This window comes from Leucopleurus acutus (genome assembly GCF_964270905.1).
Source record: "Leucopleurus acutus genome assembly, chromosome: X".
NCBI lineage: Eukaryota > Metazoa > Chordata > Mammalia > Artiodactyla > Delphinidae > Leucopleurus > Leucopleurus acutus.
In genome coordinates, this window is record NC_139148.1 from 19,255,386 (window position 1) to 19,319,570 (window position 64,185).

General features: G+C 44.4%; 1 protein-coding gene across 1 annotated transcript; it reads left to right on the forward strand.

Annotated features, from left to right (window-relative positions):
• Nucleotides 1-10,601: 10,601 nt before the first annotated feature.
• Nucleotides 10,602-60,638, forward strand: PTCHD1 (patched domain containing 1; the record flags this gene model as incomplete). Its single annotated transcript, XM_082864660.1, has 3 exons — nt 10,602-10,952; nt 47,106-47,766; nt 58,984-60,638. 3 exons carry the CDS (start codon nt 10,602-10,604, stop codon nt 60,636-60,638), a joined length of 2,667 nt encoding a protein of 888 aa, XP_082720786.1.
• Nucleotides 60,639-64,185: the final 3,547 nt, after the last annotated feature.

Here is a 64,185-nt window from a genome sequence, read left to right on the forward strand (position 1 = left end):
ACTGCCCCTGTCCCCACCACCTCCTCCTCATTTATCTCCTTTTCCTTCTCCCCCCAGTGAAGTTGTCTCATTTAAGCAACTGGCCTTAAGATACAACTCAGCTCCCTAGGGAGCAAGGACATTCATTAATCCACACGAATCACCATATTACAGACTTGACCTAATTGACTTTAGCCTCCACACTGTGGACTCCTCCAGGCTACTGACCTCTCTTGTCCAACTCTCATGTCCAAACCATTACATTCAATCCCCATTTGCTGTAGCTTAGAGCTTAACGCAGTCCATCTTTCCTCTTCCTCACCCTGACAAGAAGCTCTGTTCTCCAGTAGAATTGGTAACAATAAACTAATATCTCTAGGGTTGGATATGGTTTAGCATAGCTCTTTGCAATGAAACTGTGTCTTCAGAAACCATGATGCAGTGCCTTAGCTCCATTCTGCAATCACCTCAGTCCTGTCACTTCTATCCCCCCAAAAAATGTATCAATCCTTCCCTTTCTCTCCATCCCACTGGCCTCCACCTTGCTTCAGGCCCTAATCTCTTCTTGTTCTAATTGTTATCATGACCTCCTAACTGGCTTCTTTGCCTCTAGTCTTGCCCTCTCTTTATCCACCCTCCACACAGCCACTAGAGTAACTTTATAAAACATAAACCTGGCCATAAACTCCCGTTTAAAGCCTTGAAATGGCTCCCTGTCGCCTTCAAAATAAACACCCAGCTCTCTATCTAGGCTTATAAGTCCCTTTTTAACACGGCCCCTGTCTACTTTTCCAAGTTATTGTCTATCCATCTTGAACTGTCTGTAGCTACCAAAACAAGCTAAGCTCTCTATGGCCATCTTTATAATTTCAAACGTTATTCTCTCTGCCTGGAATATTCTTTCCCTCCATGACGGGTTGGCCAACTCCTTTTTTTTTTTTAGACAAATTTACTGAGGTATAATTTATATACCACTAAATTCACTAGGCTTGACTAACTGCTAACCTTTGAGATGCCATTTGGATGTCATCTCCTGTTTTCAGATGGGCTCCCCCAAAGACAGATACTGAAACAAACATGTGGGCACAAACAGTTTATTTGGGAGGGGATTTTCAGAAAGCAGAGTGAGGGAGTGGAGAAGGGAGAGAGAGAAGAGAGAAAAGCCAATAAAAGGTGTGTTCACAAATGGGCAACCGTGGGGTCAGCTCTGCTGTGGTGTCTTTGAGAGCCTGCGTGAAACACCTCTCTGAGTTGTCCTACAGAGAGGCAAAGAAATTTGGGTATTTCTTTCTTTTTCCTATCCCTCACTAACTGAGGGCCACTCCTAAGGTTGTTAGCTCTCTGGCACTTCCAGCCTGCCCCCCGTGGCCAGAGAATATCTCAGACAGCGAGAAGCAGGAAGCCACCAGCATATATAGGAACTACCTCGAGTGAACTTCTAGAGCAGGCCAAGAGGCTAAGGTTGGAGCACCAGACAGCACCTCCACACATACCCTTCACAGCCTTTCCAAACCCTACCTCTGCTTTTCAGATTGGATTAGAGGAACCTTCTCACTGGTCGCATAGCACCAATGTCCTTGCCACACTACACAATTTTGTTGTTTCACTTGGTGGCCCCAGTCCACTGCACTGTGGACACTTCAAAAGCAAGGTCTTCACACGTCTTCATTCTCCACATTTAGCAAGATGCCTCGGATTTATTAAGCCCAATAATGGGTATGGTCATTTCAAAGCACTTTACATTCATTATCATGTTTTATACCTGAAGATCTCCTTACCTGGGAGATAGCATCATCATCTTTATCATTCTGATTTTTATGAAGAGAAATCTGAAATACAGTGATGAGACAGAGCTAGATGGAAGACCATATTTGCTGATGGCTAGGCCAGTAGCCAAACTGCTTCGGTTTTTGCTGCTAGGCGGACCACAGGAGGTAATGGCATTCACCTGAGGCTAAACCTTTCAACTCATGGAAGAAAAGGCTTTTCCACAACTAGAATAATCCCCTTTACAATATTCAGAAGATGCCTGAAGGTGGAAGCAAAGCAGCCCCAGAAATGCCAAGTCTTGTGCTTTTTCTGAAAAAGGATTCTTTGATTTTTTTTTTCTTCTCTCACTTAGACCCTCCTAGGAGCTGCCTCCGATGTAACTTTTCTGAAATTCTAATATTTGTGAACATGTAAATCAGATTTTACTATTAATTAATTCACCAACATAATGCCATTCACTAGAAGGAAGTTATCAGCCATGGGGAACAGAATGCCTTGTAGCTCTGTCATTTTCAAAAGTCAAAGCAAGAAGTACACAGTTCTAATAACAGAAGAGATGAAGCGCTTTGTTCTTAGGTTATGCTCTGGAGTACAATTTTTAAAGGGATTAAATATATAAACATCAAAGAAAGACTGCCCCGAAGCTAAGAATTGTATCAGGAAACTCCCTGCTTTCTTATGTCCCCTATGCTCATACATAAGACAATGGATCTGGTGATTATAATGGTCTCTGTTCACTTTACACAGTAAGTAAAGGAAGAGAATTAAAGAATCTTTCCTTTGCAGTATAATGACTACTGGTGAACCACTAAAAAATGGAAGAATTTCAACAGGCATAAGGTCAGAGTCTATTTGGTTGCTTTTTCTGCTATGTATTTTGGAACCACTTGACAGTTTTCCATTTTAACATTTTGAGGGATTTTTCTTGGTAGAATCCAGACAAGGACTGCAGAAATTTTGCCATCTGCAAAAAGAGTGGGTTGGATTAGATCAACAAACACTTTGGGTTCCATAACAATATTTTTGTTGGTCCACAGAACTCCTCTAAGGAATACCAACATCAGAAATGAACACAAACACTGAAAACCTGATTGACGGATAGGCCATTGATACTGACACTTTACAACACTATTAAATGAATAGTAAATACAGAAACAGCATGAAATTGTTTATACTATTCATAGCACATTATATTAGCTGATTATGATGTTTTTTACACTTCATGATATTCAATCAAGGCATTTTAGAAAAGGAATCAGGTAATTTTCTGCTTAAAAGAATGATTGAACAGGAAAACATGGATTTTGATATCAGATAGGCCTGGATTCTATTTATACTTCCATTACAGTGTAACCCTGAACAAGACAAGTTAATCTCTTTAATCCTCAATTTCCTCTCTTTAAAATGGGTTTGACAATACTTACAGCCCACAGAGTGATTTTGCAAATTACATGGACTAAGATACGGGAAAGTGCCTAAGGCTAAACTTAGCACATAAAGCACAGGAGAATATTCTTTTCCTCATTTTCTATCATTCCTGTGAGTTTTCAGCACAATCACTCCTAAAATTCAAGAGATTGTAGTTTAGAATTTGTTCTAACATTTTCGTTTAAATGTCCCCCCTCAATACAAACACACCACAAATGCATCAAATTATTGGGCACAATTTTAAATATGATCATATTGGATTTAACGGTCTACCAGTTTAAACTTATTTCCATTTTAAATGACCTGGCTTAGAAAAAAATGATCAACTCCCTGATTATATTAGTTTAAAGAAACTCTTTAGCTCTAAAATTTCCCTGAAACCAATTTAGAAGTGATAGAGGCTGGAAAGGGGAGGAGTCACTAGGTTGTAATGGATCTGTCCCTGGTGCTGAAAGTGAATAAAGTACCTAAACTCTCATTTAGATGCAGTGAAAGGAAAGCCAGCTTCACTTAATGAAAAACCTGAGTTGCACTTAGATTTCAAGAAAGTGGCATTACTCAGGAATTCCCAGAATGAGGAGCGGTCATCTTTGACCAAGCTCAAAACTTTAGGACCATCCCAAGGGAAGAGAGAAGGGGGCCTCTATCAGCCCAGCCCAGTGGTCAAAAGCCTATCAAAAACTGATACATAATATTTACATCTCATTAACGTGTAGATATCTATAACATTAGATAACAAAGAAGCTCAGAACAGCAAGATGCTAGCTCAAGGCTAAAGGTATTCTAAGGCTGGAAACCAACCAGATATCATCTATGCCTTTTTTGTTGCCTCTCCTCTAACCCTTAACTCTGGTTCCTATTTTAATTCTCAGTATATTTATCCAACCCTATTAGACTAAAAATTTCTTGAGAGCAGGGAATCCCTCACTCAATTTCTCCCAGTTGTTGACCTCAGTAGAAACTTGTTCACTGAAAGAATTCAAATAAAATTGTTCAATCAAGTTAAATTAATCAATGTTGTTTTGGCAGTCAGAGAAAGCTTATTAGATATATGAGCTAGGATTTTAAGAGAACCTTGAAGGACGGAAGGATTTTGAAAGATGGAGAAAGGGCAAGGCCACGCTTTCTGCTTTTGAGGAGAAAAAAAAGCAAGCAACAATTTGGACCTGGCCGTCTCAACCTACGGGTGGCATGGTGAGCCCAGACACCCAAATAGCGTCTTTCAAAATGTTTCTCCCTGAATCGATGCACGAAATATCCCTCTCTTAGCCCTGGAGTCCTATGTTTGTTCAAGAAAATTATTTTGCATGACTTTTTTCCCTATGTCATGACTGATCATTTTGCTACAAGACTCATGATGATATTGAGAGCCTACTGAGTTGGCAGAATATCCTGAAAGACTCAGATATCCAATCAGCACACTTTTCAGAGGGGATCATCTACACACAGCAGCGTGCCTCTTTATCTTAAGCAACCTATTAGGACTTGCCACACACGTGTCCTCTCTTCAACTGCAAGTTTAAACTATCTTTAGAAGTCTCCCTTTGTGTAAACTTTCTGCGAATACAGTGTTGCTCTGCATAAAACGGTTTTTTGGTCAAAATAGGGCTGAGTCCCAGGAGATATTTTACGGAGGCATCCCCGCAAAAAACACTGATGTTTGCCAGGGGACCCTCCTCACTCTGAAAGGAAAATGCTTGTTACACTTTCTCCTTCCCTGCATCTGTTTCCATTCTCCAAGAAGTCTTACCTAGATGGCATCTTTTAGGATGGCAGAAGCACCCACCACTTAGAAATCTATCAGGCTTATTGAGATCAGGATAGTATAAAGTGACGATAAACACACGATGCTACGTACCACCCTACATTGCAGCCACCCAACTTTCCTATGCATGGTCCTGCTGTACATGAAATCATGTACAATGATTTCATGGTTGACATAGAACAGTTTAGATTTAAGATATATGAATGAAAATAGTTTGTTGTTTCTGAGGCAGAAAATGGTGGTGTGATTATTGAAAGCTAATGTTTGACATACTTGCGAGACCAGAGAATACCCTTGTTTCTAACCTTTTCAGACCAAATAAGCTTTTCCTTTGGGTCCACACTCCTTCCACACCATGATCGATCCCTCTGGCATCTCTGAGCAATACTGAGCCAAGAGACGGACTCCAAATGTAACAGATGATAGAAATCCCCTGCCCTCAAGCAGGAATACTTCATTTATTTGACCAAGAAATGTAATCCCTGTGAAGGAATGCCCTTGTCCCTTCCAACTGAACAATAATCAGAAAGACATTGGTTAGGTAGGAGCTGTCCACTTAAAATGTAGTGATGGTGAGCTGTGACAGGGCGAGAGAGAGTCATGGGCATATACACACTAACAAACGTAGTAAGGTAGATAGCTAGTGGGAAGCAGCCGCATGGCACAGGGATATTGGCTTGGTGCTTTGTGACAGCCTGGAGGGGTGGGACAGGGAGGGTGGGAGGGAGGGAGACGCAACAGGGAAGACATATGGGAACATATGTTTATGTATGACTGATTCACTTTGTTATAAAGCAGAAACTAACACACCATTGTAAAGCAATTATACCCCAATAAAGATGTTAAAAAAAAAATGTAGTGATGGATATTTGACCCTAAGAAAATAGAGATGCAGTCAGACATTTACCTACAGGCTGTTCATCTCACTGCTATTTACAAAAGTAAAAATTTTAAAAACCTAAATGTCCAGCAGTATGGTACAAGTTGAAGTTTCAGCCATATGATAGAATTCTACGCAGCCATTAAAATGTCTTATAGCAATATTAATTGACTATGAGAAAATGCTCATAATCTATTTAACGGGAAAAATGTTTATCAAAGAGAATGTTTATTATAACCCTCTATTTTAGAAGAAGGCAGTGTATAAACATTGTACACGCGCTGCCAAAGCCCTCCAGGAACATGCCAATAATCGAACAAGTTGGCTTTATTTTTCATTGCAGCCAGGGAGAACACGCACCATGGAGAACTGAGGGGCGTCTCAATACGAAAGTGTTAGAGAAGACTTATCATAGGATTTGGGCTCGCGTTAATGATTTGGGGTAAGGTTTAAAGCAGTGGGGCTTGCTCTGGTTTGGATGCTCTCGGGAAGCAGGCATAGTTTTACGATTGTGTCTTACTAAATCTTCACCTGGAGGGAGAGAGACTAGAGCAAGGCTAAAGCTGTCATTTGTTTTTCAACACACCACAATAGTCACTCATATTAGCCAGGGGAGGAACATGTTTGGTCATTTTTGTGGTTTGGACAAGGTTCCTGTCTTGTCTGTGTTCAGACATGATTATGGAGTGTTCCTAATTTTGTCTGGATCCATCACAGTTACAGAGTGACCTTATCTGCCATTAGTGTTTCGGGAATGGTTTTTGCTCAACAGGAGAACACCAAAGCTTCGTTGTGAGCAGGTCCTAGCAACCCCAAGTCCCAGCAGATTATACCAGGCCAGCTTCTGCATGGCAGGGACTGGCAGGGACTGACTTTCTTTTTCACACACACACACACACATATTCAGTCAGAGAGAACTAGAAGTGTAACAAATATCATTTACTGTTTGTGATATTCCAGGCACCGTTTTAAGTGCCCTACATTTTTAACCTATTTAACCTTCACGGCAACTCTATGTAGTAAGTACAATCAATATTCCCATTTTCCAGAAGAGAAAAGTATGGCATAAAGAGGTTAAGTTACTTACCCAACAAAAGTAGTAGAGCAGGGATTTAACTTAGTGGCTATAGACCAATAGCCTTAACCTCTACATTATGTTGTCTATGTGTACAATAAATTATTAATAGAGGTTACCTTTGAAAGGTGGTGAAAGTACAGGAATACAGGTGTCTTTCTCTTTCTTTTTCTTGTTCTTATTTTCTAAATTTTCTACAAGTAAGATGTATTAATTTTTAACCAGAAAAAGGAATAATTTACAAATGTACTCATGGAAGCTCTGGACCCAAGCCAAGGTCATCGTCCTAATGCAAACCCAAGTCTTTGGTGGTGGCAATGCTCCCCTGAATGTCTGAATCAAAAGAGAAGACAAATCAAATCGGGAGGAGGCAACGCCCTCCCTGCGCGCGCGCTCTCTTTCTCTTAACTCCAACTCAATTTAGACAATTTCCGTATTAAAAAGTGGCAGGAAGACCCACTCTCAGGCCGGTCCGTGTGTCTGAATTAAAGCCGGTAGGGTATGTTCCCCCCAGTATACCGAAGAACAATTAGGAACCGAGTTGGGAGGACTAGAAGCAAATGCCTCGGTCTCCAAGGTAAGGCCCTTTCCTCGTGGGAGAAAACACCCCCGGAACCGGCCCGGTGAGCACCGCTGCGTTTGTCCCGCTCTAGGACTCAGCCCAGGCACTGAGAGCGGGGATGCCAGCTCTTCAGCCCGCGTGAAGGCTTATAGTAAAAGGCCGAAAATTCTAGGGACGGGAGGGAACCATCTGGAGGGACAAAGACTTCAGAATGCCAAGAGCTTTGCCGAAATGTTAAAGGCTCCCCAGCAGACCTGTCGGCTGGTTTCCCTTCTCTTACTTCTGGCGCTGCGCTGGCACCAGAGCAACAGGCAACATCTTTGTTTGCTCCCCGCGCAGAGACCGACTTTAGGCCTCCTGAGAGGTGCCCACCCACCAGCTGCCGCCGGCTCGGCCGCAGAGAACGGTGCTCGCAGTAATTCCCACTGCCACCGTACCCCCCTCCCTCCGCCGGCCCTTTCCTTCTTTCCGAGTGCCCCGGCCGAGAGCCAGGCGAGGCATCCACCCTGCCATTTAGCACCTCGGCTGCGCAGTGGTGGGTGGTTTCCCAAAGCGTGTGCCCTCGCAGCCGCTCGCGCTCGAGTCGCCGCTAGCAGGGGCACAAGTCAATGAGGCTTTTCCCTCCGCGATCATCGTGAATCAGCAAAGCGCTGCAGAGCAGCGGCGTCTCTGCGAGCAGAAATTAAGATGACGGGGGAAGGGCACAAGTGGAGTGTTGCAGGGGAATTTCGAGCCCCTCCCGGGAACGGCAGTTCTGAGGGGGTGGGGGGGAGCGCTGTCGGCTGGAAGCTGCTGGTGAACCAGAGGGAGCCTTTGGAAACAGAGAGCGGTGTGGGGAACAGCGAGGTGGAGCTGAGAAAGTGGACGAGAGTACGGCTGGGCAGAAGGACCTAGGGAGCGCAGGCAGAGCTGAGCGGGTGCGCCCCCGGGGTGGGCAGCGCAGCAGTTGCAGGTGTTGCTGAGGGAATATAGGACGGAGGGTCTGGTGTGGGGAAAGGGAGAAGAGGAACCAAGAAAGGAGGATTTCCTGGCCCACGACTTCCTGTTTCTGACGTGCAAGTTCCCAAGTTCAGTTTGAGAAGTAGAGGGCCGCTTGGCATTGGGGAATCTGGGCTGGGAACGTTAGGGAAATATCCCCCTTAGTCGCGGTCTCCCATCCATCTCCCTCTCCCTCTCCTCCTCCTCTCTTCCTCTCCCTATCCCGTCTTCCTTCAGCTTTGATTAATATGCATGCCCATGCTCAGTAGTGCGGGCCACACTCCAGGGACCGCGCCTCCAGTCACCGCCGCCTCTCGCTTGACCCTTGGCACTAAAAAGCTAAGCAGGAGCGACCGGAGGCGTGGGATGGGAAGGCCGAGCGCTCAAAGCGCGAAGCCTGGGGACCCCTCTCCGCGCCCCGGTCCCCACCCCCCTGGCCGGACCGAGCGCCCCAGCGGCCCAGACTCCGAGATCCCGCTTCGGTCTGCGTTGCAACGGATGGACCCCGGGGATTGGAGCGCGCAACGAACCGCGCTAAATTGTACCTGTGCGTGGCCGTTCCCGCCGCCGCCGCAGGTCTATCCCGGGCCCGAAGCCGGCGCCCGCCTTCTCGGGGAATTCTCTGGAGGGGGTGTGCGAGGGGAGCCACAGTGGCTGCCTTCTAGCTCACGGCTGGCGCGCACAAGCACACGCCCAACTTTGCCGAGCCGTCGGCGCCCCCCGGGTTCCCCCGCGCCCCCTGCGGCTCGGCACTCTCGGAGACCACATCTCTCCAGGTCTGAGATAAGGTGTCCCCCGCTCCTACACTCGCCCATTTGAGGAGGAGAGGGCGGGGTGGAGGAGAGAAGGAGAGTAACGCTACAGACTCCCTAACCAGCTGTTCACAAACACTCTATGCCCGCAGGGGCGCCCGCTCCAGCCCCGCCGCACCAGGTCCCCCAGACCCGCCAGTGACGACAGAGAGAGGAGGAGGAGGAGGAGGAATACGAGGAGGAGGAGGAGGAGGAGGAGGAGGAGGAGGAGGAGGCGGCGGCGGCGGCAGTGCGGAGAGGCGGGAGTCCGGGAGCAACAGAGCCCTGGCGACCGGCGGCTCCACCGACTGACCATCATTATCAGCACTTTTATTACCGGGGGACGGTGTGGGGAGGTTGAGGGGCGCGCGGCAGAACTGTCCAACCCACTCTGGAGTGCCCCTAATTGAGAGCGAGAAGACTCTCCAGAGGCGCCTTTGGAGTGGACGTGCCCCAGACGCACAACCGGACTCTGTGGTCCCGCGGAAGCTGCAATGTTGGGGATATTTTAAATGGCTCTTACTTGAGAGGAGGCGTGATTTCCACGTTCGAGCGTCTTCGCTCCCCACCCCCTCTCCGCACCAGCCAGTGCGCGCCACCACCTGAGCCTGGCGAGAGAGCCTGGGCGCACGCAGTCTTCAGCCTCTTCCTTTCCGCCTCTGGGGGGATTCGGCTCTGAGCGGGTCCGCCCGACGCCCCCCGGGAAAACTCTTTACTTTTTGTTTGGAAAATCGGGGTCATTTCTTTATTCATCTCTGGGTCTCCCCGGAGGAGGACAGGGGAGGGGAGGGCGTGCGCGGCGGGCCGGGCCGGGGGAGGGGAGTGCGGGGAGGGGAGGGAACTGGGTGTAGCCTGGAATTCTCCGTCCTCGTGCTCCTAGGCTGGCGCGCAGAAGCTCCCCGCGATAGCGCCGCCGCCACTCCCCGCGCCACCCCGTCGTTGGCCTCGGGGGTCGGGTGAGTGGGGTCATGACGCGCCGCGGGGGCTGCCCCGGGCACCTCCGGCGCTGAGCCGGGACGCTGCCCCGCCGCTCCGAGCCCCTCTGGCGGGGAGGCGGCGGGGGGTGGGGAGGGCGCACGGGGTAGGGCGGGGTGGGGGCGGCGGGGAGGCCGCCAAGCTGGGGGGCTCTCAGGGCCGGCGCGGCCGCGGGCAGGAGGGCGTGTCTCCGGCCCGAGGGGACCCTCCCGAAGCGCGGCGCGGGACTCCCCGATGGTGGTGCCGCGGCTCCGGGAGAGCACCGGGTCTCGCCTCCGCCGCCGCCGCCGCCGTCGCCGCCGCCGCGGGCGCCGCCACCGCCGCCGCCGCCGCCGCCGCCGCCCGAGCCCGCGCCGAGCGTGCGCCTCGCCCTCCTCCCGCGCCCGCTCTGCTCTAGGATGCTGCGGCAGGTTCTGCACAGGGGCTTGAGGACGTGTTTCTCCCGGCTCGGCCACTTCATTGCCAGTCACCCTGTCTTCTTCGCCTCGGCGCCGGTGCTCATCTCCATCCTGCTCGGCGCCAGCTTCAGCCGCTACCAGGTCGAGGAGAGCGTGGAGCACCTGCTGGCGCCCCAGCACAGCCTCGCCAAGATCGAGCGCAACCTCGTCAACAGCCTCTTCCCGGTCAACCGCTCCAAGCACCGGCTCTACTCGGACCTGCAGACCCCTGGGCGCTACGGCCGGGTCATCGTCACCTCCTTCCAGAAAGCCAACATGCTGGACCAGCATCACACCGACCTGATCTTAAAGGTGAGAGGGGGGCGGGCACGGGCAGCCTCTGCGGGCGCCGCTGCCGCGGTTGGGCTGGCTGAGCGCGGGGGTCCGGGCTGAGAGCGCCTCCTCTCCCATCCCAGGCGACTGCCGCAGGGGCTCTGCTGCACCGCGCGCCCCTCGAAGGCCGCCCGGAGCCTCCCAGCCTCCCGGGCGGGGAGCGTCCGGGTCCGGGCCCGGCCCTGCCCTGGCCGCCGTCGCCGCCACGCCGGCAGCCGCTGCAACAGTTGGGGCGGCGGCGGCTACGGTGCTGTGGTCGGTGCGCTTGTTTTGGTTGCAGTGGTCTTGGGGGCGGGGAGGCTTTGGGGTAACTGGGCCAGAAGGAACCGAACTAGAGAAGACAGTCTAGAAAGTCCTGCTACTTGAAAACAAAATACCATCTTGGGGGGATTCAGAGACCCCTCTCCCCTGTCCTCATTTCTTCTCCCTTCCTCTGACCCCGGAGTGTTTTGGAAAAGGCTGCTCGGAGGGGCTGTGAGCGGGATGGTAAAGAAAATGCCTCCCATCCACCAGAAAGAAGTGTGGTCCTGGAGAGAGGACAGGGGCTGCCCTGCTGCCCTCTTCCCCGGGCGAGGTAGCCATCTCTGACTTCTAGGGTGAGAGAGAACGTTTGTAATTCGCAGTTGTTTCATCTTTCACAGTAGCTCCTCTCCTTTGAAATGCAAAAAGTTCTTTGGGAAATGAGGGATTCGACTGATGCACTTTCATTTGGGTGTATTTGGGCGTGAGGGTGAGGGGCAGAGCCAGAAGGGTGAGGACAGAAGCCAGGCTGTGTGGCCCTGAGAAGAGCACAGGAAACCGAGCAGGTGGTTACAGGGTGACACTCAAAGAAACAGGGTGTGCTGTCAGCCTGAGGTGGGAATTTGATGTAAAAAGTGAGGTTAATGGTGATAACTTTCAGGAAGTTCCTAAGAAAAGCAGAGGAGTGAGGACTAGAGTTGGAAAAGTGGAGACCTTGGGAGAGAAAAGCAGAAATAGGTGAGAATGTTCCATCCAAGCCCTGGTGGGGATTCTGGGTCTTGTTTACTTAAGGTACTCCTCTGGGGAGGGCAGACAGGAGCCAGTCCCAGCTGGAGCCCTGGGGCGGAGGGATGGAAGGTGCTGGTTTTGTGTGGGTCTCTGGTCCAGATCCGGGATTGGAGCCTGGTTAGATTTCTAGTCTACTTATCCCACCGGGAGTCAGCCAGTGAACCTGGGGGACTCTTTCCTTCTCTTTTACTCTACAGGTAACCCCCTAGAGACAAGCGAATTTTCCCCCCGTATTTGTTGACATGTTATCAATCAGCAATTAGTAATGAGGGGAATCTGACTGGAGACTCAGTGGAATTAGGACCTTCCCACATTGGGTGGCTCGTGGTATTTTTAATGGCACACACATCATCACACATACTCACCACAGAACCTTAGTAACATTAATCCCGAGTTGTTTTCTTTTTTCATGATTATGCTTCCAACATCGAAGTGGGTTTTTATTCCCCCGATACTTTAGTTACCGTATTTTGACACACAGATAAATACTGCTCCAAATGCTTTCCCAAGAAAACATGTAGTAGTTTCATCATAGGCTTAAGGAAACTATAATTTAGCCAGTCCTGACATTTAGAAAGCTGCCCCGTCTTTTGATAGATGATCTACTAAATGATGTTTCTCTTTTTTTGTTTTTTGGTTTTTGAGGTGATGTTTCCACTGGCTGGTTTTTTTGGGGGTTTTTTTCCCCGCTACCCGTCACGCCACTCTGACGGGCAGTCACCAGTTCTGTTCACTCTCAAGGTTAATGAGACATCAACAGGCACATCAGATGTCTTTTCAACTGGACTGTTTCTCTCCTATTTGATTTTGATCTGTTCAGGACAGAAAACCATATTAGAAGAGAAAGTTGGGACTGGAGAGCCAGGGAGGCTGGCTTTGCCTTCATATCTAAAGGGCAACTTTAAAGGACGGCGGTCTTGTGAGTGAATTGTTTTAAGAAATGGGATGTTTTTTCGTGTTCTAGGTTTCTGGGGAAGATCAAAACCAAGTGGCATAGTGGTCAGAACTCACTTCTAGCTGATGGGTCTCTGGTGAAAATGAATTCACAGAGCTTATGAAAACCCAGACTCATGAAACTGAGGGAACTGCCTTCAATTTTATATATCCATCTTTTTCTTCTTATATCCAACGCCTATATTTGGTAGGTATGGAGCTGGGGGACAGAAAAATGGACCCTCGGTAGTCATGGTACTGTAAAGTGTGGGAACAAGCACTTACTTTTTTCCTCTTTTTTTCTATTAGAGACATGAAAGATTTGTCCTTTACACAAGATGTTAGGAGTGAAAGAGTCACTGTTTCTGCCCTTACTGGTGTTATTCTGATACTTTGTTGTTGGCATCAAGGGTAGCAGTGACAGTTAACATTGTACACAACACCAGCCAGCCCCTGCCTGTTTTATAACAGCGCACTGGAAGTAAAGTGGACAAAGCATAACCAGGGTTTGAGGCTTTCTCGTGCCCCACGACAAAAGTGAAGGAAGTTAACTTGCAGGGCTGTGTCACTCACTCCTGGTGCTCTGGGGTTGTACCCACTCAACGAAGGCGACCCTTCTTGCAATATTAGTCCAGCTACTTTCTGATCAAAAATAGACTGGGAAGGGACGATGACAAAAAATGAAAATCCAGGTTGTTTTTTTCAAAAACATAATTGAGAGTATCACAGAAAAAAATAATCCACCCTTGACAGCCCCAGCTGATCTGCTTTGGAGGAGCTGTCTCAAATTCATGCGAGCGGCATGACTGCCATACTCTGACCTCTGCAGCGTTAGAATCTGACCACAAACTATGAGACGGGTGACTCTCCCTAGCAATGGTTTCCTCTGAAGCCTACAGGGCAAAGATGTAATTTTGGGTGAAAGTAGGTGGGGCCTGATGGTACTGGCAAAGGATCAACCATTAATTTCTGAACCCCTTTAAATACATGTTGATCTTCAAAAGTCTTCATTTCACTAGAATATTAAATTTAACTCATTACTATATTTTAACAAAAATCCATGCTGTTCATCTCAGAGCAAATTTCAGAGTAGTGCCTCCCGAGCTTTTATGGATATGTTTCTTCCTGATCACCTAAAGTGAAGTGTAAGCAGGTCTTAGTTGATAACCGATCTGGCTGTGACCAAGTCAATACTTGATTTGTTCCATCCGTGTAAAGAACCAATGTAGCCCATTCCTTATAATAATGATATCACCTTTATAACAGCTTATAAGTTATAAGCATATAGTATGTTTAAATACATCAAACACCTAAGGGTAGGCAGGAGAAATGGTGTGATTCCATTTTACCGATGAGAAAACTGCGCCTTAGAAATTAACTGAATTATCTATGGAAAAAAAGACAAGGACAGAACCAGGACGGTGACCCAGGGTTTTGACTCCCCGCCCAGTGCTCTTTTCACTATCATTTACTGCCTCCCATATGATAAACTACTTGAATGATTTTAAATGTACATTTTTGGTATCAAATGAGGTATATTCAACCAAAGTCTCATCCCCACCGTATACCGTTGTTCTAAGAGTGGCAGTTGGATCATAAGGACATTCTCTCGACCGCTGCTGCCTAATGTCAATGGAAATCCACTTACACAAACTCTACGTGCCCAAAGTAAAGCATAAGATACTTGTAATTAGCAATATACAAAGACAGAAAGATAGACTATTTTACCGGAAAAAAACCTCTGGATGATTGAATGCAGCGATTTCCTGTTTCAGTGCTGTTCACTGGCCAGGTCCAGGTGAATTCAACTCCAATGCCTCACTCACACAGTCCCTGGCACATAGTAGGCCTTCAGTAAATATCTGTCCAAGGGACGTGCCCTAGTTTGCTCAGACATTTACGTGATGGGCAAAGAAAAGTCCACAGAAACTACTCTGAAATGTTATTTTCAAAATGACATTTTTATGTGTACAACTTTATAGGCAGATCCTAAGGCTTCTCTTTATCCAGGATACCGTTCTCCCTTTCTCTTTTTCCAAGATCACCTCTGTAGTCATATCAAAACACTTTTCAGTTTTGCAATTGCATAGGGGCGTCTCCTTTGCATAACGTCCTCTTTTTCGGGGGGACCTCATAGGCTGTTTTATTCCAAACCAAGGGAAGGACACATACTCACTATGCAGACATTCTTCCTTTTACTGGGGAATCTCATTTTGTTCAAATATTCAGTTTCTACTTTATTTAAACTTTTCATGTTTAATTATATGAAGGAGAATTAAGTTGCAAAATGAGATTGATAGAATTTAACTTGGAATTATTTAATTCAAGCTTTCCACGAAGGGCAGCACAACAGCTAGCTCCGGGTCACAAAGACCTGATAGTTGGATCAAGATCCCAATTTTTCCAAATACCGTCTCAGCACTTTCAGTCATTATAGGAATCGCCATTACGTCTTTCTCTACAGTCTAAGGATCAGCAAATTCCAGCCTACTTTTGAGCGTAGGAGTTTTTACATTTTTTAAAGATTGTAACAAAACAAAACAAAAACAAGGAAGAATATGAGACAGAGATGGTCTAAGACTCTCAAAGCCTAAAACATTTACTCTTCGGTCCTTTACATAAAGAAGTTCTTATACTATATTCCAAAACCCCCTTACCGGAGCAATTTCGGGAAGTTAGTGCTGTTAAGTAATCTCTAAGGCGGTGGTTCTCGATCAGGGGCGACTGTGCCCTGCAGGGCACATTCAGCAATGGTTGGAGACATTTTAGCTCATCACAACCAGGGGTGAGTTGCTACTGGCATCTAGTGGGTGGAGGTCATGGATGCTCTTAAACATCCTCTGTGTGCAGGAGAGCCCCATCCAGCAAAGAATTATCTGGGCCCAAATACTGCCTGAAAGGGTTCATGTGTGTATTTCTTTTTGTTCTGCTAGGATTTTTTCATCTGCATTGATTATGTAAAATGAAAAAATGCCAAAGAGAAGTTCACATCCAAAAATCTTATAGAAGTTTGACTGGGGACAAATACTACAACCTGTGAGGAGATGCTCGCTTGGGCAATTGGCCAAAGACCAGATTTTCCAATGTAACCTTCCCCAAGATGCACTTATCTTGCTCTCCTAGAGCTCTGTCCTTTATGGTCTAAATCCCAATGTAGAGGAACCCAGGAAACTGAATACGGTCTAACTGCTTGAATGATAAAGCTGCTGAATTGCTGCTGGCCTTGGGACTTGTCAGAGTGCCCACTGCTGGCAGGCCTGACCCTCAGTCTGTAGCAGCCACCCACCAGGCCGGACTTCTCCTGACAGTATGTAAGACCCCACTGTGAACAGTGACCTGCCGAGGAGACAGGAGGCCGTGCTCTGTTGCCTAGTCCAGCTGCTTTGCCTTTCTGAACATAAAATGACAAACGAAGAGCTTGCATCCAAAGGACAGGGGATCAAAGACCCTTGGGTTTGGAAGGCACCTTAAAGGTCATCTCCGCAGACACTGGAATGTGCTCTTCGCATCTCAGGGTGCTTTGTCTGGTGACAGGTGCTATGATGCCTTGGGCAGTCCTGTCACTTCGATGAGTTATCCAGGTGGCATGTACTCTTAGAAAAGATTGAGGCCAGGCCTGAAAGGGCAGCATTCGTGCATCTGCTGGACCAGCCAGTTGCCTTTTGCACTTTATTTTCACACTAGGAGCAAAGTAAGGAGAGGGTGAGATCTCGTTTCATTCTCCTTGCATTTCATGGGAGGTGCATCCGAATAATCCAAGTTCAGTATCATTCTAGGTTTGCCTGACTTCTAAGCACATGTCATTTGTGTGACTAGTATCCTCCAATGCCCACTCTGTTTGTCTCATTTAGATTTGGGGAGCAATCTTTGACTTGCCCATGTAGATAAGCATTTGAAACAAACTTTGGGTAAACTGCTAATTTAAACTGAAATTTAAATATAAAGCTGTAGTGTGAGAGGAAGCCCACCTTTTTAATGACTCAGAGTATCTTGACAGATGCCGTATTAGAGTTAGAGAAGGATGATTTTTTTTTTTTTTAACGAACACAAAGACTGAACCTCTCAGGATTCACCAGACTTACAAACCTCATCCAACAGCTGAGCATTTAACCGGTGACTTCTTGTGATAACTAAGAGAAGGAGAAGTAAGCTAAAAGAAGTTATCTGTTTCCTACCCGAGAGGTTGCAGCATCCCTTGGCGCAGGAGCTAGGGGATCTGATCGGCTCTGACTTTGTGGTATATGCCATCTGGTACCTGACTTTGGGGCTCAGTATGAGCCCCAAGTGATACCTGAGATAGGCTTGAAGCAGACCTTTGAAGTCACCTGCTTGGTAGCACATCACAGCAAGCAGGCCTGTCTGCCGCACTGCCTGTGCTGCTGCCACATGCCCGGAAGGCCACAGAACTTCCGAGGTATTCTGCCAGACTGATTTAATGACCAGCAGGGGAGGTGAGTAATCTCTAACCTTTAAAAGACAAGAACAAAAAGGAAAATCAACACCAGTTGTTATTTCATGTGGGAAGCTCTGAATAATATGTCGCGCCTTCAACTTCCGAAGTCATATTTTGAACAAAAGAAGGCAGTGGGGGACAGGGAAGTTATATTTATCTTCTAGCTCTCCAGGAAATCCTCCTGAGAATATTGTTTCCGGTGTTTTGAAAGACCCCCTTTGTTAGGTCTTCTACTTTAGGTTTAACTTGTGGGCTTCAAGTCCAGTCGAGATGAGGATTTGAGTGCAGGCAGTTACCTTGGGGCGTGATATCCAAAAACATCGGTAAGGAAGTGAGGACAGGAAATAGGGAGTAGCAGGAAGCCAGCCAAGGCAGTGTTCTCAAGCCAGTGTCCACTGTGGGCACCCAGGGCTCAGTCTCACTCTGGGAAACTCTGGGAGACACTGGATAACCTCCATCCAAGTTATCCCAACTGTGGGTGAAGGACCTGGATAATCTTCTCCCAAGTCTCCAGCCATCATTAGTTGATCCGGCTGCAGCCCGGCACAGTAAATAAATCTCTAGCAATTCCAGATGCTGTATGTGTTCCCATAATCAGAATTGTTTTTGTTGGGTTTTTTGGTTGTTGTTGTTTTCCGGTACGCGGGCCTCTCACTGTTGTGGCCTCTCCCGTTGCGGAGCACAGGCTCCGGACGCGCAGGCTCAGCGGCCATGGCTCACGGGCCCAGCCGCTCCGCAGCATGTGGGATCCTCCCGGACCGGGGCACGAACCCGTGTCCCCTGCATCGGCAGGCGGACTCTCAACCACTGCGCCACCAGGGAAGCCCCAGAATTGTTTTTTGTTGTTGTTTTATAAAAGCCACAGGCAAAGAGCTGCAGGTGCTCACGGTGAGCGGCCTTGACATGTAGAGGTGAGTGTGAGTGCAGAGAATACAGGTGGAACCCTGAGAGCATCTGCACTAAGGGTCTTACACCCATCTAGAGACACACCTCTAGGAGTTTAGGGCCCACATTGCTAAGGGATGTTCATCGCTTCACTCAACAAGATGGCCATGACACAGGCAAGAATGACCCAGCACAGCTGTTCACTTGTTCTTGAATTTGATAAGTAACTGCCATTTTCATTTTGGCCACTGGATGGTGCTAAAGATGGCTCCAAGCTGGACCTGGACGCCACCCGGATTTGTGGTTTTATATCAAGCCCTCACATTTGAGTGGCCTGTGTCCAGCCCCTCTTCCCTTCAGGAATACAAGAGGAGTCTGCAGGCCCCCCTTTCACAGCCCCCATCTTCACACATCTACCTGTGTTGCTCTCCCCCGCTAGAAATGCACTCGCTGCTTACTGTGAGGTCAAACTCATATGTGTCCTACTTTGTGAGGCCTTCCCAAATTCATGGCTCCCTCCCTCCCTTAAATCTATCTGGCTTGCAGTTGTACCCACATTCTTTAATGCTTAACTAGATACTGTTCTATAATTTGCTGTATTGTCATGTGATGCTTTCTCTTAGGATCATAAAGCTCTTCAAGGGCAAGACCAATGTCTTATACTCCCACATCTCTCCCAGAAACTAGTATAATGTGGATTGTACAGCAGGTGCTTAATAAATTGTTGCTGGTTGATGGCTTGTAGGATGGAAAACACGCTCTGCCTTCCCTATTCATTTATTTTGCTTGAATATAATTTTGCCGGGCAGCATGACCATGTGATTTCTTTAGATGTGTCTTCACTTCTCATCCTTGATAAATTTTGGTTTCAAACTTGATGATAAGCAATAAGCATCATTCTGCCTTAGGATCTGTTGGTACTTACTTTATATGGGGAGAGACTCATATAAAGAAAAACCAAAACCAAACGCCTGACCACCTCTTTTGGTTCAAGTAGTTTGGAAAGGTGTAAACTGACCTCAATCTCCAGTGGCCCATTCCCATTTGGGAGGGCAGAGCACTCTGCAGTTCCCAGCAAGTACCGTCAAAGTCAGCTCTCCACTACACGTGTCCTTATGTACATGAAGTAAAGTCTCAAATCATTGGCCTAACCCATACTCAAATGTAAACATGAAACACATTTTTTTTTAATCAAGGAGGAGTGGTTTTCCCAGTTGTAGCATCAGTGTTCAAGAGATCACCATTCTGATGTCATTCAGCTTCGAATTTCTCAAGAGGGAGCCCAGGGTAACAAAGACTTGTTCTAAGAGGCGAACTTAAAAAACGATGCTGGTACAAAATCAGTGTATCTCTGGTGAGTTTAACAGAAACACTAGAACTGTTCATTTCTCAGCATTAAAGGGGAGATTCCTTTGCTCATTCTTCCATGGGCTCCACGAATTTGTCAAATACCATGGCTTTGTCAATTCCTTCCAATTGTCTCAGTAAAAACCATATCTCTGCTATACAACTAGCATAAGTGCTCAAAAAAAAAAATCTTCGTAATACTCAGTACCTTAATTTTTTGAGTTTTGCACTGTTGTCTCGTTTTTATTCTGGGTTTGGTATAGCATGTAGGCAAGTGGTCATACTGAGTAAACTGACTGCTCTTAGACTCTTTATGCCCACATGTCACCTGGGCATCTCGGGAAAATACAGATTCTGATTCAGCCTGGGGTGGGACCTGCAATTCTGAATTACTAACAAGCTCTCAGATGATGGTGATGTTACTGGTCAGTGGAGCACACTTTGAGTAGCAAGGCTCAGAACCTCATCTTCCTGCTTGACAGGGCTTTGCACACAAAGGAAGCATTCACTTCTTGTACAGAAGTATCTCTGGAATGAAAAGCTCTGGGAGTCTGTGGGCTCCAGTTTCAAGGTTCTCTCACAGCCCAGCATGCCAGAAAGGGATTCTCCAGCAATTTAGGTGAGCGAGTTGATAACTCTCCTCTGTCACTTAATTTACATGACTACAGTGTTTCCCTGGGAAATCTTCCCCACAAGCCCTTCAAAGGGAAGAGTGTGTCAGAATTGCCAGAGATCAGGAGAACCAGGCCAAGTGATAGGAAGGCCCCTTGAAACTGTGAAATGTAAAATTTTGCTGACTGGGGGTTTTAGTCATTGAGGTCAGTGCATTTCTTCACCTTCCCTTGTCTAAAATTTCTTTTCATAGGGTTATAAAAGAAACCTACAATTATTTAGGATCGAAGAAAATTTCTCTACCTTCCTGGTTCTCTATGCCTAAACTCTTCAAACAAAACTAACCCCAGTTTAAGTGAAGATTAGCAATTTTTCTCAAATCTGAATATGTTTTGGAATTCCCTGGGAATTTTATTAATGTTCATATTCTGATTCAATAGGTCTGAGACAGCAGGCCTGAGCTTCCGCATTTCTAACAAGCTCCCAGGGCTACTGCTGCTACTGCTGGTCTGAGAACCACACTGACTAGATCAGTGGATTGGTGGACCCGAAGAACCTTTGCATAATATATCCTGACTAATTAATGCCATTTAACTGCCTCCATACTCTAAAGCAGTGGTTCTCCACCTTGAGTAGGTATCCCCTGGAGGGCCTGTCTGAACACAGATTTCAGATCTCACCCCCAGAATTTCCAATTCCGTAGGTCTGGGGTGGGGCCTGAGAATCTGCATTTCAAACAGGTTCCCAAGGTGATGCTGTTCCTGCTGGTCTAGGGACCAAACTTTGAGAACCACTGCTATAAAGCATCCTAGTAATTAGCTGCCAGGACTAATTCTAAAAGTGCAGTTTCTCTCTCTCTGTAGAAACCTGGACAACAGATACAGCAGGGTGAAAAAGTTATTTGTTCAGCCGTTAATTTTGAATGATGCTGTCATTCAAAGGAGACTACATAAGCCTGAACCTTTAAGTTTGCGGTTTAAGGCAAGCATATTGGACAGAGGGCCCTGCCCCTGCTGCCTGTCTCCAGGAGCTGGAGTTTAGGAGAAGGGGGCTGAGTAGAAGAAAGGACGCTCAGAGATGCGGGGGGGAGAGAGATAACCCCCCACTCCACACACATGCAGTGTGGATGTTGTTACTACCATCATTGTGATTACCAAAGCTTCCTTCCTTCCAAAGACTTCCCACACAGGGTCACCTGCCATTTGCCTTTGCAGAAACATCATTTACATCAGACCAGAAGGCACAGCAGGTACAAATAGGAGCGACATGTTGTGTTTCTGAGACAAGGACTCAGCTCTGGTTGCCAGAGGTGAAGTGTCCACGGGGAGGACCCTGGTAGCTAATGTTCAGTTTCAACTACTGACCGATGTCAGTTCTGTTAGAGAGAGGCAAAGTAGAACTGGGGTGAAGTTCAGTAAGTACTGATTTTGGCACAGTGGAATTAGCATTGTTTGAGAGCCCCAAAGTTCTGTGTTTGAGGCTGTGAACCATCAAAGTGTCTGTGATAAAAGTCATTTATCCTCTCTGGGGTCTTCATTTCCTCACCCATAAAATGCGATCAGCAATATCATCATCATGGTGTTGGAAGACAGAAGGAGATATAACGTGTAAACAAACTTTGTAAAGTGCAGCACGCCTAAAGCCACACAAACCTCCCAATATCTGCACTGAACGCACACGTGTTTGTCTGGGGCAAGAGAACAACCTCCTGGGGATTCCCAGGGGAGAAGACTAACCACCTTAGTCACTCAGTTGACACATTCCAAATCACCATCTCCTTTTATAAAAAGTATCTGTACAGTCTGTGACTACCTTTTACTAACCAGAAGCTTTGTTGACATGGCCTCGTGCTCCCAGATGATGTAATATTACATCAGTCTATATTTTTACTTTGAATTACTCAAGGAGAATTTTAAAATAGCATATCTGATCACCCATCGTCTACACTTCTAAAGCCTTAGACCTACACTGTCCAATTCAAAAGCCACTAGCCACATGTGGCTATCTGATTTAAATTTAAATTAATTAAAATAAGAAATTCATTTCCTCACTTGCACTAGCCACTTTTCAGGTGCTCAGTAGCCCACATGTTCCTGTAATGGACAGGACAGATAACATTTTCATCATCAGAAAAGTTCTATCCGACACCACTGCTTTTCACAAAGAAATCACTGATGCATCATACAGCTTAACTAATAAGCAGAGGAATCAAGATGGAAACATACATCTGGCTACTAAAGCATCAGTAAAAAAATTAACTCCACCACACTGCCCCCAAGAAATACAGAAATAGATGAGCAAGGTGTGGCCCCTGGTGCCAGATGGCCTTGAAGTAGTATTTCAATCAGTAACAGAGTAAGGAGGAGCTTTCGGTTTCAGCTTCGACATGTAAAGAGCTTGGAAGTTGTCATCCCCATCCTTACAACAGGAAAAACCTAGACGAACTGAAAATCAATGATTTTTCTCGAGCACATCAGAGAACTGAAGTCACAGGGCAAAGTGCTATCCGCAAATCCATAAAGGCATGGAAACAATCTGCTGACCTGGAGCGCGTGTCTCTGGTAGAAACACTTAAATGGTAATCTTGACGTACTGCTGGCAGGGAGTGGAAGAAATGTAATCCTCCTGAAATTCACCTAGTCTTCTCCATAAGGAAGGGCTACTCTCCAGGGAAAAAGACTTTTGCCAGAGCACAATTCTGAAACTTTATCCTAGGTTCCTCCTTCCCACTGGAGCCCCCTTTAGCTTTTGTCTCAGGTAAGTTGGGGATGCAGAGTCCACAGGTGTCAGGGCTTCAAGGAAACAGATTAGGAGTGCAGCAGCCAGGAAAGGGAGTAGGAGGCAGGGGAAGAAAACTATACCACTGGAGAAATATCTGTGAAGGTCATAGCCCCAAGGCACAGGCCCACTTAAAGACTGAGATTTCTTCAAAAGATTATATACCATTTACCTTCCCATCACCTTACCACCACACCAACAGGGCTCCAATATAATAATAGTGGATTATAGCTGAAGAGCTGTAAGGCACAGACTCTCTCTGAGGAGGAGTACTTAGGAAAGACAAAGTTAAGAGGAGAGACAAAAAGAATGACAATAGAGAAATTTGAAGCTTCTGGTACCTATAGCCACAACAAACATTAAATACATCCAAAGTCCTAGATTAACATAAGTCCTTACTATAAAATTCTATTTACCTCAGTTCCTACTAACTGATACAACATGTCCAGCTTTGGGGAAAAAATTACAAGGCATGCAAAAAAGAAAAAAATATATAGTCTGAAGAGACAAAAGAAGCATGAGAACCATACTCAGATATGACACAGGTGTCAGCATTATCACACAAGAAATCTAAAGTAACTATGATTAATATGTTGTTGACTTTAATGGAAAAAGTAGGCAACATCAAGAACAGATAGATAATGTTAGCAGAGAGATGGAAACTCTCCAGATAAATCAAAAGGAAATGCTAGAAATCAAAACTTGTAGCAGAAATGAAGAATGGTTTTGATGGACCATCATCAGTACACTCAACACAGCCCAGGAAAGAATCAGTGAGCTTAAATACCGGATTAAAGAAACTTCACATGGAAACACAAAGAGACAAAAGAGTGAAAACACCCCAGAACATCCACGAATTGTGGGACAATATCAAAATAACATACACGTAATTAAAATGTCAGAAGGAGAAGAGAGAATGCAACAGAAGAAATGTTTGAAATAATAATGGCCAAGAATTTTCTAAAATTAATGATAGACACCAAACTACAGATCCAGGTATCTCAGAGAACACCAAAGAGGACGAGTACCCATAAAAGCACACTTAGGCATATCATATTCAAACTACAGAAAACCAAAGACAGAGGAAATCTTGAAAGAAGACAGGGGATTGGGGTGGGGGAACACCTTACATATAGAAACAAAGATAAGAACTACATTAGACTTCTTATCAAAAACCACACAAGCAGGAATAGTGGAATGAAATGTTTAATGAGTTGAAAGGAAAAAAACTCAGCAACCTGAAATTCTATAATTCCACAAAATTATGCTTCAAAGTGAAGGAGATACAAAAACTTTCTCAGACCAAAAAAAAAAAAAAACTGACAGAATTCATTGCCTGCAGACCTGTTCTGCAAGAAATTCTCTTCAGCAGAAGGAAAATTACATAGATCAAAAACTCCGATCTATATAAAGAACAGTGTTAGAGAAGGAATAAATGAAGGTAAAGTAAAATCTTTTTAGCTTTCTTATTCTTAATTGATCAAAAGATAACTTTAAAGCAATAATAGTAACAATATATTGATTGACTATAACATATGGATAAGTAGAATGAATGTCAGCCATGTCACTAGGGACAGGAGGGAGGAACTGGAACTACTGTGTTACAACTGTACTACATATGAAGCATTACAGTATTATCTGAAGGTGAACTTAGATTAGGTATTGATATATATTGTAGGTGCTAGGGCAACCACTAAAATTTTTTTAGAAAAAGAACAAATGCAACAAATAGAGACTACTTCCAACTATGGTAGATATTAATCCAACCATATCAATAGTTACTTAAAACATGAATGGTATAATGGTATATTCCAATTAAAAGGCAGTGACTATCAGAGTGGATCGAGAGAAAACAAGACCCAACTCTGTGTTGCCTACAAGGAACCCACTTTAAATATAAAGACTCAGATAGGTTAAAAATGAAGGGATAGAGAAAGATGTACCATGCTAACACTAAGCAAAAGAAAGCTATTATTAATTTAAGATATGGCTGACTTCAGAACAAGCAAAATTATCAGGAATAAAGAGGGACATTACAAAATGATAAAAGGATTATTCTCCAAGAAGACATAACAATCCTAAACATGTATACACCTAACAAACAGAGTATTAAAATACATGAGGCAAGAACTGAAAGGAAAAATAGACAAACCCACTATTATAGCTAGAGACTTCAACATTCCTCTGTTAGTAATTGATAGAGCAAGCAGGCAGAAAATCAGTAAGGATTTGGATGACATGGACAGAAGTAAGGGGCAGGATGTCTAATACTCTGGGGAGAGTCATGACCCAAATTTTATAACGACAGTTCTTATAGAAGTATAGAGGTTAAGTTGGAGAGGCAAGATATTGGAGAAGGGGAGATCCCCTCCTCCACCCAGGAGACTTATTTAAGTTTGTAAGCAAGAGGCTTTGAGAAGAAAAGCTGCAGAAAGAGAAAAGATGGGGGCTAAATGAGACCACTATTTTCCAAAATGTGCTTTAGTAAAAATTTCCTGTGATGCGGCAAAGAAAATTGGCTTCTGTGACCAAATAACTTTGGGAAACGATGCATGTAGTAGCCCCATATTGAATGCACATTAGCATATCAAAGGCTTTTAAAAGCTCCTCTGTAAAGAAATCTATTTAACTCTATCCAGTTCAGCATTTCTGAAATTTATTTGATCATGAATACTTTCTACTTTTTTGATGACCCTTATTAACAACCCAAGGAACTAATGTGCTTCAGAATATAGACTGAAAATACTATCCCCAAAATAGGGAGATGGTATCAATAGGATTTGAGGTTCCCTGGATCTGTGAGTAAGGGAAAAGGGTGAAGTTGGCTTAGAAGTTTCCACCTGGGTAAGCAGAAGGAGGAGAAGGATGTTAACCATAACAGGAAACAGGTGGAAAAACAAATTTGGAAGAAAAGATTCAGCTGTTGGATACATGCCAGTTGAAATATTGCCATAATATGTATTTGCAAATCATCAGGAGGCAGATGGAAATTCAGATATGGAGTTTGGAAGAGAGGTGAGGCATTGATGTGAACTGGGGACTGGTCAGCATGAAAATGGCAAGCCAAACCATGGAGGTGGAACTCACTGCCCAAGAAGAGTTTATGACTGTGACACGATCAGAAGTGCCAGAGATAGAATCTTGAGTAGTATCAAAGTTACAAGGTAGGTAAAGGTAGAGAAGTCGGTTAGATAGACACTGGAAAACCAGGTAGAGAGGCAGGAGGAGAGGAGAAAATTGTGTCATGGAATTCATCATGGGAGAGAGGGAGGGTTTTGGTCAAAGCACACATATTGAGCACCTTTGTTTGCCAGGCACATAATCAAGGATGCAGCAGTCAAGAAACCATGCCCATGCCTTAATGGAACCTATTGGATTCCCACGGAAATCTCAAAAATGCCTAACCATCTTAGATATGTTTAAAGTACTATTTTGACTTAACTGTGTGTATCTGCTGAGAGTTCAAAAAAATGAGGACTGAAAAGTAGTCACTGGATTTACCTGCTTAGAAGTCATTGTGGACTTCTGGTTGAGTGCTGGGATACAGTCCAGAATGGAGTGGTTTGAGAAGTGAGTGGGAGGTGAGGAAATGAAGTTAGCAAGCGTGAATCACTCTTTCAAGTGTAGTTGGAGACAGCATATGTAAAGAGCTTCTTAAAGAAGGGGAGCTATGGCAGAAGTTGGAAGGGAAGCGGGGTCAATGAGGCCTTTTTTAATATGGGAAAGACATAAGCCTATTTCAAAGCTCATGGGAAGGAACTAGTAGAAAAAGTTTGAGGCCGTGGGAGAAGAGGGGATAAACAATACTAGGAAGAAGGAAAGGAAAGCCAGAACCCAATGGAAGCAATTGATCTTAGAGAGAGGAAGGGTCATGGCCTTGATTTTCACAGGAGGGGGAGGATAGAAACGAACGGATGTGGGTATTTTTAGAGATATGGTGGCAGCAAGTTGAGGGTAATTTCCGTCTATGGCTTGGGGTTTTCTCTGCAAGATAGAAAACAAGGTCAGTAGCTGAAAGTCTTGTCAAGTGCTGAAGAAAGTGAGCGTTTGTCATTATAATATCTATGGGCTTGGAGGCTAATTGACAAGGGAATGAGGAGACTAGGTGGTAAACTGGAAACAATCTCTCTGGAGTTTGGGTATGAAAGTGAAGAGACAGTCTCTTCCTCCCTTTTGTCTCAAGATGGGCAAAAGTATAGAGAAGAAATTAAAGTGGAAGTGAGAGGCAAGCTGAGAGAGCTCACACTGGCTACATTTACATTTTAGAAGAATATGGATTACATAGAAGCAAGGATTTCTTAACTCCAAGAGTTGTTTGGCATCTGAATGGCTCATCAGAGGAGACTGAAATGACCTAGAATGGTTCAAAGAGAGGTTGGCATGATGTGATCTCCAAGGGTAACATGGCCTTAGAATTCCATCACGTATCTCGGTGGTCCTCAACCCTGGCTACATGGTAGAATCCCTGGAGGAATTCAAACATACCATGCCTAGGTCTCACACCCATAGAGTCTCATTCCACTGGTCTGACAACGGGGTGGCCCACTCTAAATGTGGTCCTCACACTGGCAGCAGCAGCAACAGCAGCATCCCCTGGGACCTTATTAGGACAGCAGGCTGCACCCAGGCTCCATCCAGACTCCACCCAGACCTACAAGATCTGAATCTGTATTGTTACAAGATCCCCAATTGGTCTGTGTACAAATTAAAGTCAGAAATGCTGGGCTAAAGCATGGCCTAGAGCAGGGCCAGTCATGGGCACTTTTTAAAACTCCCCCAGGAAATTCTAATGTGCAGCCAGACTTGAGAAGCACTGCTACACAGAAAGAGAGATCCTTTTGAAACCGTATTAATTAAGCTCATGTGATAAAATGTCATAGCATTACACACACACAAAGAGTGCGCGTAGAAACCGGTGAATCCAAACAAGGCCTGTAGTTGAGTTAATAGGATTGTACCAAGTCAGTTTCATGCTTTTTATCATGTACTATGGTTATGTATGATATTATCATTAGGGGGAAGGTGAGTGATAAGACACATGGGAACTCTGAACTGTAGGTACTACTTCTTGTGAGTCTTAAATCACTTTAAAAGAAAAAGTTAAAAAGAAAACATTTTAAGCTAAGAGAACGCCTGCCCAGGATAAGGAGCAGCTGTTGTCCATCATCATCTAAGAAATAACCGGGCTCCATCATTCATTCGGAGCGGAGCCATTGGAGGATTTAAAGCAGCGGGATGACAGGTTTGGATTTGTGTTCTAGAAAAATAAATCTGGTGGCAGTTTGGAGGATTGACTAAAAGCAGAAAAGATGAGTTAGGAACCTGTTTCTGTCATCCAGATGGATTATAAGGGCTAGAACCAAATCAGGAGCAATGGAAATGGAGCACGAGAGGATGGATTTGAGAGATTTTGGAGGCAGAATCCACAGGATGTGATGAATGATTCAAGGATTCGTCAACCTTGGCTGTGTGTGTAGGCCCCTGGGAAGCTTTTTCAAATACAGATACCTGGGCCCTTGCCAAGGGATTCTGATTTAAAGGTGTGAGGGGGAGCCCAGGCATCTGAGTTTGTAGAGTTCCACAGGTGGTTCCCATGGGCAGGGTTGAGAGCAGCTGGCTCCGACTGAGGAGGCGGGAAGTGCAGGGGAAACCTCACAGGTTTTCAGTCCAGTCGTGCTGGAACCACAGAGGATGACGAGGAGGCAGCAGAGAGGCAGCCAGGATAAATTAGGGAGGTAGCCCTTCCTCTTCCATTTGTTTTATGTTGAGTAAAACTGTAAGACTCTGAGTTAAAACGTGTAAAGCCATTATCCTTGCAACCTAGCTGTCTTCCCATGGCTTGTCTGAACATATATTTTTTAAATGAAAATAAAACCTTAGTTCGTTTGTGCCATCCAGACATAACTTCAGCTTATTTAAAAACAACGACAGGGACTTCCCTGGTGGCACAGTGGTTGAGGGTCCGCCTGCCAATGCAGGGGACACGGGTTTGAGCCCTGGTCTGGGAAGATCCCACATGCCGCGGAGCAACTAAGCCCGTGCGCCACAACTACTGAGCCTGCGCTCCAGAGCCCGCGCGCCACGGCTACTGAGCCCATGAGCCACAACTACTGAAGCCCACGCACCTGGAGCCCGTGCTCCACAACGAGAAGCCACCCCAATGAGAAGCCCGTGCAATGCAATGAAGAGTAGCCCCGCTCGCCACAACTAGAGAAAGCCCGCGCGCAGCAACAGAGACCCAACGCAGCCACAAATATATAAATAAATAAATGTATTAAAAACTAAAAACGATGACGGCAGAAATTAACACAACATTGTGAATCAACTATACTTCAATTTTAAAAAAACCAACGACAACAGCAACTTTCTGTTAACCCCAAGTTTTGAAGGATTTATACAAACAAGTCTTCAGGAGGCTAGGCTAAATGCTTTGAGAACAAGGTGAAATTTCTTGTTTTTACTGCTGTTGGCCCCTCTGCATATTCTGGAAGGCCCTCCCAACCTTTCTCCCAAATCCACGCAGATGCTGTTCCCGTCTTCCTGTGAACAAGTCTTTCCTTTGGGGTTGCTGAGGCTGCTTTCTGGAATCCATCCAAAAGCTTGCTCCTGCCCGCCCCCTGCCCTCACCGCCACCACCACATCTCCTGGGTCACCAGGCCAGCAGGTGCAACGGAGCCTCCGCAGTCAGTGCTCACTGCTAATAAGCCCCCGGATTCCATAGAAGGGCTTCTGGGGCCGTGCACCATGCCCTCAGAGCTTCAAGTCAGAAGCAGCCAATGGCTAGTGGTTTATCTTTTTCAGGGTGACCCGCCAATGCCACCAGTCTCCAGCTCGTAAAAACAATCTGGGGTTTCCCCACTGAGAGCTGTTTGCTGCCTATTGGGACCTCTCTTCATAAAGCTGTGTGCAAAGCACCATGAAGGTGTTTCCATCTCAAAATGGTCTGTTCTTTAGCATTTCTGTTTTCCCCATTAAAGACATTTTTGACCCTTTTTAACTTAAAAAGAGAAGTTACAAAGCTCACCGATATCCATTATAATAGTGCAGAAGCACCTCATAACATATAATAAGCACATTACAGAGTGTAACAATGATTTAAGTGGCTAATGTGAGACGGAAAACGCTAAGGTGACATTTACAGGGATACTTCTGTGTTTGTGTCTCAGCTTTTACTAGCTATGTTACTTACAAGGTAACAGAGTAATGCCTGGGCTCATCCATTCCTTAAATGAACCCGAACTAACTTTGAGATCTGCAGGCTGGTTTATATTGATTCTGATAAAGCTACTTCAGCATGGAAAAGGGGAGAGGAAATAATAGACTCAGAATTTTAAAATCTCCTTATTCCAAATTCCAATGTCCTATTCTTTCTAGAACTGCCTATATTAATAACTGCCTGTGTATTCCCTTGAGAGCTGGGCTGGAAAAGCATTACAGGGCTGTTTTGTTTTGTGTTTAAATTGTCACAGCATCTTTACTTTTAGACATAAAAGTACATGTACTCATTGTAGCAATCACCATTCCCCACGCGTTCTGGTACCTCTTGCTTGTCTGTTGGCCTTTTTGTTTGTTTTGCTTTTCCCCCCCACCCCACCCCCCCGAGTATTTGAGAACTACCTAGTTCTTTTGCTTGATCACTTCTCAATACTTAACTAGGCTTTAGGCCATGCAAGTGGAAGCTGTTTAAAGCATGCTGGTGATGCCAAGGCGATTTGGGCAAGAGTGTGTTGGCTTGTCCAGAACGTTTCTGCCTTAAGTACTGTGTGCCTGCACTGTGCTGGGAGTGGGGATATAACAAAGAATAAGACTCAGAGAGCTGAAAGAAGATGTCCTTATAATATGGCAGGTGATGAGACAGATGTGTCCACACGCAGGGGACCAGAGAGGACCTTGTCTGCATTTCCAGGGCAGGCTTCCTGGAGGGGGTGATGCCTGAGCTGAGTCCATCGCTCCTCACAAGTCCAAAGTCCCAGAAGGGAGGGCTGGGGACCACAACTAGGCTGCTCACTCGGCAGCCCTTTCCAAAGCAGCCTCACTTTCTTATTAGTCCTGCTCTGCAGCAGCTTCTCCCCCTAAACAGAGAACATGGCTCTAAAAAGTGCCCTGCAGATCCTTCCTGCCTCACATCAAATAAGGCACTGCAAAATATCATGCTTAGGAAACCTTGCCATCGTGCCTCCCACAAAAAGAGAAATGCTACTTCTCACAAAGAATAAAGCCCTCACGTCATGAGACAGGCGGTAGCTTTATGACAAGACACCACTAGACAGCCAGGGAGAATATGGGATTTCTAGGCATTAAAACCATCACGTGCCTCGTGACTAGAAGCTCACAGGTGATTCTGATTGAGATGGGGCGAGGCTCCAACATTTACTAAGAACCTGTGATGTGTTCCTCTGCCAGGCACTCCATCTACATTGTCCCATTCAGAAACCAACAGCACTCTAGATAGTAAGCCCGTTTTGATGATGTGGAAACTGAAGCTCAAGAAGGGCATATGCTCAACGTTACCAGGTAGTCACCAGCTTGGCTGGATGTGATCACGTCTGTGTGGCCCCGATGTCAGGCTCTTTTCAGCATGCCAGGCTGCCTCTGGAGCTCTTCTTTCTGGCTTTCTTTACAAGCCAGCCCCACTTGTCTTGAACGTACATATTCTCTTAAAAATCAATAAAGAAAAGACCCAACAACCCAATAACCAAAGGGACAAACAGCTTGGAGGCACTTTGGAAAAGGGGATAGCCAGATGGCTAACGAGCATATGCAAAGGCGCTAAGCTTCAGGCATCATGGAAGTGCACATTAAACCAAAATGACGTACCAGTACACACCCACCAGAATGGCAAAAAATTTAAAGACTGATAATACCAAGTGTTGTCGAGGATATGGGGCAACTGGAACCCTCATACATCGATGGCGGGAATGTAAAATTGTACAATCACTTTGGAAAACTTAAACCAAATATATGCCTACTCTCTGATTCTGAAATTCCACTCCTGGTCTCTGTACCCAGTGGTATGCTGAGACTGGCTCCCACTGGCTCCTGAAAGCTGATTGGGCACATCTCTTCCTAACCCACATCCCCTCGGTAGCTTGAAATTGGTCATGGTGGCGGTATTTACAAATCGTACAAGTCAGAGCTATTTTTGTTAGAGAACTTACTGTTACACATTTACCAACACACCACTGCATATACCTGAGAGAAATGAGTACAGATGTCCACAAAAGGACTTGTACAAGAATGCCCATCGCGGTTTTATTGATAACAACCCAAAACGTCCACCGATAAGAGAATGAAAAAATACACTGTGGTATGTTCGTGCAATGAAATACTATGCAGCAAGAATTAAAATACAAGCTATAGATAAACACAACTGGGATGAATCTCAGAGGCCATGGGCTGAGTAAAAGAAGGCAGACACAAAAGAGTACAGCTGACCTTTGAACAACATAGGGGTTAGGGATGCCGACCCTCCGCACGATTGAAAATCCATATGTAACTTTACAGTTTGGCCCCCCAGATTCGTGGTTCTACATCCACAGATTCAACCAACCACAGATCATGTAGTACCGTAGAATATACTTACTGAAAAAAACCCGAATGTAAGTGGACCCACACAGTTCCAACCTGTGTTGTTCAAGGGTCAGCTATACATACTGCATGATTCCATTTATTGCAAACTCAAGAATAAGCAAAGCTAATCAATGTTGATAGAAGTCAGAATAACCTTCCCCTGGGGGTTGTAGGGGTATTGACCAGAAAGGACACAAGGGGGCCTTCTGGGTGCAGCAGATGTTCTGTGTCTTGATCCAGGCAATGTTTATATAGGTACGTACATATAAAATGCATTGAGCTGTACACTTAAGATTTGTGCACTTTCCTATATACATGTTATACCTCAATAATGAACACTGTACACACATACACATTCTATTCAGTGACCCTGTTAAAAAGGCGGAAGCGTTAGACCACCATCCCAGCAGAGCATCCAACAGTGGTGAGGACCGACATGAAGAAAAGCAGTCTGAATCTTGGCAGGCAAATCAGCTCAGTTTTACTGACATCTGACACACCACCATCATGGAGACTTTCAACACCTGTACTGGCAGCACATACTCCCTGGGCACATCACTGCCTGGGAAGGAATCCAGTGAACACATCAGCTGTCTCTCCCACACACCTACCACCATAACAGCAGAAATCCAGAAATGTAAAGATAGGGACTCTCATCCAACATGGGTGACATTCCAGCACTTGCTGTCAACAGAGAACACTGAAGCCTGAGACCTTACCTGCTGAGATGTTCCAGAAGCATGCAAAGAGGCTGCTAACTGTGTCTCTGAGTGGTTTTTTTTTTTTCAAATAAAGGAAAGCCAAAGAAATGCCTGCTTCCTTTACCATCAGCAAGAAAGATGAGAGATCATGTCATCTCATAGTTCATTCCTGGCAGGATGTAGGCCTAATCCTTTCTTGAGGGGTTACCGTGCATTCTTGTCACCAATATACCCTGGACCCAACATGCGATTAGCTATAAACCTTAATGAAGAGAATGAACTCTGCCCCAAATGAGGGAGAAGTGCTGTTGGTAGCATCCGGACATTTACATTCATGAACATATCAGAGCCACTTGAGAAATATTTGCTGCATACCTACTGCATGCAAGTTGGCAACATCAAAGAAATGTGTCCACCATCAAAAGACAATATGAAGAGAAGCTCAAAAGATCATAAATTTACTCCCTAAGGGTTGAGTTTTGACATAACCATTACTTGAATACACAAGAAACTGGGGGGTTGGTTTTAGAATGCTTTAGTATTTTGAGGAGACTTGGAAACTCTAATTCCAGAGGCTTTGAGTGTTATTAGACATCTTAGTTTGGGTTTCCCCAGAAGCAGACCTTAAAATAAGAAATCAAGTAAAGGTAGTTTATTTGGGAGTTGAAGGGCAACCAGAAGGGATGCAGGGCAGTGAGACAAAGGGGAAGGAGCCTCAAAGGGTATGTGATCAAGCAGACGAAGGCTGTGGGCAACTAGAGCACAACCCACTGGGGAAGCTCTGGGAACCAGTTTAAAACACACTCACCCATGAGTAATCCCACCCATGGGGAGGGAGCTGGGTATTTCTATGCCAACTCCCATCTGTCATTGCTTGAGGTCTGCTCCCAGGGGACGTTAATTCCCCAGAACTTTTGGCCTGCCAAGCAGATGGCAAAGTGGGCTCTCTGACAAAGAGGGGTGGGTACTGGGATTCAAGGTTAGGTAGGTATGTTCTCAAGAGCTAAGGGCTGGAGGATAAGAACAAGGTGCCAACCACATCTGCTACAGAGGAACTTGAAGCAACTGGCCAAGAACTTCTGCACTTGTATGGTCTATGACTGCACTTTACAATCATACACACAGAAAAGTGAAAGGCCACACATCGGCTAGACCTGCACATCTATAAACATGCAGTTGATAGACGACACATTAAGACCCAAACCTAGGAAATGCAGTTCAAGTGTTTAATCAGTACTGCAGATTTAAAAGTTGTCATCGGCTTCTGCTACCTGACTTACTCCCTGGGCTAAGCTGTCCAAATCTGTAAAAAGGCAGAGACATCAACCTTCTGCCTCCTTCACGCCAGTATGACTACTCACTATGGTTCAGATCTTCATTTCACCAATGAACTAGTTACTGCATTAATATTTTAGTCCAGTTCCCCACCTCCACTCTCCAGTTTTCCCATTCCAGCTACCATGTTGCAGACAGAGTGATCTTCCTAAGACACAGTTCTGATCACCTCATCCTCTGTTTGAAACCCTTCACTGGCTCCCAAGTGCCGACAGGACAAAGCCTGTCTTCCAGGTTCAGCAGACAAGGCTTCGTGTGGTTTGGACCTTTCCTCTCAGTTCCCGGACCAGCCTGAATCACTTCCTTTTCCCCGACATCCGTTTTGTGCCTCGAGATTGCCCATGCTGTAGCCTCCACCTGATATAGTCTCCCCACCAGTTCCAGAACCCATGCCAAGCCTCTGCCTGTGGGTAATTTTTTGTCATTCTTCAAGTGCTAATTCAGAAGTCACTTCCTCAAGAAGAAGACTTCCCTGGTGCCAGCAAGGTTGGTGTAGGTGCCCTTCCCTTAATATCCAGTATTTCTCCCGTCTTAGGGCTCCATGCAGATTTTGTAATTGCCTCTTTGCTTGTCTGTATCTCCCATAGTTTGAATGCTCTGTGAGGGCAGAGCCATACCTATCTTGTTCACATGGCTTGATGTAAGATTTACAAATAGTTACTAATACATATTTGTTGAATGTGAAAATCCTCCCTCATCTGGCCCGTCTCCTCTCCAACTTTGTATTTCATTGTACCCCCCACTGCTACACACACACACACACACACACACACACACACACACACACACACACCCCAACATACTAGACGCCGTGTACTCCCCCTTTACTCCTATTATAGAACTGTAGCACTTTACGTCACTCTATGGTTTGCCTGTGCTAACCAATTCTGACAATCTGCCTAAAGTCCCTCTACAATAAGTTTATTGAGGGTAAAACCATGTCAATATTCTTTATCTCCCCAGGGCTTATATTAATGCCCAGCATAGTGTAGACACCTAGTACATGTTGAGTAGATGGTTCACTGCTTTAACTGGTGATGAAATGCCTAAGACTTTTTCTGTGTGACTTCTAATTCCCAACGAAGCAAAAATGCTCTGGCCTCCCACCTGCCTGCGACCCATCACAGTCTTCACATCTGCGAGCCTTGAAAAATTTCATCAGCCAAGTCTGAGCGCCACTGTCGGCCTTAAAGCAAGATAGAATCACCCAGAGTGACACCTTTGGACGTGGAAAGCAACCTCGGCTCCTGGCTGGACGAAGCCACATGTCAGTAAGACAACCAAGGGGAAGCTATCTGTCAATTCCAGCAAGGCCAGTGTGCTCAGGGCAGGAAGATGGAATGTTCTAAGGGTACTATGGAGATGCACTCCACCTCTGCAGGAGTGAACAGAACTAGGCTATGTGAGAGCTGAATCTTGCAAAACATCAGAGCCGTGACATGGAAAGAAGTTGCAACGGTGGGAAGGTAGGTGTGGTTGGAAGTAGATAGAGACGGAAGGAGTTTCTCCAGATTCCTTGCCTAGAGGCCTGTCTGATGACAGGATAGCATCACCTGCAACAGTCTAGGTTCCATCAGCAGTGATGGGTCTGCAAACCGAAGGACTGCCATCTCATGCCCATTGTGAGGCATAAATGGATGAAATCACATCAGTGCTTACCCCCTCTGAGACCCCCATACATAGGGAGAACATCCTGCTTTGCTTATGATGGTCCCACTCTATGCCTGGTATTCCTGTGAAATTACCAGTGCCCTCTTGCACTCTCAAAAGTGTTCCAGGGCTTTGCTTGTGGCGCAGTGGGTGATAATCTGCCTGCCAATGCAGGGGACACGGGTTCGAGCCCTGGTCTGGGAAGATCCCACATGCTGCGGAGCAACTGGGCCCGTGAGCCACAACAGCTGAGCCTGCGCGTCTGGAGCTTGTGCTCCTCAATGAGAGGCCGCGATAGTGAGAGGCCCACGCACCGCGATGAAGAGTGGCCCCCGCTCGCCGCAACTAGAGAAAGCCCTTGCACAGAAACGAAGACCCAACACAGCCAAAAATAAATTAATTAATTAATTTTTAAAAAACTGAGACATAATTGGCTATAACATTATTTAAAAAAAAAAAGTGTTCCAGTTTGCATGATAAATTATATGGTCACCTACATGGACAGCATTAACACCAGGGCCAGAATCTTCAAACAGACATGACACTGGATATAGGTACATGGGAGTTTTTATGTTAGTCTCTAAACTATTCTGTATTTAAAAAAAAACTTTTCCCCTCCAACAAAAAAAAACACTAGGAAAAATTCAAACTACTCTATAATTAAGCATAACACATAATTATTTTTAACACATAATTACCCAATTATTTTTTAACACATAATTACCCAATCTCCTACCTAAATTGTTTCTCTGCTCTTACATTTTTTACATTGTATTCTAACCATATCCGTCTCTCTAATGAGGTCAGCCATTTGTCTGCAGTGTGTAAGTGACAGGACTAAATTCAATGTCATCTGTTTATTTAAGATGGAAATGATATGCAGGTAGAACAGTAGCCTTTGGGTACAAATGAAGTATCATTCAATGTCACCAGAGAAAATATAAATCAGCAAGAAGGAACAAACACTGAAGGTTCAGTCAGCACGGCTTTGTCGGGCTTCCTCTATGTACCATACAGTATGGAGTGAAACAGAGTCCCTGCCCTCATGGAGCATTTATATTCTAATGTTAAACTGCCTTTGTGGCGGAGTGATAGCCAAATCCTGTACACCCCCAACTTAAATCTCACGTTTTGCAATAAACCCCCAAATTGCCGGCCCTTTTCACAAACATGTTCTATAACGTATTTTTTTCTTTTTCCTTCTGCGTGTGTGTATGGGGGGTGGGGGGAGACTCACATAGAAAACACACAAGATGCAAAGGATGCTATCTGGACCGATGAAAGGCTTGTCCTCATACATCTGTTTTCGGCATCTCCAACTAGTGGCATGTGCTTGTCACTAGTAATGAGACTGTAGCTTCTCTCTGAGGTCTCTATCATAGATAGCTGGCATTTGCTGGGTCTCACTGTTCAGTACAGGTCAGAGTCTTGCTGCTTCCCCTAGGCTGCTTTGTCACGTTTGACCCCTTGATTTTGCTACGTCATCACCACTTTTAATTCATAACTGCCCCTAACCATGTCATTCTGTGGCTTGACCATGCTTAAGCCTAACACCCCAAAACAAGTTTATCAATATCCAAGTGGCCAAAGCACAGAGGTGAAGGGGTAAGGTCTTTACTGTGCCAAAAAAACCCCACTGGGAGACAATCTTATGAGCCCAAGATCTAAATCTGGGCCGATCCACTTACCAAATTTGTGACTGTGGGCAAGTTAAGTTCCTTGAGGCTCAGTTTCCTCACCTGTAAATGCAATGTAACACTGACCTCTCTGAACTGCTGTGAGGACTGAATGAGATGATAGATGCAGCACTCTCTGCACAAAGCCCAACCCTTCATAGGCAGTTAACACCTTTTAGTTTCCTTCTTTCGCCCACACCATAGTCCGCTTCCTAGTCGGATGTGCACGGTAATCTAACTGGGAAGCTAACCTGAAAAAGGTGGAATGGTTTCAGGCTGGGAGCTTATCCTGGAATTAGGGAGTGCAACTTGTAAACACATACAGTCCAGCTCTTCTCTTCAATTATGTGTATTGATGCATGCTATTAACCCCATTTACCCTTTAGTCTCTAGTAAAGATGGGAGCAAAAATCTGTCACCTTTACATTTCATTGAAGATACTTTCAAGAAACACTGAGGAAGTTCTATGGGTAAAACAAAAAAATTAAGGGGGACAAGGCAAAACAGAGGATAGAAAGGGGGTTTTTTGTTTGTTCATTTTGGTTTTTTTGCTAACAAACCTTTACTGGGTAGCACTTGTGTGTCAGAGACTATATCGAGCAGTTTCCATTCAATTTCTCACTTATCCTCCAACAATCCTAAGGAGATAGGTACTATGATTGACCCCATTTTACTGATGAGGAAGCTGAGGCACAGAAAGAGCTATTAAGTAACAGCTTAGTGTTCAGGATCACATATCTACTAAGAGCCACAGCAGGCAACTGAGTCCAGGCAGTCTGTCTTCTCCACGCCACACGAGGCCACCAACATTGGCACCTCCCAGAAAGGTCAAGGCCCTAGCAAGCTGAACCACAGAAACTATCATGGCCTTGACCATTTGCTCTGTAGGACTTCTTTTCAGATCTGGAAAAGGAGGGCAGCAGCTGAGACACTCCTGTGATTTTTAAGGTCAGTAGCTTTGTAAGGCCAGTAGTTTGGGAAACAGAAAAAAAACCATTTCCAGGAAAAACATGCACTATCAGGTAACACACTCTTTTATGAATTAAATCAAGTACTTGCTCTTACAAAGCTCGTGGTCCACCACTCAGGAGTGCCGCCACCATGTCATTAGGCGGAACTTTTTCCTTGCTCCGTGCCCATTACAAACTTAGTGAATCCTTTGAAGGAAAAAAAATTGCCAAAGATCTCGTCTGATGAAGGCACTTGTTCATAATTTTGTAGATTTAATATTGTTATCAATTATTTGCAGTTCCAAATAGTTCAGGGATGTGGGTTACATAGCATTTTTTTCCCTTAAGCTGAAAACTGCTAAAAGTGTGCATTCCAGTTGCACGCAGGGACTCATGGCCACAGCATCTGCAAGTCTCAGTTTTGCTCGTGGAAAAGGGAATGAGTGGATATTCTAGCCCCAAACTGTTGTCTTTTTCCTAAAAGCCTGTCCTGGTACCACCAAACTGGTCCTTGGAAACCAAATAAAATTGTCTGTGACCCCCTCCCCCCAGGAGAGTTCTGGCAGGACTCTTGGAAAGGAGGAGGGGCTAAATGGGGAAAGAACCGACCCTCGCTGAAGGTTAGGTGATCCACATAAAATTGCCAATACTGAACCACTCTTTTACCTATAGAAGTGGAAATTTCATATGGTTTAACCCAATATTAAATGCCAGACCACACACCTTTTTTATGTTATCACACTTGATCTTCATAATGACCCTATGAGGTCAGGTTTATCCCCATTTTACAGATAATGAAACTGAATTAAATGCCTGAAGTAACTGTCTTAGTTTGGTTTCCCGCCAAAGTTGACGCAGAGTCAAGGAACTGATGCAAGTACATGTGGAGGACAAGCCCAGGAAGCACTGATAAGATAATGGCAACAGGAGCCGGGGGAGGGAAGAAGTAAGTTATGGGGACATTGTCAAGCCGGTTACTCTGTGGGCAACTGGAGCCTAATCCCACTGGGCAACTCCAGGAGCCAATGAGGAACACATGTTGCAGAGTCAGCCCACCTTGGGGACAAGGGAGCTGGGCTATTTATACACAAACTGTTTTGAGTCATCGATCCAGGCTGCTTGGGATTGAGATAGTACGTTAATGCTTCATTATTTCCACATCAGGCTGGAAACAGGGCTGGTGTGCACTGAAGTGGTAAGGAGATGGGGCAGCTATCTATGCCCTGAAAGCTAGCACTAAGCAGCAGGATTTGAACTGGTGGCATTCTGACCTCATAGCCCATGTCCCTCCCACTACAGCACAAGATGTTGCCAAATCGTGGGAAAGATCACGGGCTCCAGGAGAATCAGGAATCAATTGTAGGGTTGTGTCTGGACAGCTGGAAGATACTAACCACTCCATGCTTCCCTGCTGAATAAGAACTACATTTGTGTAGCCCTCTAGAGTTTACAATATGCATGCACATCTATCACCTCACTGGCCCTCATCGTGCCCATGAGACAGACTAAAATCCATTCACTCACAAGATTATTATAGTCATGGGTTTACGCCATAACTATTGAGTATATGTTTCAGGAACTAAGTAATGGAGATGTAGAAGTAGACCAAAGAGACAAACACTCCAGCATGGTAAAACATATTCTAGTGGGGACAGCAGAATAAAGAAACTAATACGTATATATTACATATAATGTAATGCCATATCATAGTTGGTGCCATGAAAAACTTAAAACAAGCAAAGATGATGGTGATGACGAGGGATGCTATTTTTTAACTTGGGGGTGGAGTCAGGGAAGATGATTACATCTGAGCAGGGAAGTGAAGGAAGTAATGCTATCTGAAGGGAAGACATTCCAGGCAGACTCATGGCAAAGACAGGCAGTGTGGCTAGGGCACGGTGAGATAGGAATCCGTAGAAAGTGCCAGGGGCAATGGATCATCTTGTTGGCTACAGTCAGGACTTGGGTTTTTGCTCTCAGCACGATGAGGAACGACTGGAGACTTTAGGGCAGGGAAGTGGCATGGTATGTGTTTTCCAAAGTTCATTCTTTATTTATCTCTAACTCATGTGGCCAGCAAGACCCAGAACAAGGACTCAAACTGAAGTCTTCTGACTCCTGATCCAGTGCTTTTCCCACTTAGGTTCACAGTTGTTCTCCAGACCTAGACGTCCTCGGTATCCTTTTTTTAATTTTGTCTGTCCCCTTGCATAGTTATTTGTGGTCTCCTGACCAAATCTTAAAAGGGTTGCTGGCAGTTCCCCAGGCATTCGGCTCCTTGGGACTTCTCTTTGCCTCTTAGCCAGTCAGCTTTAATATTCTTCCATTTCTGAGAGCATCCTGTTCTCTTAGTTACCTAGCAAAACTCATGACCCACAAACTTGCTCAAGCAGAGTTTAAGCTTGACCATGAAAGTCAAGTGAGGACAGCAGGATTCAAAAATAACCACTCTAATCAGAAAGTTTAACTTTACAGATTTCCAGGAGTCTTCATACCAAGGAATTTTTTTTTTTTTTTTTTTTGGTAATCAAGAGCAAGCCAAATTTTCTCCCAGACTACGGGAAAAAAGAGAGTATTGAACCTGTGGTTCATTGCATTCTGTCTCATCCAGACCAACGTGGAATCAGGCAAAAGTTGCAATGAGATATTGCAGTTGCCTTTTCCTTCGTCATTACTATATTTTGTTTGGAAAATCGCAGATTTATTTCCTTCAAATCCAAAGCTGCAGTGTCTTTTCAGTCAAGGCTGCAAAGACAAACAACCTGTTTGGGGAATTACAATGTGGGGCTTTTAGTGTCAGCACCCGCAAAACAGTGTTTACCCCCTGGTAAAGCAAGGAGAGAAACAGAAACATTCCACTCTCCCAGACCTGCACTGGCACTGCAGTACTGACAAAGGTAACCATTTGGGTTTTTTGTCACTGGAGCAGGTCAGCATGACACCAGGCACCTGTGTGTAAAGGAAGCGTGTGGATAGTCACTTGTTTAGCTATATCCACAGCTTAAATTTGGTGTCCTCCGAACACGTTATGTTTCAAAGGCAGAATGATATTTCTGTCCACTTATTAAGGCATGACTAACTTGCTTTTGGCTGCACTACAAATGAATCACAGTAACAATCCTCAACTTGCGACTGATGTTCTGATGTAATACACTTCTATTAAAAGAAGAGGAAAGAGAGTGGGTGAGAGTGAGATCATGCAGAGACAGAACATAAAACCGAGGGAGCTAGCGTAATTGATGAACTGCAGACACCAGATCCATCCACTTCAAGGTGCTTTCTTGTGTCCTGGGTGAGGATACCTTGCCAGTCCGTTCCTACCCACTTACAGTGGCAGCATATAGACCCTGATCAAGGCCTGGAATTTGGAGGGGACTCAGTGAAGAAAACACTTCATTCGGGCATGAAAACCAGATATTCCTTGAAAGCATTTTAAAGCAATTTTGATTTAGCATCACTTTGAAGGTAATATTTGGGGGCAAATGATATAGGTTAGAAAGGCAAACCAATAAGCTCCCCTTTTAAACTGTTCCCATGTGCGCAGCTTATTTGGGAGTGGCAGGAGGGGGCGGGAAGGTGAGATAAGGAAAGGAAGGCAGCTGATAAAGGTAGTGCCATCAGACTGATCCCCCCTGGGGACCCCCCACCTCCTCTGAGCCTCCGGCACAGCTGAGCTTGCTGGGGGACAGCGTGAGGTGTTAATTGCCCTGCCTTAATGGCCTTCCTGCCTTCTCTCTCGCCTTTTTCAACAAGAAACAAATACAAAAAGAGCTGGAAGGTATGGAAAAGCTCTTCTGAACCCACAGGTATTTTTCCTACGTCAATTACCACTCAGGAGCAGACACTTCCTTCCTCCCAGTTCCCTTCTGTACTCTCCTCTACAAGGTGCCCCTGCTGTCTTCTGAGGAAGATCTGAGTGTGCCAAGGAGAGGCAGAGAGGAAATTAGACTCTGGCCTGTCGTGACCAGCAGCCCACACTGGCTTTGTCCCAGGCTCTGGCAGAAGGGGATTATAAGAGCCAGTGCCTCCCCAGCACGGGAAATCACTCAGAGAAGGGAATCTTTTTTTTCCCAGTAAACCTATTTTCCCTATCCTGTGGTTTTCTTTCTGGGTTTCATCTACTATCAGATCTGTCACTGACCTAAAAAGAACTTCAATGTGTTGGAAAAGCATACTTCAAGCAGCTGTAATAAATCTCAAGTTGATATTTATGAAGTTAACTTTCTCTCACTGAGGATCTGGTTGTATACTTTGTGGGTGTCACTCATCTTCGAATCATGTCATGTTAGAACCAAATTGTCCGTGGAGATTAGCTAGACCAACCTCCTTTTTTTACTGAAAAATCTGAGACATGAAGAAGCAGAGTGACATTCCTAGGGTCTCCGACACTCCTACCTAAGCAGCAAAAGCCAGACTTGAAGTTAAAACTTCCTATTACTGGATTCCATTATGCCCCCCGGTCTTTTTTCTTGGTAAGGCGGTTTTAGAAGTTTCATTTGGCAACTAAAGAGGCTGGATGGAGAATAAGAAAATTCAGTAAGTTCAAAACCCATCCCCTTCATTACCTGTTAACATTGCCATGTTCCGTTGCTGCCTAAAGATGAAGTTTGGCTGTTTGGATTATTTCTGGTCTCTCTTAATGGACCCCAGATCCCCAAATGTGGCCATCCCACAGTTCAGTCACATCAAGGCCGGTCATTTGAACCAGGTGGGCTGACAATTCTTCATTCTTCCCCAAAAGTTCTAAAGCTGCCCTGGTCTAGACTCGTTAGGCCTCAACTGCTCCAGCTATAAAACGGGAATCACGATTGAACCATGTCCATAGAGTCTTGTATTGAAGAAATTTTGAAAACTATATAGAGAGTGCTTAGCAGACGAGTTACTATTACTGTCATCATTCTTAGCCTGAAGGGTGATGAGAGAAAAGAATCTAACAATTTAAACAGCATGTTCAGAGCCCCAGAACGAATCTCAATTTAACATTCACTTTGGCCTCTTTGGCGGCAAATACAATAATGATAAACATATTGCGATCAAGACTGACATTGGATTAGGCTTTACTAGAGCGCTCGGCATTGTTAGAAAGTCCCTTTGTTTTGGACATCAGATCTCTTATGTGATTTTCCATGTGTAAGTGTGAGCACCCTAAATTCAGGGAAATTATCCTATTTTGACAACACCGTAGATTTGATGAGTACTTATTCAATGTGTGTTGAGTGAATAATCCAAAATCTGTACATAGTTATAGAAACGTGGATTATATGCTGATTCACATGACAGATTCAGACTATATTAAGGGTCAGGACTATGACTTTATGTCATTTCCCTCTCCTTTTCTTTTCTGAGGGTCTCTAATAATAAGCTTACAGGGATTGAGACTGTCCATTTCATGGACTGAGGTGTCTTGGTCACCATCTCACTATCATGCTATGATGTCTTCCTATCTTTCTTTCCCCCTTCTGCCCCTAAGAGCAAAGATTAAAGACAAAGATGAAGTCACTGTAAACTAATTTGTCATCATTTTCACGTTGCTTTTTCTTTTTCAGTGCAGAAATTTAGAGTGAGTATAAACCAAAAAAACAAAAGCATAGCTTTGATCTCTGGCTTCCATTCTCCCCTGTGAATATAATCTAAGGTCACCTACTAATGCCTCTGCTGTCCTGAGTGGGGCTCCTTTAGGAAAGTAAATCAAGGCATTCTAAAACCCTGTACAGGTAGATGTCCAAGTAGCACGTGTAGTGTGTCTGCCCGTGGCTCTGTGGACAGCCAAGAGTAGAATGTGTGTGTACCTGACGTGTAGGCATAAGAACCAAAGATCAGAACTGAGTAATCCCAAAAGCCCCAGGAGGGAGTCTCCATTCTCCTTTCCCATACCTCTCATTATCCTCTCACCTCATCCCACAGTAGAATCCCAGTAGACTCCCCCTGCCAGGTGGGTGGCCTCAGCCAACGCCCCTTCTCTGGCTGCTTTTTCACCCAGCATCTCCCTGCCACTGAGAAGCAAGAGTGACACATGTTCTACCCACCTTCCCTTCGGAAATTCAAAGCAGGTGAATCTCACAGCAGTTCTGGTACTGAGAATTAAGAAACCTTCCCTCTCAAACTTCAGGAAGGTTCTTATTTTCCAAGCCTCCCTCCTATGAGCTGGTGGTACAGGGGTTAACAGCATGTCTGCTTTCTTTGGTCTGTGGTCCCAGGGGGTCCCAGCAGTAGATCGGCAGAGTTGGCAGATCACTAAATAGTTTACAACTCCCCACCCAGCGTGGCATGGTCGCCTTAGAGAATGGATGGAAAATATCCCCTTGCTATAACTGGGTTCAGCCCTGTGACTTAGCACCATCTTATTTGGCAATCTTTTTCTCTTGACATATTTAGTAATCACTCTAAGGGAGATTTATTAGACTGTTCATGGGAACAAACAATGCACTAAATATTACACATATGCATGCTTTCAATACCACTCCTTTTCTAGCCTATTCTGAAGCTTACCCCCAAAGTCTTTCTTTTAACTCACTCTTGTCTTTAAATTCCTCTTGGTTCTTCTCTCCTCCAAAGTAACTTTTCATATTTTGGAATTTTTTTTGTAGTTAGGAGTTCTTTTAATCAAAATTCACTGGGCCAAGCTTAGAGAAGAATGGATGAAAACACACTCTCAGTGTTTACGGGTTGGGGCCCGTGAGGAGACGTGAGGAAGGAGGACTTTGACAGCTGGTGCCCCTCAGACATTTTCAAAACACATAGTATCCCACTCACCCTGGCACATGCATGCACAGGAAAATGTCTCAGCAAATAATCCAGCTACAGCAGATTTAAGAGCAAATCTATCAGGGTCATGGAGACGCTCAGAAGGTTATGAGCTATAATGGCGCAGCAACAGTACGGCAACTCCGGATACGAGGCTTTTATTCCCTTTAAGTGTGAAATGTTCTTCGTTCATCAGGTATGTAACAACGGCTAGCTCTGCTCTTGGGAGAGCCCTCTCAGTGCCAGGCATGGACCTAGATGTGCTCATTTGTTTAACACTCAGCTACATGTCCACTAATGGCCTCATTTCACAGAGAGAAGGCCTTATTTTCTCACCTTAGACTGTAGATTACACACGCTCCTACATATCTGAACTTGAGCCCTTGTAATTTTTTAGAGGTGGGGCAGTGAAAGCACAAAACCAGGATTTAGTTGCTAGCAAGAACCTTCATCTAGCTCCTGGTATTGCCAACCTAGAGGCATATGGTGAGGGGCTAGGAGCACAGGTTCTGGAACCAGACTGCCTGGTAGAGCCCAGCTCTGTGTGGCCTTGGGCAAGTGACTTGGCTTCTCTGTGTCTCAGCCTCCTCATCTGTAAAATGAGGCTAGTATTTGTACCTACTTTAGAGTTTCTTGTAAGGATTAAATGACTTAATCCATATAAAGGGCCTAGAACTGTGCCTTGCACGTAGTAGGGGCTGTTAAATGAGTGTCTGTATTCCCATGTGCACTTGGATCACAGGCATACAGAACTCGGGCACAGCAAATGTGATTTAGGGCAAGGTGTGCGGAATAAATCCTACTGTGTTCCCTTAGCATGACTGCCATGTATCCCAGCCAAGCTCTGCAGTTACAGCTCCCTTCCCACGGAAGCAGAGAATACAAGGGCCCTCAAGGTGAACCGCTTGTCTTTTATGTCACAGAGTGACTACATTGAATGGGGAAATCATTTAGCTGCCCTAACAAATCGGCAGCAAGGGATGGGCCTACAGGGGGCCTGTGCACTTGGAATTGCACCTTAGTTCACTTTTTACATTTTCAAGGGGAGACCTTATACTGGGGTGGACCAGTATACGATTTTCAGATATTTATAGACCAACTGAATCACACATAAAGAACACACAACATGTACAAATAATGGTGGTGCTCCTCAAACTTTAGCTATATCAGAATCCCCCGAAGGGCTTGTGAAAACCCAGATTCCTAGGCCACACCCCAGAGACTGTGACTTACCAGGTCTGAGAATTTTCATTTCTGACAAGTTCAAATCTGTGTTTTACATCCTTACTACCCACTTCTGATGTAAGGTTATAACATTTAATTTGAACGCTTTAGCTTAGAGATGGCATAAGTGACCCCCCTTTCCCCGCCCCCACAAAAAATAGAGACGTTTGAATCCACAGAGCTAATGTCACTTAGTACTGTCTTATTTTTGGTAATCAACACTGACTCTCATTTTTTCCCCATAGTTGCATGCTGCTGTGACCAGGATCCAGGTTCCAAGGCCTGGATTTAATTACACATTTGCTCACATATGTATCCTGAATAACGATAAGACTTGCATCGTGGACGACATAGTGCATGTCCTGGAGGAGCTAAAGAATGCTCGGGCCACCAACCGGACCAATTTTGCTATCACGTACCCGATCACTCACTTAAAGGACGGGAGGGCAGTTTACAACGGGCACCAGCTTGGAGGCGTCACCGTGCACAGCAAGGACCGAGTGAAATCCGCAGAGGCCGTCCAGCTCACCTACTACCTGCAGTCAATCAACAGTCTCAACGACATGGTGGCAGAGAGGTGGGAGTCCAGCTTCTGCGACACCGTCCGACTGTTCCAGAAATCTAACGGCAAAGTCAAAATGTACCCTTACACGTCCTCCTCACTGAGGGAAGATTTCCAGAAGACCAGCCGCGTATCAGAACGCTACCTGGTCACCAGCTTGATCCTGGTGGCCACCATGGCCATCCTCTGCTGCTCCATGCAGGACTGCGTCCGCAGCAAACCCTGGCTGGGCCTGCTCGGGCTGGTGACCATAAGCCTGGCCACTCTCACTGCGGCCGGGATCATCAATCTTACTGGTGGGAAATACAATTCCACCTTCCTGGGAGTCCCTTTCGTCATGCTAGGTAATTACTACCCTTTGTTTTTCTGTTTCCTCCTTCTGGTGGTGGTGACTGGGTTCCTAAAAGGCAAGGAGAAGCCGTCTAACAAGTTTGTTTCATTTATGGCTTCCTCCTCTTGCCCAGAAGCCCTGGGGCCAGTTCTATAAGGTGGTGTTGGGTCACAAGAGGCAGCCTTATCTGGTAAATGTGCCGGAAGTCCAAAGTCCTGGGTTCCAGGCCTGGTTCTCCATTAAGTAGCTGCATGGTGTTGAGCAGATATTAATCTCTGTGCTCCAGTGCCTTAGGTTGGGCTTCCCCAGAAGCAGACCCTGAGACAAGGATTTAGATACAAGTACTTTGAGACCCCAGCATGGGAGTGAGGACATGAAACAGGGAAGGAAGACGATTCGGGGTATGCTAATCAGCATAAGCTGTGGGCACCCGTGGCTTAGTCCCACCGGGGACCTTTGAGAGACCTCAGAGGTCTCCTTGAGGGGTGAGGAGGCTGAAAGCTGCGCAGTGTACCCAGAAACCCTATGTATGATTCATTGAGGGTTCTCCCCCGAGTCATTAACTCCCCAGCACTTCCCAGGGAAGACCAAGCACATTCCTGCAGCTGGAGAAATCCCTCAGGTTACCAGTATTTGGAGTAAGAAGACTTCCGTGAGCTCAAGAATGGGGAACGGGAGGGCACAGAGGTTGGGCGCGAACAGTGTCCACTGGCCTCGGTTTCCCTACCCGATGGACTGAGTGGATGCGAACATCACACAGAACGATATGGTAAATGTACGAGAACTTTGAAGCCAACAAGTGAGACATAAATAAGAAGGTAACTTTCCTGTCTTTGCTATGAACTCAGGAGAACGTTTTAAAATGATAGTGTGAGAATCCCACTATGTTCTCTCTTGGAGGCTGCAGGAACTTCCTGATAGAGATAATTGTCAGCGTAAAGCCGTAGTGGTCATAACATAATGTCAGTTGCTCTGTCCATCTGATTTTGAAGGTGCCATGCCCAGCAAACCTGATGGCAGAGTTCTTGTGGGCCAAGGATTCAGTTAGCTTCCCCCTCTTCTTTGGCAACTTCTCATCAATCCCTTTAGCAAAATTAAAATGTCATTTGGAATCAGATACTGACATGACAAATGAAGTGGCATTTCTCATTGGCTGACGAAAAACTATGGTGGAGTTTATTAGTATGCCTTGTGTCCTGTTTGGGGGTAGTAGAAAAGAAAGGAATTTACTCGGGAAGTCTCAGCTGCATGATGGTTAAATGATAACCTGCGGGGCTGGCGGAGCCACAGAACTACGTGCGGCCTTCCATGCTCTGCGGCCTGTGCAAATTGAAACCCAGGCAATAAACACATACTAGCAGCCTTGGTGGAAAAGCGGGGCACTGTGCGGAGACCGAGCACGCTGCGCATTTACCAGATCGGTTTACTCATCACTGCCGAACTCAGCACAGGAGAGGCTGCCATACTTCCTCCTGAACTCAGTCTGTTGAGATGGCAGCATCACTTGCCTCTTTAAGATAACCCCAAGACAATGTGGGTCAGCTGTGGAATACAGGGCGGTTCCTTGAGGCGTGAGTAAGGACCGGTTAGGAGGAGCTTCCACGGAGGCCTGAGTCAAGATTTCAATTAAAATGTTCTGCTCATGATTAGTCAGATGCTTGGGGGGTTGTTTTGTTTGTTTGTTTGTTAGCTTTCCACTTTAAAAATAGTGTATTTTTTAATGTGATTGTTTTTGTGGGAGGAAGATAAACGGGGATAAGGGTTTATGGGAAACTGAAGGGAGACAGGTTCTTAAGGGGAAGAAAAAAGGATGTCAGGGATAGAAAAAGGACTATCATTCCTGGTTTTATGACACTCTTAAGTAGTTACCAGTGAGCTCAGAGAATGATACAATATTTAAAACTTCCTGAAAATGAACTGCATTCATAAAACAAAATTTCAATATTTAGAGGTCCTTAAAATTAATTTTTAAGTAAAACTAAACAGTAATATTCAAAACTTCTTCAAATTAATTTCACTATAAGTAAAATGAAATTAAATATTCAAAACTTCTTGAATTTTATTAAGTAAAATAAATTACAATATTTAAAATTCCTTAAAACTGATTTTTGTACTTTTTAAGTTTTAAATATTGTAAGTAGAAGTCAACACAAAAAGGAATACAGCAGGTAGTGCTGGTGTGGGGAGGGATGTAAGAGATGGAAAGATGCTGTTAGCAAGGGAGACCCAGTATCAGTGAACTTCACATGAAGTCAATTCAGAAAAATCTGGCATTTGTCGTGAAAGAGATCAAGCGCCACAGTGCCCCATACACCCTTGCTCGTAATTTGTGAGGAATGTTACATGCATTGATTTGATGGTAGTTTTCCCTGCTGACAGTCAGTAGGCAACCTTTCTGTACATTTTCAGCTCAAAGAGATCTCAAATTACTTAGTCACAACATGAAAGGAAGCTACGCATTTTAGTAGCTAAGGCCCATTTGCAATAAATACTCTGCATCACGTAACGGATGCTTAACATGCTCGTAAAGCCAACAGCGTCCGGATTTAGGATAGTTGCCCTTCCGTATTTCTCAGATAAACTCTTCGTTCTCAGATTTGATTGTAAAATGGAATATAAGCCAGAGCATGCTCATAAATGCTGCTGCATTCAGGACCAATGTTTAATTCTGGTTTTTTGATGACCAGTCCTAAAATGCCAATAAATATTTCAAATGACCAAGAAGAAATGCAGTGCAAAGCATTTTGCACTATGAGTCAATAAACTTGTCCAGTTTCTAAACTAAGCAGATTTAAGCAAAACTTCTTGATTTTCTGTGATACTAATATACGATCAAATAAAACTTTTAAAAATATATGGCCTCCTTTAGAAGAAAAAGTATCTTAGAAAAAGTCTCTTTTTCCTTTCCAGACATTTCCTTGGCCGACAATAGGTCTATAATGTGATAAACAATTATAGGTTTAAAATTCAACAAACTAAACAGTCTCAGTGTGATGCCAGTCACATAAGGCCAGACCCAGCCAAATGCCAAAATGGCAGTAGATTTAGAATGGAAAATTTTAAGACCATGTGTGTCAAGCAGTATTAACCTGACAAAATTCCAGAATAGGAAAGAATTTGGATAAACTCTGAGAGTTCACCATAATGGGATGTGACTGTGTGTTTCTAGCCAAGACGGTACGTGACATCTCTGGCAATAAGAATATATCCTACACAGATGAATCATTTTGGCAATGATGTAAGCATAGATACATCAGGATTTAGAATGTTTTTAATCAGTGTCATGCATATTAGACAACCCCACTTCTGCCAAAACCCCTGTCCATATGAGTCAGATCAGTTTATTTAGAGCTGAAATTCTTAAAGGTCTACAGTATCATAAATGCTCATTGACATTTTTTAGTTGTTATAATTTGGAGAGGAGTTTATTTCATCCATACCCCTTATGCATAACGTAATAGCCTTTCTTTCCAAACTATGTTAACACCAGGTATTGAGGTACCTGAACTGCCATTTGTAAACCTCTCACACTCATCATGTTAATCCGTTATGGAATTTCCTTTAAAGGATGAGGATTTACAACGTTGCCCTGCAGTTGGGTATGATTTAAGAAATTGGCACAGGTTTTGCACATGCAAGCTCTCCTTACAGGCTTAATATTTCCACAGCTTTGCTGATCAGACACAAATCAGGAAAGGAATGGAATGCTGGAGAATATAGAAGGCAACAGAAGGAAGGTTTTCTTCCTTCTTCATCTGGCAGGTTTGGTGCCTCATGTACATTCTGTACAGCTAAAAGGGGAGAAGTGAAGTTGCGGTGAAAGATACTTGGGATATTACTTTCTATGTGGTAATCTAATTTATAAGGGTTGCTTTGCATTTATTAAGATACAAGAGACTCAGAGCCCAGATGAGACGAAAACTTTTCTTCAAGAAAAATATTCTTCAAGCCCTTTCACATGTTTGGGATTTTGAGACAGTCTAATGTCAGATCCAGGGTTCCCTCTTCCTTCTACATTATCCAGCCAGGCCACTCAAATTCAAGGATAGGAAAGGAAGAAAGGATGTGATTAAGTGTTAGGAGGAGGCTAATAGCAAGGATGTTTGGCTTCGTTCAGGTTTCTAAGATTATCTATATTTAGCAGAAACCAGAAGCTCAGGCTCAGTTCTATGAGAATTGGTTCTTATTTGCTGCCACCTAGAATCTGACGCAGTATACGGAGCTCAGGCTTATAAAGAGGTAAAAGTTCCTGTGCAAGAAATTTCGTTCTAATGGAGAAATCGGAACTCTTAATTATCTTGGCTCTAAACTTAAGCAAACCTGCAAAGTTTTGCTTTCCTGATGAGTATTCTGGTATATTTCTAAAGTCATGAGAAATGTGGGAGGGAAAAATCAGCCAGATAATAATAAAATACAAAATTGTCAATATTCAACCATTTTTCACCTACAAAATTGGTACCAATATCTGACCATTTTTGAACGACAAAAGTGGTCATTTCTTATGGCTCAACCTACTACGTTATCGTAGAAGTCCATTATTTGCAACAATAGAACAATCTACATGATGGAGTAGAAGTATGCTAGAATGCTGTGGAAATACTCTGCTTAGATATAAATCACTAAAAGGTTCAGTAGTTTCTAGAAAAATAATTGATTCATAGGGGTTTTTTTGTTCCCACTGTTGTTTACATCTGATTTGAAATAAGAGAGTAATTTTTCAAAGTTTTTTCCTGAATAGCTTTTTTCTAATGACCTGTGCTCATTGTGGGACTAATTTACAAGGCTACTGTGTAATCAAGTTTTGTGGCTAGTTACCGGCTTTTTATTCTTATGCTCCACCACTCCTTACAGTAAGGGGTGGGTGGGGAAAAATAGGTTTGAGGGGATGGATCAAACACGTTTTATTGTTCTATCCTTAACCATAAAGGAAGACAAGAACGGGACTAGGGGCACAGTCCGGGAGGGCAGAGCCCAGTTAGGCAGAGGAATGCAAGGGTGCTTCATCTCTGACCCAGGTCTCTTGGGTATCCTCTGGGTGGTCTAGCCAACTAGTCTAGGGAATAGGAGAGTGGCCAATTCCATGAAGGTCTGGCAGCTGGAAGCAACAGCTGGAAGGACATTGAGCTGGTTAAAAAAAAAAAAAGACCATGAGGAGAGACACCTAGTTTGTTGTTGCATTTGGATTAGCATCTCAGAAAGTCACTGCTGGGGCCCGGCAGTGTTGCCCACATGGGTCTACAGTAGCTCACAACGCAAGCAGATTCATAGTCATTGTCAAGGATACCCTGCATTTCACCTAGGCTACTTCACCAGCCAAGAACCAAAGTGTAGATGGAACCTAAGGGAGGGATTCTAGCCCCTTCTCTGCACTGACTAGTGTAGCAGCACTAACATTTCTCTTCCTCACCAGTAAAATAAATTTCATATCAACTTACTAGTCATCTTGTGTGTGTGTGTATGCATGTGTGTGTGTATGTGGGTACATGTGTGTGTGTCTCTGTGTAATCTGGGTGCATAATACATATTATATATCACATTACCTATATCATATGTAATATGATATATCATGCAGTAAGTTCATGTTTATATACATTTTTATGTGTTTATAACCTTACCTATATTGTTTAAATGTCTGAATAGAAATACTATATATTTCTCTCTATATTACATAGTATATATTCACACATTTTATATGTAAATATATAAAATGTGTTTGAATAAGATATGCCACATATACATATATTTATATATTACATATGTCTTCTATATGAAGAGAGATTACACAATGACCATAGCATATATTATGGGCCACAGTTGTACACACTGATTTTATATAGTGCATGCGCGCGTGTATACACACACACAGAGTATGTAAATACTTTATCTTAAAACAAGGAAGAGCTATTAGCCAATTCATTTCTTGGACTCTTATTTGCACCTCTCGAATGAAGGAAAATCATTTCTCAGATTAAAACCCAATGCTGTGATTAGAATTACCAAAATGTGACAAGCCTCTGGTAGAAAGAGTAAGATGTGTATATTCGCCCTGATGTGAGCATCTGTCTTAACTTAAACAGAGTACACCTTTACTCTCACTCTTAACTGTCAGACAAAACAGGCTGTGATAAACCAAACAGTTCAGCGTAGAAAGTAAATGTTCGTAACAGGCAAAGTGTAAATGCAACCCAATTAATGAACTTCTCCCTTAAAACAGATGTTACTCAGGCCAGACGTATATACACTTTAAATTTCTTCTCAGAAAAACAAAAATCATGAATTTATGTGGATGTCATGGAAGGAAAAGCTTTCTATAAACATGAGCTACTTAGTGAAACTTGTCTAAGAATAAAATATGTTTTAAGCAGATTTTTCTCATGCATTCATTACACTCCATGGATTTTCTAGAAGAATGTAGTGATTTTATTTCCATATATGAAATCTGGCACTGGCCAGGCATGCTATCAACGGCTTCAGTGTCTCCTGATATTAAATGTTTTCCCATTGAAACTGGAAGCCATCTCATTTTACCTCCTCCATCTTCTTAGTTATTCCTTACTTTTAAGAACTCAGGATGAGGAAATCCTGCTAGGATTAAAGGATTAAAATGTGAGGAGCACCCAGAGGCATCAGCCTCTGCGCTGTGGTTCTGTGTGCTGGGGAAGGCAGGAGAATCTGGGCCTGAAGAAACATCTGCCTTACAAAGTCCAAATGTACAAAGTAGATCAATTTGCCTGTGATATTCATTGGCCAAAAAAATAAACAAACAAATCACCCAGACTGCCTCTGATAGCAAAACCATTAAATACGTATAAAATATAAGTGACTTTATGAACAACTTTCCGGAAGTGTATCTACTGGGTAAAGTTAGGTTAACTCTCAACTATTCACTTGTCGATTCCTGCGTCGGTGGGTTGTAAACAATCCCAAAGGCTTTGGTCAGGTCCCAGAAAGGAGTCTGGGTGAGAGTGAGATTTAATCTGTGAGTATTCCTGACACTCACCCCAAGTGACTGGAGGATTTTCCACCATTAGTGTTATTTATCATCTGTGCTGCCTTGTCTCTTCATTGCCTCCAAAGCCTGCAAGTTAACTGCACAGAAAGATAGAAAATTCTTTGGAAAAGAAGAAAAATGATTAGCCTAAATCCTTCGGTATTTGACTTTACTAGATGAAAATCCCAAAGACTACTGCTAATAAAATTTAAATTGCACTCCTGGTATAAACTGTATCTGAACACTGGTGAAGAGCTCTACTGTCCTTATCCCAGGGCCTGGCTAAAAGCCTGCGCTGCCACAGAGCATTCACTCATGAATAATCAGAACTTGGACCTGTGTGTGTGTCTTGACACACTGATAGGCATGTGTTCCTATGCACGTAACTATACAGACATGCGATGAACCAAAACAAACATCTTGAATGTGCTTTTCAAAGACTAAGTGAATACTTTAAAAGCTTCTTTATCTTCAGAATTTGATAGAATCAGTATGTATTGTTTAGCAGTTCCCTCTGGCAATTCATCAGCCTTAACCACTGTGGCTGTAAGAGAGGGAGCGCGCTAGGATGCTGGTCAGTTCCTGGCAGGCTCACTACCACGCAGCAGTCTTTGACTTCCAGGTCTCAGGCTGCCCCAGGTCTTGGACCTGCCCCTTGGATGATGAGCCCAGGCTCCCATTACGTGCAGGGCTTCTGGTCACCAAGGGCTAAATCTATTTGTTGACACTAAAGAAAGGAGGCAGCTGCTGAGAGAGGAAAGTGAAGAGGAACAGAATGTACCAAAATCTTTCTTCCCTGCCTTTCCTTGGTTTTCATTGGCCCAGTTTCTGAAATGGATGTAAAAACAAAGACCTGGGCTGGCTGGAGGAAAAACTGGGAAGGAGTTAGTCTCTGTGAGATCCTCCTTACCTATGATTTCCTCTGCACTCCCTCCCCATCTCCGTTCTCTGTCCCATTCCCCAGACCAAAGGGAAGCTGCTTCAGTAGACACACTATTCCAGAGGGGGCTGCATTTAAAAGAATACCCTTGAAGGCCAAACCACAGGGAATTCAGTTATGATGATGGGCAGAGCAGACATTCTTGGGGGGCAGAGCATTCCTCATGTCCTACGGCTCTTGGAACATGTCTCCCCTTGAGTCCAGGCCAGAAAATAGGGGCTCCACAGTTCCGCTTTCCATTAGGGTAATAGACCAACCTCTTCAACATAAACACCCAGCTGTGAATCAGGTCTGGTGCCAGCTAGGCAGTCCAGGCTATTCATCCCTGGGAGGCGCCCGCAGCTATGTTGGCAGTCATCTCTCCCTTGACTGACTGAGCTTCAGTAAGGAGGCCCAGTTATGGTGTTAGCGGTTGTCCCTGAAATCCAAAGAGCTCTTTGAAGACAGTGCACAACTGCCATTTGGAGTTTAGGGTGTAGGCATCTGCTAGAGGGGTGTGGCTTGAGAATCAAGAATCTAGCCTATCAGGAATGAAGGTGGGGGCCTCTGCAGGCCAGGCCAACAATGACTAGCAACGAACGCTGAGTGATCAGGTAAAACAGATTCTTTCTCAGGGCTTCCTCTTCTGGCCTCTATCTGTATGCACACCCCTGTAGCAAGAGGAATGAAGGAGAAGCATAAGCCCCTATGAATAAAATCAGAATCCTCTGGAACTGCCCCCAGAACCAAGAACATGTGATGTGCAAAAAGAGTCAGGACTCAACAAAAATGATCAAACTACAAAAGGATACGGCATTTAAAATGTAGCAACAGATCTCAAGAGACAGGCGAACAGCTTACGTCCACCTCTCCTTGAGTTTGATTATTTTCATTCTGGACCCTCAAATGCCTTATTCTTTTCACCTAATAGCTCTGTTAACTCAAAGTCCTTTCCTCGATTAGCTTCTAAGATCATCCAACAGCAAGGTAAGAAAAGGACTCTTACTGTATTTTCCAACAAGAGTCAGGGTCAGATAATATCATTAGAAAACATCACACCAATTGTAAAAAAGGACTGCAGAACAGATTTAATTCAAATCCTACTATATGAGTAATTCTAATCCTGCTCTATGCATCCTTATTTTCTTACCATATTTAATGACTCAGTACCAAAGCCCTGTTTTAAAACTTTTTTTTTCTTTCTAGCAAGAAAACACATAAAATTCCATTTGCCATTTTCAGTGAAACTCTAAAGTGTGTTTTGCCCACCAGAACTTATTCTACATGGCCCCAGATGAAATGGTCAGTATTGTTTCCCCAGGATGCAGATGCCTCGGAAGTACTTTTTTTACCCTCATTTCAAGGGATCAGTTATTTTTTTATTTTATTTTATTTTCGCGGTACGCGGGCCTCTCACTGCTGTGGCCTCTCCCGTTGCGTCCTCTCCCGTTGCGGAGCACAGGCTCCGGACGCGCAGGCTCAGCAGCCATGGCTCACGGGCCCAGCCGCTCCGCGGCATGTGGGATCCTCCTGGACCGGGGCACGAACCCGTGTCCCCTGCATCGGCAGGCGGACTCCCAACCACTGCGCCACCAGGAAAGCCCGGGATCAGTTATTTTAATCAAAGATCAGCTGGTCCTTCCTGAGAACACAGTGGCAACAAACTTAATAAATAGTTTGCCCTGGTAAGACTAGACATTAACTATCTAAAACATAATTAACAACAGTATGCCAGTCAACGAGTGTACTTTTTACTTCATGTCTGGGGAGTTTAGGTGCCTCCAATTGAATAGGGGCCACGGTGCTAGTTATCAAATTGACAGTCTTGACCTGACCTCTAAAAGTGGCTGTAAAGCAGTGCCTAGTAAATTAAGATAAATGCCAAATCTCTCTGAGGAAACAGGCCTATATCGTGACTATGAAATGGGCATTTGGGTTTGAGGCCAAGACTTCACAATACATATATAAATACCAGCCTGGGCACGAGGGAAGACAAGCGCTCAATGACTGAACACAAGGTAACAGTGACTCACTTTACTCAGTATTACGATTGGCTGGAGATTTTAAATTCATTTTTAAAAACCAGACTATTGTACCACAGGGTAAAGATTTTATTATCCTCAGTAATGGGATTGACTATGCCAAGGTGTAGACGCAGAAAATGAGATCTGCCGATCTCAGTGCCAAGACAGGGGTGATAGAAAGCCACGACAGGTCACTTTGTGGGTCTTTTCAATGTTGCAGCGGCCTGGAAACCTGGGGAGGCCTGTCCAGGAAATGTCTGGCTCCAACTAGGAAAGATGGGAGAAGTTCAACTAGATCTGGTTTTAGGCAGTAGAATGAAGTCAAAACGGGCACTTACTGTACCTGTGCTGTTCCAAGGTTACTGGAATACTAACCAAGGAGCCAAAGGCACTAAGTAGTTCAGGAGAGAGGTTACTGGTCTGGCCCGGTCCCTCAGAGGCCATTGCCAAAGAGTGCAGAGAAGCCAGCAGAGTCACCGCCTGCTTGAGACGCCATCCATAAACAACCAAAACGGGTCAAACATCCCTGAAGACAAGAGACACGCCACAAACTTGCAACCTGAATTTTCATTTTTATCCACTGAGTTCATATGAATCTTGTTCCTTCTTCCATCCTTCTTGTTCACTGAAACTTGTCCCTACTTATTTTGCTTCCCTCTGTTTCGCAGATTTATTGCTTCCTGCATTGATATTTGGGGAAGAAGAAAAAAGAGGCTGTGATCTAGGTTCCTGTGAAGCCTCAGATTAAATACAGTGCTTCTTTCTCCCTAAAGCCTTCTACTTGGCCAAACTTAAATGAGGTGATGAGCCGTTAACTCAGAACCCTCTGCCCACCGCCTTAGTCTGTGCTGACCTCCAGCCAGACTTGTGGGGATGACAAGCAAAATGCTGAGTGGCCAGGCATCCTCTCTGGAGTGTTCCACCAACCAAGGCAAACAAATACTCTGCAAACTGCACCAACAACCCTAAACTATCAGTGTGCATAATCCCCAAAAGACACAGGCACACGTCTACTCAGATTTTTATAGGCAAAAGTCCACCCAGCTTTCTTGAGCCAGAAGGAAGCCATGAAGATCTCAGCTCCTCTATGTTCCCTCTATCCCTTAACATTTATGATTCACTAAAACACGAGCTTCTCTCTCCACAGGAGAAATCAGTGACATTTACTGTCACCTGTCACCCCTAGGACGGGTTATATTTCCTTTGACCCAGTAGTTCCCCAGGACCAAGGTGTTTCCCCTCTTTAGAGAGATTAGCCTTTAAAATTTTTGATCTGGTCTTTTTCTGCCCCCTCAGGTCATGGATTATATGGGACTTTTGAAATGTTATCCTCCTGGAGGAAAACTAGAGAAGACCAACACGTTAAAGAGAGAACTGCAGCAGTCTATGCAGACTCCATGCTCTCCTTTTCTCTCACCACTGCCATGTACCTGGTCACCTTTGGCATAGGGGCCAGCCCTTTCACGAACATTGAGGCAGCCAGGATTTTCTGCTGCAATTCCTGTATCGCAATCTTCTTCAACTACCTCTATGTACTCTCGTTTTATGGTTCCAGCCTAGTATTCACTGGCTACATAGAAAACAATTACCAGCATAGTATCTTCTGTAGGAAAGTCCCAAAGCCCGAGGCATTGCAGGAGAAGCCCGCATGGTACAGGTTTCTCCTGACGGCCAGGTTCAGCGAGGACACAACTGACGGCGAGGAAGCGAACACTTACGAGAGTCACCTATTGGTATGTTTCCTCAAACGCTATTACTGTGACTGGATAACCAACACCTATGTCAAGCCTTTTGTAGTTCTCTTTTACCTTATTTATATTTCCTTTGCCTTAATGGGCTATCTGCAGGTCAGTGAAGGGTCAGACCTTAGTAACATCGTAGCAACGGCGACACAAACCATTGAGTACACTACTGCCCAGCAAAAGTACTTTAGCAACTACAGTCCGGTGATTGGGTTTTACATATACGAGTCTATAGAATACTGGAACACTAGTGTCCAAGAAGACGTGCTAGAATACACCAAGGGGTTTGTGCGAATATCCTGGTTTGAGAGCTATTTAAATTACCTTCGGAAACTCAACGTGACCACTGGCTTGCCTAAGAAAAATTTCACAGACATGTTGAGAAATTCCTTCCTGAAAGCCCCCCAATTTTCACATTTTCAAGAGGACATCATCTTCTCTAAAAAGTACAATGATGAGGTTGATGTAGTGGCCTCCAGAATGTTTTTGGTGGCCAAGACCATGGAAACGAACAGAGAAGAACTCTATGACCTCCTGGAGACCCTGAGGAGACTTTCTGTCACCTCCAAGGTGAAGTTCATCGTCTTCAATCCGTCCTTCGTGTACATGGATCGATACGCCTCCTCTCTGGGCGCCCCCCTGCACAACTCCTGCATCAGTGCTTTGTTCCTGCTCTTCTTCTCGGCATTCCTGGTGGCAGATTCTCTGATTAATGTCTGGCTCACTCTAACGGTTGTGTCCGTGGAGTTTGGAGTTATAGGTTTCATGACATTATGGAAAGTAGAACTGGACTGCATCTCTGTGCTATGCTTAATTTACGGAATTAACTACACAATCGACAACTGTGCTCCACTATTATCCACCTTTGTTCTGGGCAAGGATTTCACAAGAACGAAGTGGGTAAAAAATGCCCTGGAAGTGCATGGGGTAGCTATTTTACAGAGTTACCTCTGCTATCTTGTTGGTCTGATTCCTCTTGCAGCTGTGCCTTCAAATCTGACCTGTACACTGTTCAGGTGCTTGTTTTTAATAGCATTTGTCACCTTCTTTCACTGCTTTGCCATTTTACCTGTGATACTGACTTTCCTGCCACCCTCTAAGAAAAAAAGGAAAGAGAAGAAAAATCCTGAAAATCGGGAGGAAATTGAGTGTGTAGAAATGGTGGATATCGATAGTACCAGAGTGGTTGACCAAATTACAACAGTGTGATAGCGTCTGCTTGTTATGTTTTCACCCTAGGTCTTATCAAGAGCAAAGGGATGATGTTAATGGAAACAAATTGGAAGTTGTTCTTTGGTTTTTAAGAATAAGAAATAGGCATCGCCAAAAAAAAGTAAAGGACAAGATGGGGAAATGGGCATTGCATATTTTCAATCTTTAAAACGAAAGGTTGTCATCAGAGAAAATTTACACACACACACACACACACACACACACACGCACCCAAGGAGACTCATAGTCTCTTAAACTAAGATCAAATAAGCAAAAGCTTATTAGCAAGCAGAATCCTCTTTTACTCACACTGCAGATGTTGCTGGTATTGTGACAAAAACCTCCTGATTGAAAGGTCAGCTGCCAAGGCAGAAATAGCTTCGAGCGTCGCTCAAACAGTAAAGCTTCCAGAACTTCTGCAGAGCGGTAGCTCCAAGCAGCGTCTGTGGTTTAAGGTCTAAGGTCTTTGCCATCTCATCTATCCCCCCAACACCCCAAGGGGATGTTTGTGAAAGTTCTGGCCACCAAAAGCAAGCCAGAACCTCAGAAACAGACACATGGCGGAATGGCCATCACCCATGGACTGAAACTGAGTCACCTCTAAACTCACCCGGGTGAGGCAGTTTTGTTGTCCAGAATGAATTTATCATACGCCCCACCCACCCACCATCAATATACTTTTAACATCGGTATGGTTTGGTTAATATACCTTTAAACCAATGACAGCTCCAGCAATGCAGAGTTAAGGCAATTCTATTTTGGTATATCTCGTTGCTTGACACCAAATGGATCTGCTTCATTACTTACAGCTCTTGGCAAGAGGCTCTGAGTACCCAAAACCACAGAGCCAAACCGAAATACCTGGCATGATGAAGGAAAAGCAGGTGTCTACTTGAACCCAGAGATAGTATTTCCATTTTGACAAAAAAAAAAAAAAAAAAAAAAAAAAGGCCAGCTGGTACAGCTGTTTGCGGTTTGGCCCTACATGCATTTTTTTTTTTTTTTGCATGGATGCCCAGAAATAACATCTGCCCACACATAGCTGAGGAAGGAGAAATGAACACTGACATGGTTATCTGCCACAGCTTCCCACTTGTAGTGCCAGTCTGCCTTTGCTCAGGAGACATGCTTGCTCAGAGATACAGAGAAGAAAAGTCCTGAAACTTTGTAAGTCCTGAAACTGAGAACTTCAGGCAGACATAAAGGGCTGAAAGTGAGATAAATGGAAATGACTGGAAGATGTAATCACCACCATAAATCTATCAACGATGACAGTCAAGCTTTCCTGCTAACCTGGCTGCACTTTCATCTTCCTGGTCCCCACGCCCCCCCACCTTCGTTGGTACCCCTCTACTTCCTTGCACGGCCCTTCTGTACATTATCGAGCCTAGATGTTTATACTGTTGACTTGCAGTATCTACAGGATCTAAACAGAAATGGTTTGATCTGAAGAGGCTGTGTATGTTGCCCCCGACCCCTGCATTTCTTTAAGTCTATAAAAATGAAGCTAAAACCTGGTCACACTTGAGGTAAATGTCTACAGTACTTTTCCCTTTTAGAGACGTAGCTTATTTAGACATCTGTAGTGGTAAGCATTTCCCCAAAGCACCTTACCTTTCTGGACCTTAGCGGATGTACTGTGCAACTTCCCCATCCCCTGCAGAGGAGGAAACTGAGACCTAGGAGAATAAAGTGACTCACCCAGGGTCACACCACTGGAGAGTTTCCATCATTTTAGCATGCCTAAGACAGGGCAGGCCAATTTTAGATCTTCTCATAAGAGGGCTACTACTCCCTTCAAAGTACATTTCCAAGGAAGAAACATAGGACTTATTGGCCATAAGGCAGACTTTTTTTTAATGTCTGGGTAATGTTTGGGATTTAGGTTTACCATTGTCTTTCCAGACAGCAAAAATTCCCAAATGATTCAGATGTAACTACACCAAGTGCAAACCTGTGCTTTCTATTTCATGTACTGTTGTTCACACAGTTCTAAATATATGTGCAGGGGATCATAGCTAGTGCATTACACACTTGTTCAATCTCTCCTGCAAACACACTAAGTGATCATACCAATGTGTTATGCACTCAACTAGAAGATAATGAGCTTTAATCTAAGGACAAATGCAATCCTCGAAAAAGGGCAAGTTCGCATAATAGATCTGCGATCAATTCTCTCTCCAAGGGGCCTGCAACTAGGCTATCATTGATAAAACACAGCTGAAGAGGGGATTGGTTTTATTCTTAAATCATATGTTGCTAAATCATTTTCTGAAGAGCGTGTTCTAAATCAGCCATTGATTTAGTGCCAGCCACGTGGAGCACCTTGGGTTACAGTGACTCCACAAAACTGATACAACACATACCAATTAAGCAGATTTTGTTGAGAATTTAACCATTCAGTTTGGTGAACCAGAATGACTTACTGTGGAACTTTACTTTATGACAGATAGTAGTTTTCCCTCTTGATTGGGTCTCTGCACACCTTGGGATATTGTATTTTTAAATGAAGGGCATTTTCAAACTTGTCAACTTCTCTTTTCAGCACTTGAAATCAAAGCTTATGGAATTCTGACTGTGGAATGAATGAATTATTTTGGGGGGAGTCTGCATGCCAAGATTGACTACTTATTATTTATTGTTAGATCATTATTACTTATTTGTTAATATTCATTATTAATAATTGCTCTGATAGCATTGGTTTAGCCCCACCATGGAGAAGACATTTTGAAAATAGGTCAGAATCACATCCCCCCAAAATTTAAGTCTTTACTTCATGAAGTTTTACTTTTTCAATTGCTATAAAGAGGGAAGGAACGATCCTAGCAAACACTTGCAAAAGTTTTATTTTTCAATTAATTCCAACCAAGACATTAATGTCCACTTTACCAAAGAAACTTATTTGGTTGGTTTTGAGTTGGTATTTATTGTTTGTTTACCAAAGAAAATATTCCATTCATCAAAAATATTTCCCCTGCTCAACTAAAAAAAAAAAAAAAAACTGTGATACTTGGGCTTTCTTGGCCATAAAGAAAAAAAGAAAAGTCAGGGTAAGGGTGATATTCTCTCATTGAGTTAAACTCAGCAGAAGATGTAAATTCACAAGAAGCTTGGGGTTTGCAAGAAAGAAAATGACACTTGAAATAGGGCATTATTGTTAAGTCCTGTAGCAATGGCCCAATGAATAGCATGAGGGCTCCTCGGGCTAAAAGGAGCATATTTGTTGCACAGAAAAAATAAGATAATCGCTGATGAAACTCCTTCGCCATTGTTCCAGCTCATAAGTTTTGTTTGGGGTTTGGGGGGGTTTTAGGTTTTGGGGTTTTGCTTTGCTTTGGTTTGTGACATTTGTTTGTGTTTGCTCCTACCTTTTCTACCATTTCTACCCCCTCAATTTTCAGGCAGAAGTGAGCTAATCAGATGCCATCCTCCATGGCCACAGTTATTTGTGCAATATGCTGCTCTGAACAAGGCCCTTGATAACCCTTTTATTTTAACCAACCACCACCCAATTGTTCTAAGTGGCATTCTGGGACCATGACAT